Raw genomic sequence first — 56,541 nt, forward strand, 5'->3', positions numbered from 1 at the left:
CGTGAGTTCTTCTGTAGCCTTAGTCTCCTCTTGCGAACTAACAAGGCAGAACTTCCCTCATGTCCTGGCCGAAACTGCTCAGTAACACAGAGCTGGGAAAGAAGTAAAGACCATAGACAAATCCAGCAATAGCGACTCCTGAAACCTGAAGCACTCGCTGAACGCCTATGGTGATGCTACATTAGTCACTTTATTCTCCCTGACAAATCCAAGGACAGAAGTAAACTGTGGCCTGGAATGCTGGGGATTGGACACTGATAGCGGGCAGAGGCGGGAGCTAGGACGCGCCTCCCTCCACAGTCAGCTGGTCCGCACGACTCCACCCTAGCCTGAGCTCTGATCGCGGGCACCACATCCGGTCCCCGTTTCCCGCGCGGACTGCTGCGCGGGCCAGACCGCGGCCAGGAACCGGGCTTGGCGGGACTGGGCTCAGCGAAGGCCGAGCGGCATCGGGTCGCAAGTGGCACCTCCTGTCCAAGTGTCTGGCTTGCTGCTTCTCTGGCTACCAGAGTCAGTCTCGCTTCTGCTACCAGTGACTGCCACTGTGTCCTCGACCGGTCGCTGCCCCTTTCGCCACTGTGCGGTCCCTTCTGCCGCTACAGCCGCTTCCAGAGGGACAAAAGTTACAGACTGGCAGATAGCACAAGCTGCCACGTGCCTGGTTGGTAATTATTATGTGCAACGCGTTCACATAAAATAAATCTTAAAAACAAAAGTATATATTTGAAAATAACAAGAAGGGGGCCTGGGCGACCTCCTCTCTTACTCTCATAAGGACGCATTTCTAACACAGTGACAAAATGCCTGAGAATTCAACTTGCAGTCAACTTTTCCACCCCACATACCCTTCACCACCATTGCACACTGTCCTCAGCACGCCCCTGTTCCTTTCCTTTCTCTCCCTTAGATGTGGAAGAAAATATAAGAGGGTTACCTACCCAGTACAGCCAGAGGGCTGCAGCTCCCAAGACTCCTGTGCCAGCCATAATGGCTGCAGTCTCCCAAAGCCTAGGACTGGAAAAGGACCAAAGAATTCTCAGCCTGAAGGGAGAAATGTCCTAAGGGCAGAAAGAAAAATCAAGTTAGGAAAGCATCCATTAATCACGGAGAAGGAAGTTCTTAAAGCCAAGGCAGAGTACTGGGAAAGAAGGAGCAGGTGTCTGCTCTACCACAGGGGACATTGGAGAGCACCATGATCACTCAGTATCCTATCTATTGCATAGACCTCACCACAAAGTCTTTCATACAGCAGTTTGCAATTGAAAACTAAACAGATGGCTTTTAAGATAGACGAGGAGGTACGTGGTACCCTGAAAGATTGACCTTAAAGGATCACCCATCTTACTAAGAGTGCCCAAGGTATAGGAAGGGAGGGTCCTGCAATGCGGTTCAGATCTCCAGGACAAGAAAAGGCAAGGGTATGAGAGCTGAGCCCTGCTACTAAGGGTGATTGCAGAAAAGAAATGCTGGTCTCCACTAGGAAAATTTCACTTGAGAACTTGGCTGGATGGGACTTTGACCTGTCTCCTCCCCAAACTGTCCTTTCCTGGCTTTCCCACCAATATAGCCCCCAGGTCTGCTTACCAAGAAGAAGATGCTCTGCTCCATGGAGAACACTAGATCTTCTAACGTGCCCTAGACCAGCTCTTGAAAACAGGTTCTGTCCAAGACAGTCGCTCCCGCGTGCTTCTCTGTGGTGAGCCCGCGAGTTCTGTAGCCTCAGGTCGCTGGGAAGGCGGGGCGGAGTTTGACTCACCCCTCAAGCCGCAGAGGCAGGATCCTGGGACTCCTGGGCGGGCCTCCGGTTCTCCGCCCTCTCCCTCTGCGATCCCTGCACTTCCCTCCCGCCCGTGGCTGCCCGGTCGCCCAAGCCGGGCCCCAGGTGGACGGCTTCTTCCTGAGCGAGCTGTGCTGGCTCTTCTGCTGCCTTCTTCGTCCCAGCCGCACCGCCGCCAAGCTGGCCTTCTTGCTCAGTAACACAGAGCAGGGAAAGAAGTAAAGACCATAGACAAATCCAGCAATAGCGACTCCAAACTGAAGCAGTCTCTGAATGTCTATGAGGATGGTAGATTGGTCACAGTATGCTTCGAGACAAATTCGAGGACAGAAGTGAACTGTGGCACTTTTTTATCGATATTTATGATGATTTCTTAGGTGCTTTCTCTGGGGAGCTGGGGTCTGGGCAATGACAGCAGGCAGCACCGTGAGCGAGAAGCGCCCCTCTGCACAGACAGTCCAGGCTGCTGCCAGAACTCCACGCCAGCTTGAGCTCAGAGCCCTCCGTCCACGGGCCACGGCCAGCCGAGCAAGGGGGTCGCAAGCGCGCGGGGCCGGCCCCGCACCCGCACCCGCCAAGGACCGAGGGCGCGTGGAGCGAGCCCGGTCCCCGCCAGGCGAGCGCGGCCGGGCCCCGCCCCGGCCAGGCCAGCACAGGGGGCGCACGGCACTCCCGGCGGGCCCCGACCGGGCCAGCGGAGCGCTGAAAGCGCGGGCACTCGGGGCCGGCCCCACCGGGGTCAGGCGAGCGCGGGGAGCTCGGCGCTCGCGGAATCGGGCCCCTCCCCGTCCGGGCAAGCGCGGGATCGTTCCCGGCCCGGCGGAGCGAGCGCGGGATCAGGCCCCGCCCCGGCGGGTCGAGCGGGGACCGGGCCCCGCCCCAGCCGGGAAGCGCGGGTTTTCCCGGCACACCGGGCGGACCCCACCCCTGCCAGGCGAGCGCGGGGGGCGCGAGGCTCCCAGGGCGGAAGGTCCAGACAAGTCGCGAGCAGGGCTGAAAGGCCTGGCGAGACCGGCAGCGGTGTGAGCTGGGCCCAGACCCTGGCCAAGGGGCTGACCGGGGGTGGGGCCCCCCGAGGTAGGTGGAGGATCGTGGCTCCGGCGGAGCGTTGCGTTCTCAGGCTTGCTGCTACTGCGGGGACCAGAATTAAGGTTTGCTTGCGACTCCGCGACTGCCACCGCGTCCCCCTCCCATCGCTGCCCCTGCCGCCACTAGGACAGGCATTGCAACCTGACTGGGCCTTGCTCGGTGTGCTCTCCCTGACTGCTCCTACAGCCTCTTCCAGAAGGACAACAGTTACAGCCTGACATCGCAAATGCCGCCTCGCACCTGTTTGTTAATTATCACATGCAACACGTTCACATGAAATAAATCTTAAAAAACAAAACTATATATTGGAATATAACAAGAAGCAGGGCCTCAGCGATATCCCTTACTCTTGTAAGGACTCATTTCTAAGACAGTGACAAAACGCCTGAGAATTCATCTTGAGGACAACTTTTCCACCCCACCTTGCCTTCACCACCATTACACACTGTGCTCTGCACGCCCCTGTCCCTTTCCTTGTCTCCCTTAGATGTGGAAGACAAACTAAGAGGGCTACCTATCCAGCACAGCCAAAGGCCTGCAGCTCCCAACACTCCTGTGCCAACCACACTGACTGCAGTCTCCCAAAGCCTAGGACTGGAAGAGGACCAAAGAATTCTCAGCCTGAAGGGAGAAATATCCTAAGGGCAGAAAGAAATATCAAGAGTTAGGAAAGCATCCCTTGCTTTGCAGAGAAGTTCTTAAAGCCAAGGCAGAGTACAGGGAAGGAAGGAGCAGGTGTCTGCCTTACCAGAGGGACAGTGGAGGTCACCGTGATCACTCAGTATCATATCCATTCATAGACCTCCCCACAAGGACTTTCACACAGCACTTTGCAATTGAAAACTGAACACCGGTTTTTAAAATAGACAGGAGGTATGTGGTACCCTGCATGATTGCCCTTAGAGGACCACCCACGTTGTTATGGGTGTCCATGGAGTCTACTGTATAGGAAGTGAGGGTCCTGCAAGGAAATTCAGATCTCCAGGAAAAGAAAAGGCAAGGGTATGAGAGCTGAGCCCTGCAATGAAGGGTGATTGCAGAAAAGAAATGCTGACCTCCACTAGGAAACATTCTTTTGAGAACTTGGCTGGATGGGATTTTGAGCTGTCTCCTCCCCAAACTGTCTCCTCCTGGCTTTCTCACGAATATAGACCCCAGGTCTGCTTACCAAGAAGAAGATGCTCTGCTCCATGGTGAACTCTAGATCTTCTAAGGTGCTCTAGACCATCTCTTGAAAACAGGTTCCGTCGGCCACCTTCGCTGCCACATGCTTCTCTGTGAGGCACCCGAGTTAAATACCTCACCTAGCCGCGAAGGAGGGGCAGCAGTTTGACTCACCCCTCTGGGCCAGTGGAGGATGTCGGACTCCTTGTCCGGCCTTTGGTTCACCGAGCTCTCCCTCTGGGCTCCCTGCACTTCCCTCCCGCCCACGGACGTCCCTTTCCCTGAGCAGGGCCCCAGAATAAATGGCTTCTTCCTGGGCAAGCTGTGCTGGCTCTTCTGCTGCCCTTCTAGTCCGAGCCCGCACTACCTCACTGCCGCCAATGTGACCTTGTCGCCGAACCCACCTACACAGTCTGACTCCGGAGGAGCGCTCGCCCGCGCCCGCTGCGGCCCCCGCGTCCGCCCAGGCGGCGCACCACGCTCTGGCCGACGAAGGTGCGGGCCCCGGTGTGTGCAGCCTGCACATCAAGGATCGCGCCAACTGGCAGTACTCGCAGCGCGAACTGGACGCAGTAGAGGTCTTCTTCTCGCGCATGGTCCCTGACAGCCGGCTGGGCTGAATATTTCTGCGCTGGGCGCCCTCCCGCCCTACACGCTGCTCTTCTCACTCCGCTACGCCTTGGACTTGGGCCAGATGTGTAGCTTCTACATCCGCATGGGCTCGCGCATCAACTGCAACATCTTCTCTTATGACTATTTGGACTATGGTATGAACTCCAGGCAGGCGCTGTTCACTCGGTATGGCCTGAGTCCTGAGAACATTATCCTCTATGGACAGAGCATTGGCACCCCCATTAGAATATGTGACTTGGTGTGGGACAATCACAGTGACTGCTGAAAAATGAGCATAGAAGTATTCAAGAGCTCATTGGTTGGTCACCAGATTTCCCACAAAGCTCTTTAATCTCTTCTGCTTCTACCTTTAACTTTGTGGTTTGTGATTCTAAGATAGAAAGTGGTCGAGGCTCAGGAGCTACTGCAAACTTTCCCTTACTCACTGAGTTGTGTGTGCTAGGCATAGATTTCCTGGTGCTGAGTTGGGCAGGCATGCCACCATTACCCAAGACATGCCGATATGTGTGGGCAAGAATGACCCTCACCTCCAATCATGAGAATGCACTTAACCCTAGATCATCTTAGAATGGCTTCAACAACAGTCATTTTTACTGTTATTGACTAATTAAATCTTATCGTAAAGGCAGTTGTCCTTGGTAAACATAGATCTTGGTCTCCAGTGACTGAATGAAAACCCCTACAGCTCTAGAGGAAAACATATATGGAGCTTGGAAGATAAGGTTAGTGGCTTAGTTTAGAAAGCACTTGTCACCAATGCTATCCCTGAGACCAACACAGTGAAAGGAGAGAACCAGGTTCTGCAAGTTTCCCTTGAACCTTCTCATTTGTGCTGCAGTGACAAGGTGGCTGGGAACACATGCAAAAGGACAGACTGACTGACTGACTGACAGACACGCACACACACTCAGACACACACAAAGGCACACGTGCATGCATGTACACGTGCATGCATGTAGGCACACATGCCCATGCACATACAGTAATGTAATAAAATTTAAACGCCACAGTTAAGGGTCGTATTATACGAAGGGAAAGAAGAAGAGGAAGGAGGAAGGAGATGAAGAAATAAGATTTTCCTGTAGGTCTCTTCTCAATTCCAGATTAAGAAAGATGTGGGGAGAGGGCGACATGCCAGTGCTCTGTCCAGCATCACAGGGTCTGGACAAGTCTGCTGTTGGGGTCTGGGATGGGGTATCCCTAGCAGGCTCTTCCACACCTCCCTAGTCTCATGCCCACCCCCACCCTAGGTGAAGTCCTTCTGCACTGACACTGATGACAAGTTGGCTGTGGGAAAGTAAAGACCATAGACTAATCCAGCAATAGCGACTCCAAACTGAAGCATTCGCTGAATGCCTATGGTGATGCTAGATTAGTCACTTTATTCTTCCTGACAAATCCAAGGACAGAAGCAACCTGTGGCCCTTCTTTATTTGTTAGGCGCTTTCCCCTGAGAGCTGGGGACTGGGCATTGCTTGCAGGCAGAGGGGGAGGGAAGTCGCGCCTCACTCCACAGTCACCTGGGCGGCAGCCAACAAGCCACCCCAGCCTGCCCCCAAGAGCAGTAGCGACAGCCCGCCGCGCGCGGTCGGAAGCGCGGACTGGGCGACAGAGCGGGATCCACCGCAGCGCATGCGGGTCAGCAGGGCCAGACCTGAGGAGCTCGGCCTGGGCGGCTGCGCTGGACGGGCCTCACTGCTGGACCCTCCGCATCGTTTGACCGGCCGCAGCTCGGGACGGCAGGGCAGGCGGGTCCGTAGAGCCGGACAGCACAAGAGCCGGATGGACCGCTGCAACGCACCGGCCGCAGCCCGGGCCAGGCGGCAGCGCGAAGAAGGTGGCGCCTCCTGTCTAAGAGTCTGGCTTGCTGCTTCTGTGGGGACCACAGTCCTGCTTCCTTCTGCCTCCTGGACCGCCACTGCGTCCTCCTCCCATCTCTGCCCCTGCCACCAACACGATGAGCTTTGTAACCTGACTGAACCTTGCCAAGTGCGCAGTCTTTCCAGAGGGACAACAGTTCCAGCCTGGCACATCGCATATGCAGCCGCGTGCCAGGTTGTTAATTGTTACATGTAACACGTCCACGCAAAATAAATCTTTTTAAAAAACCATATATATTTGAAAATAACAAGAAGGGGGACCTGGGCGGCCTATCTTACTCTAGTAAGGACTCATTACTAAGACAGTGACAAAATGCCTGAAAATTCATCTTGAGGTCAACTTATCCACTCAACAGACCCTTCACCACCATTACACACTTCCCTCAGCACGCCCTCTCCCTTTCCTTGTCTCCCTTAGATGTGGAAGACAAGCTAAGAGGGCTACCTACCCAGTACAGCCAGAGGACTGTAGCTCCCAACACGCCTGTGCCAGCCACAATGGCTGCAGTCTCCCTAAGCCTAGGACTGGAAGAGAACCAAAGAATTCTCAGCCTGAAGGGAGAAATATCCTAAGGGCAGAAAGAAAAATCAAGAGTTAGGAAAGCATCCCTTGCTTCACAGAGAAGGAAGTTCTTAAAGCCAAGGCAGAGTACAGGGAAGGAAGGAAGGAGCAGGTGTCTGCCTTACCAGAGGGACAGTGGAGGTCACCCTGATCACTCAGTATCATGCCCATTGCATAGACCTCCCAACAAAGAGTTTCATGCAGCACTTTGCAATTGAAAACTAAAGCCTGCTTTTTAAAATAGACAGGAGGTATGTGGTACCCTGCCTGATTGGCCTCGGAGGACCACACACGTTACTAAGGGTGCCCATGGTGTCTTCTATATAGGAAGTGAGGGTCCGACAAGGAGGTTCAGATCTCCGGGAAAGAAAAGGCCAGGGTATTAGAGCTCAGCCCTTTAATTCAAGGGAGATTGCAGAAAAGAAATGCTGACCTCCACTAGGAAAAATTCACTTGAGAACTTGGCTTTGTGGGACTCTGACCTGTCTCCTCCCCAAACTGTCTTGTCCTGGCTTTCCCACCTGATATAAACCCCAGGTCTGCTTACCAGGAAGAAGAGGGCTCTGGTTCATGGTGAACACTAGATCCTTCCAACCTGCTCTAGAAGAACTCTAGAAAACAGGTCCCGGGGATCCCTGCAGATCACTTGTGCTGCACCAAGTGCTGTCTGTGACTGACTGTTTAGTGACTGATGTGACTCCAGAAGGCTTGATTTGTCACTCTCATTAGAACATGTGAGATGGTGTAGGCTAATCACAGTGACTGCTGAAAAGTGTGCATGGAAATATTCAAGAGCTCATCGGTTGGTCACCAGGTCTCCCACAAAGCTATTTAATCTCTTCTGCTTCTTAGTCTAATTTGAGGTTTGTGGTTTTAAGATAGAAAGTGGTCAAGGCTCAGGAGCGTCTGCAAACTTTCCCTTGCTCAGGGGTTGAGTTAGGAGTGGGATTCTTGGTTCTGAGTTGGCCAGACATACCACCATTCTGAAGAGCATGACAATTTAGGTGGACAAGAATGACCCTCACTCCAATCATGAGAAATCACATAACCCTAGATCACCTTACAATGGCTTCAACCAACAGTCATTTTTACTGTGAATGTCTAATTAAACCTTATGGTAAAGGCAGGTGTCCTGGTAAACATAGATCTTGGTCTCCAGTGACTGAATGAAAACTCCTACAGCTCTAGAGGAAAACATATATGGAGCTGGAAGATAAGTTTAGTGGCTTAGTTTAGAAAGCACTTGTCACCAATGCTATCCCTGAGACCAACACAGTGAAAGGAGAGAACCAGGTTCTGCAAGTTTCCCTGGGACCTCCTCATCTGTGATGCAGTCAGAAGACAAATAGGAAAACATGCAAAAAGAAAGACAGACAGACAGACAGACACGCACACACACTCACACACACAAATGCACATATTCATGCATGTACACACACAAGCCCATGCACTTAAAGTAATGTAATAAAATTTAAACACCAGAGTTTGGGGTCATATTATAGGAAGGGAAAGAAAAATTGGAAGGAAGAAGAAGAGAAAGAAATAAGATTTTCCTGTAGATCTCATCTCAATTCCAGAAAAGGAGGGTGTGGGGAGAGGGTGACATGCCAGTGCTCTGTCCAGCATCACAGGGTTCTGGAAATAGTCTGCTATTGTGATTTAGGATCTAGTAGTCCTTGCAGGCTCTTCCACATCTACCTAGTTACACACCCCACCCCCAAACTGTGTGAACTCCTTCTGCACTGGCACTTATGACCCCATATTATGGCATTATAATGGGGGTTGTTATCACCCCCATCAGTTAGTGAGAGCTTGAAAAGACAGCCAGCATTGATGTTTGCATTGGTTATAAAGTCTGCACAGACCCCCAGGATTCAAACCTGCCCTGCATCTCAAGATCTGCCTAATGGATGACTGCACTGGCCCCTAACCAGAATAGTGCCTGTGAGTGCAAGGGGGTGGGGGGAGGGAAATGGCCTCTGCATAGAAGAGTGGGAGTGGCTACTGGGGAAGCCACACCCCTGTGTTTCTGACCACACCATCTGACACTTTTCCACCTGGGATCCCAGTCATGCACAGTACTTGCACAGTACTCCCCTTCAGGCCGATGCATACCCTTGGGGTCCCAGGAGGAGGTCTGGGACTCACCAGTAACACTCCACAGGAGCACACTAGCTGTAGTATTTCCTCACTGGCCAGTCCTGGAGGAGCCCTGGTTCAGGGAAGGCTAGGGGGACAATGTCCATTTGGTGAGCTTCCACAGGGACACAGAGATTAGGAACCCAGGGCTTCCTGGATATGGCAGGAGGGCCAGACTACTGAGAGTTAGAGATAAAGAGAGCCCAGGGCTCAGAGCAGAATTTCCTACTGGGAGAAGACCCTACCTGTCTACTGAAACCAGCCCTTTGTAGTCAGCAGCTCAGCAGCAGGGAATGGCTGCTTCTGGCTCAGCAGGGACCAGAGCATTACAGTCTGTCCTGAGTTTTTCTTTCCACCCTGGCCACCCAGCTCTGTTCCTTCATGCATCCTTCATTTTCATGAGTTCACTTTGTAAAGGCATCTTTCCCTGGACATTTCCTTCTCTGGTGTTTCCAGAAACATTTGGTCCCTGCAGACTCCTCTCCTGTCCCGACCTCAAGGGAGCTTCTATGCATGTCCAGGGCTCCCAGGAGCTGCACTGCAGGCTGCAGATGGGAGGCGGCTTCAGTCCCAGCCATGTCAGGATCTGCTTCTGGATCTGGTTCCGCAGCACTCGCTCCTCCACCTGATCTAGCAGCTCATAGATGGACTAGATGCTTCTCATAGATGGAGTAGACACTGCTCATATATGGAGTAGATTCTGCTCATAGATGGACTAGATGTTGGGGTGGACCGACTCAAAGTGCTGGATCTGAAACCAGATGACAGCGGAATTGGTCAGCCTGCACTTGGCAGTGGGTCTTCTTCTATTTCTCTTTTAATTTGTCAAAGAGATGGTGGCTTCATTTACAAAGCGTTCACGGGCTTGTTCCTTCCACATATCAATTTGTATTAACCTTGATGTAATTTTTTCCTATTATTTGTCTCTTCATGATTCCCACAGTTGTACAGTTATTGCCCCCTCACTTGTTCCCCATCCTGACCATCCATTGGGTTTCCTGGTGGCCCTGAGGATGAGGGCTCTTCTTAGGTACAGGAGCTGCTTCCTCTTCTGCATACTAGGATCTGTCACCCAGAAAAAGGTGCAGTGTTCCTCACCCCCTGACTGTTGATCTCTGACGGGAAGCCACACACATAAAATAATAAAAACAATACAGAGGGCCATCCAGGGAGGCACGGCCACCACACCTGAGGACCTGGGTTTGATCCCAGATATCCACAGAAAGGAAGAAGCCGGTCTCTTGAACGTTGTTCTGAGGCTGTCACCAGCCCTTGGTGGGATGCACTCACACACACTCACTCCCCACCACAAAGTAATCTCACACACAAACACTCAAACGAAAACAACAGAAACGAAACGCACCAGGTTGTGCTCTAAATGTCCTTTTAGGACACTTATGGGATAAAGAGTGGTGGGACCACATCCCCATCACCCCTCACCTGCCCACCCACCCCACCCCATCCTATATGCTAATGTTCAGGAGTAGTGTGGGCACAGAAAGGAGTCTGGATATAGCTGAGTGAAAAGGGGGAAGGAGTCCTCAGAAGGATGGCTTGAGGCAAGACACTATCCTCAGGAATGAGCCCACAGCCTCTCCACCCCAGGCCAACCTGACAACAGTCTGGCCTGTTAGCCATACCCTCCCTGCCCTTCAGTTCTCTTGACTGTTGATTGACTATTGGTAAGGAGGACTTAGGACTGAGTAGAGGAAGATCTGCAGGCCCAGAGAGACTTCCCCAACTGTAGCCTACATGTGTTTCCTTCCCACATTCAGCAGTTTTCTTCAACTGCTTATTCTGTCTGTGTGAGTTCCAAATTGAACCCTGTCCGGGACCCCTTGAGTGAGACTCACTGAGGCAGCAATAGATGCAATTGCAAGGGGAACTTAAATCCAACAAGTTAGGGTTGACTCCCTTGGGCGGAGGGTGGGGGGTAGGACCCTGAGCAGACTCTAATGGAGTTATACACCTTTCAAACAATTGGAGCACACTGGTAACTAGGCAGGGAACTTAGGCAGGCTACTAATGGTGGGCACAGCAGCTGGTAGTCAGTCAGTTAAACATTCTGAACAAGAGGGGGTGCAGGGTGGGGGACAGTTGGGGTCAAGTGGAGTTTCATTGTCACTGGGTGGTTGAGATGCACAGGTAGCTTATTTTAACAGTTACTCAGGAAACTAACCACTTATGCAAGGGTGAGGTCTCTGTCCCTGTAGATGTGAGGTGGAACTTTCCCACTGGCCTCAGATTGTCCCCGATTCTGTGGAGATTTCTCTGCTGCTCAACATCTTGAAGCTAAAACTGTGCGATTTTTTGTTTTGGAAATTCATTGAAAGTTTTTTGATGGTGCACACACAGCACAGGGGCAGCAGGACAGTGGTTTCTCTAGTGAGGGGATGTGACTTCTCCATGCTGATTTAGGTTACCTCCTACCTATCTGCAACCAGGACAGAGAGAAAGGTAGAAAGAGGGGTAACCTCATCTCCTCCCCTCTATGTTGATCATCAGAACCTTTCTCCAATGTATGTTAAGACCTGCACACCTCAGGGCAAGACTCACATCAGGGACAGCATTTGTGTCCACAAGAGAAACTGCATCCCTTGCAGGGGCTCGGAAGCCACAACTCACCTCCAGCTTTTGGTCCACCTATTATTTTCTGATAGTAATGACCACAGAGAGAGTGTCCCTGGATAAAATGTGTGACCACACTCTGCCCATCCATCACCCATCAACACCACCCATCTATAGTAACAGGCAAGAGTAGTACGGGCATGGAAGTCAGTCTAGTGAGGGGGACTGAGAAATGCCCGATTCCCTGCTTAAACTCCAGCACTCCACACGTGTTACAGATGATATCCCTGATTCATTGCAGTTAGCTCTTTGTGCTGGGATTCCAGGCAGTTGGACAGCACAAAGTTTCAGGAGCTCAGGGGCTTTGGAGGATTTCCAGGATCCTGGGAATGGGTCTGGGAACTTGGTAAATACAGGGGAGAAAGGGAATCACCTGGAGAGAGAGAAAGGAGGAAATCAGGGTGCTAATTTGTGTCCTTATGAGAGGAAGGCAGGAGGTCAAAGGATAGAAAGTAGAGAGTGGGAGAGTCAGACTAGGAAAGGAACCAAAGGTATGGAGATGACTCATTCACAGGTGAGTGACCTACAGGTCACTCTGCTCCCCTCCACTCTGCTCTCCTCCACTCCGCTTCACTCAACTCTAGTGCCCAACAGTGGGCCCACTCCACTCTCCTACCCTTCACTCTTCTCTTCCCCACTCTGCTCCCCTCCACTCTACTGCCCTCCACTCTGCCCCCTCTACTCTCCAACCCTCCACTCTGTTCCTAGCCACTCTGCTTCCCTCCACTCTGTGTCCTACTCTCTGACCTCCAGTCTTTCTCTTTGTGTCCCTTCTATTTCTTCTTATTGTCCAACTCCGCCCCCACAGACAAACAGAACTGCCAGCACATTCAGGTGTCTTAAGAATTTATTCTGCATTTTCAGGACATGGAGTAGAGGACAATGACCATGTCTCTGATGAAAATGTGGGTTCACTAGCCAGCCATCATGGCACACACAATTAATCCTGGCACTCAGGATGCACAGGCAGGTGCCTCTGAATTTGAAGCCAGCCTGATTCACCCAGGGAGTCCAGGACAGCCAGGGAGAAAAACTCTGTTTTGAGCACCACCCCTCCCTCACTCCTCAAAAGGAAACTTTCCTGCATCTGAATTCCCAGTATATGAAGGCCATGTGATCTACCCATGGCCCATGGACTGACACTGAGGCCCATGATCCCTGAGGATGCTTGTCCCACCACTGCTTGGTCGCCCCTGACAGAGTTTTGCATTCACCCCAGCAGTCATCTGCAGCCTCTGATGGTTTCATCCATAGCTGCTGGGGAACCTGTGGGGATCATTTAGTCTCTGTGTTCATCAGCAGGGCTGCTGTGCCCTTGGATTGGATCCTTTTTTGGCAGCCTCAGTGGTTCCAGCTCACGGGATGATCCTGGTTTTCCAAATCTTCCCTGAAAATCAGGAAGAATTTTTAATATTATAAACCATGAACATTTCCTGCAGAAGGACAGAATAAGATAGAATGATTTGCCCCATCCACCAGTGCAGCTTGTGCTTATATCCAGTGAGTTTTCAGTTCTTTGGGTGAACATTTTGGGGGTTGAGTAATTATTGACATAAATCTGACTGGTAAATTGGAAGCCTCTAGAGTTTTGAATTTGCTGGGTTTCTGCTGATTGGTGACAGCTACCCACAGTGGGCACAAGGGTGGGAACATAAAAGCCATTCAGAGGCAGACACATGGAACTGAAAAAACAAAAAACAAAAAACATGGTTTGCAAATCCAATGAAGAGGGGAGACTGCATACTGGAGTGGAGCCAGCATTAGTTTGCATTGTGCTTTTAAATTTTTTACCTTAATTTTTCATTGGATACTTTATGTACTTACATTTCAAATGTTAATCCATTTTCCACCCCAATCATTCCCCTCCCTCTCCTCCTGCTTCTATGAAGGTGCTCCAACTCCCACCCACCCACTCCCACATCAACACCCTGGAATTTTTCTTCACTGGAACAAGGACTTCTCCTCCTAATGATGACAGGCAGTGCCATCCTTTGCTACATAGGAGTCTTGGACCATGGGACCCTCTATGTGTGCTTTTGCATTGGTGGTTTAGTCCCTGGGAGCTCTGGTGGGGGTGGGGTCTGTTTGGTTGATGTTGTTCTTCCTATGGGATTGCAAAAACCTTCAACTCCTTTGATCCTTTCTCTGACTCCTCCATTGACTCAGTACAATGGTTAGCTTCAGGCATCCTCCTCTGTGTCAGTAAGGCTCTGGCAGAGCCTCTCAGGAGACATGCACTTCAGGCTCCTGTCAGCAAGCACTTTTTGGCATCAGCAATAGTGACTGGGTTTGGTGTCTGCATATGGGATGGATCCCCAGGGCTGCAGACTCTGGGTGACCTTCCTTCAATCCCTGCTCCACTCTTTGTCCCTATATTTCCTTCCATTAGTATTTTGTTCTCCCTTCTAAGCAGCACTGAAGCATCCACATTTCAGTCTTCCTTCTTCTTAGATGACCTTAATTTTTAATCCAATTCTTAGTATCTGTGTGACCTGGGACAAGCTACTGAACAAAGTGCCCGCTGCTCCTGGGCCTCTTCATCCCCCAGTGAACTCCATGGTCACAGCACCACATCCCTAGTGCCTAGGAAACAGAAGCCTCTGATAACCACTGCCAACCAAATGCCATCAAGGACATCCTCCAGCTTGGTGGCTGTGAGAACTAAGTGAATAGTTTAAAACCACCTGTAGGACCATGGCATTTACTACTATCTACTCCAGCCTCCCAGGGAAGGACAATATTGCTTCTCCAGCAGAACCTGCTAATTTCAGAAAAAAGGGGTCCTCTGAGAATATAGAGAATTAGATGTGGCCCCCCTAACCACCATATATATATATATACATATATATATATACATACATACATATATATACATATATATATGTGTGTGTGTGTGTGTTTGTAAATTCTCTAGCTTCAAGTCTTACATTGAATTTCATTATAATTCTATACCCATTATCACAAAGAACCACCTCCTGTTTAACTTTCCTTATTCCCAACATTTTTTGGTAATAGGAGCACTGGGAATTAAAGGAGTACATCTTTATTTGAGGCAGTGCTCTACCACTGAGCTTTATCTGGAAACCCCTTTGACTATTGTGAGATTAAGGTGTCACAAAGTTCCACAAACTGCCCTTGCCATCTTCCATCCTCTGACCTCTGACCCCCAAGTAGCTGAGGTCACAGACCTGTGGCACCAGGCTCAGCTTCCTTCCTCATTTCCACTGACCTTCTGTGCTTGCATCATTAGATATAAAGTCTGTACCAACTACTCTTCTTCTCGAACCACACTTCAGCCTACTTACACACTATACTTTAACACTTGGAAGACTAAGTCAGGAGCATCAGAGTTCAAAGCCAGCCTGTTCTGAAGAGTTTGGGACCAAACCTCAACTCTCTGGAATTTGTAAAAGTACAATTAATCATATGAAACCGAAGAATTACTTTGGCAACCCCCATAGAAAAGGTACATTAACTGTTCGTTCCTGTCATCTGATCTGAAACTAAAAATGTCAGGATCAGAAAACAAAACTCTGGTAACGTGAGTTCTTCTGTAGCCTTAGTCTCCTCTTGCGAACTAACAAGGCAGAACTTCCCTCATGTCCTGTCCGAAAGTGCTCAGTAACACAGAGCTGGGAAAGAAGTAAAGACCATAGACAAATCCAGCAATAGCGACTCCTGAAACCTGAAGCACTCGCTGAACGCCTTTGGTGATGCTAGATTAGTCACTTTATTCTCCGTGATGAATCCAAGGACAGAAGTAAACTGTGGCCTGGAATGCTGGGGATTGGACACTGATAGCGGGCAGTGGCGGGAGCTAGGAGGCGCCTCCCTCCACAGTCAGCTTGTCCGCACGACTCCACCCTAGCCTGAGCTCCCATGGTATGCGCAGCATCCGGTCCCCGTTTCCCGCGCGGACTGCTGCGCCGGACAGACCGCGGCCAGGAACCGGGCTTGGCGGGACTGGGCTCAGCGAAGGCCGAGCGGCATCGGGTCGCAAGTGGCACCTCCTGTCCAAGTGTCTGGCTTGCTGCTTCTCTGGCTACCAGAGTCAGGCTCGCTTCTGCTACCAGTGACTGCCACTGTGTCCTCGACCGGTCGCTGCCCCTTTCACCACTGTGCGGTCCCTTCTGCCGCTACAGCCGCTTCCAGAGGGACAAAAGTTACAGACTGGCAGATAGCACAAGCTGCCACGTGCCTGGTTGGTAATTATTATGTGCAACACGTTCACATAAAATAAATCTTAAAAACAAAAGTATATATTTGAAAATAACAAGAAGGGGGCCTGGGCGACCTCCTCTCTTACTCTCATAAGGACGCATTTCTAACACAGTGACAAAATGCCTGAGAATTCAACTTGCAGTCAACTTTTCCACCCCACATACCCTTCACCACCATTGCACACTGTCCTCAGCACGCCCCTGTTCCTTTCCTTTCTCTCCCTTAGATGTGGAAGAAAATATAAGAGGGTTACCTACCCAGTACAGCCAGAGGGCTGCAGCTCCCAAGACTCCTGTGCCAGCCATAATGGCTGCAGTCTCCCAAAGCCTAGGACTGGAAAAGGACCAAAGAATTCTCAGCCTGAAGGGAGAAATGTCCTAAGGGCAGAAAGAAAAATCAAGTTAGGAAAGCATCCATTAATCACGGAGAAGGAAGTTCTTAAAGCCAAGGCAGAGTACTGGGAAAGAAGGAGCAGGTGTCTGCTCTACCACAGGGGACATTGGAGAGCACCATGATCACTCAGTATCCTATCTATTGCATAGACCTCACCACAAAGTCTTTCATACAGCAGTTTGCAATTGAAAACTAAACAGATGGCTTTTAAGATAGACGAGGAGGTACGTGGTACCCTGAAAGATTGACCTTAAAGGATCACCCATCTTACTAAGAGTGCCCAAGGTATAGGAAGGGAGGGTCCTGCAATGCGGTTCAGATCTCCAGGACAAGAAAAGGCAAGGGTATGAGAGCTGAGCCCTGCTACTAAGGGTGATTGCAGAAAAGAAATGCTGGTCTCCACTAGGAAAATTTCACTTGAGAACTTGGCTGGATGGGACTTTGACCTGTCTCCTCCCCAAACTGTCCTTTCCTGGCTTTCCCACCAATATAGCCCCCAGGTCTGCTTACCAAGAAGAAGATGCTCTGCTCCATGGAGAACACTAGATCTTCTAACGTGCCCTAGACCAGCTCTTGAAAACAGGTTCTGTCCAAGACAGTCGCTCCCGCGTGCTTCTCTGTGGTGAGCCCGCGAGTTCTGTAGCCTCAGGTCGCTGGGAAGGCGGGGCGGAGTTTGACTCACCCCTCAAGCCGCAGAGGCAGGATCCTGGGACTCCTGGGCGGGCCTCCGGTTCTCCGCCCTCTCCCTCTGCGATCCCTGCACTTCCCTCCCGCCCGTGGCTGCCCGGTCGCCCAAGCCGGGCCCCAGGTGGACGGCTTCTTCCTGAGCGAGCTGTGCTGGCTCATCTGCTGCCTTCTTCGTCCCAGCCGCACCGCCGCCAAGCTGGCCTTCTTGCTCAGTAACACAGAGCAGGGAAAGAAGTAAAGACCATAGACAAATCCAGCAATAGCGACTCCAAACTGAAGCAGTCTCTGAATGTCTATGAGGATGGTAGATTGGTCACAGTATGCTTCGAGACAAATTCGAGGACAGAAGTGAACTGTGGCACTTTTTTATCGATATTTATGATGATTTCTTAGGTGCTTTCTCTGGGGAGCTGGGGTCTGGGCAATGACAGCAGGCAGCACCGTGAGCGAGAAGCGCCCCTCTGCACAGACAGTCCAGGCTGCTGCCAGAACTCCACGCCAGCTTGAGCTCAGAGCCCTCCGTTTACGGGCCACGGCCAGCCGAGCAAGGGGGTCGCAAGCGCGCGGGGCCGGCCCCGCACCCGCACCCGCCAAGGACCGCGGGCGCGTGGAGCGAGCCCGGTCCCCGCCAGGCGAGCGCGGCCGGGCCCCGCCGCGGCCAGGCCAGCACAGGGGGCGCACGGCACTCCCGGCGGGCCCCGACCGGGCCAGCGGAGCGCTGAAAGCGCGGGCACTCGGGGCCGGCCCCACCGGGGTCAGGCGAGCGCGGGGAGCTCGGCGCTCGCGGAATCGGGCCCCTCCCCGTCCGGGCAAGCGCGGGATCGTTCCCGGCCCGGCGGAGCGAGCGCGGGATCAGGCCCCGCCCCGGCGGGTCGAGCGGGGACCGGGCCCCGCCCCAGCCGGGAAGCGCGGGTTTTCCCGGCACACCGGGCGGACCCCACCCCTGCCAGGCGAGCGCGGGGGTCGCGAGGCTCCCAGGGCGGAAGGTCCAGACAAGTCGCGAGCAGGGCTGAAAGGCCTGGCGAGACCGGCAGCTGTGTGAGCTGGGCCCAGACCCTGGCCAAGGGGCTGACCGGGGGTGGGGCCCCCCGAGGTAGGTGGAGGATCGTGGCTCCGGCGGAGCGTTGCGTTCTCAGGCTTGCTGCTACTGCGGGGACCAGAATTAAGGTTTGCTTGCGACTCCGCGACTGCCACCGCGTCCCCCTCCCATCGCTGCCCCTGCCGCCACTAGGGCAGGCATTGCAACCTGACTGGGCCTTGCTCGGTGTGCTCTCCCTTACTGCTCCTACAGCCTCTTCCAGAAGGACAACAGTTACAGCCTGACATCGCAAATGCCGCCTCGCACCTGTTTGTTAATTATCACATGCAACACGTTCACATGAAATAAATCTTAAAAAACAAAACTATATATTGGAATATAACAAGAAGCAGGGCCTCAGCGATATCCCTTACTCTTGTAAGGACTCATTTCTAAGACAGTGACAAAACGCCTGAGAATTCATCTTGAGGACAACTTTTCCACCCCACCTAGCCTTCACCACCATTACACACTGTGCTCTGCACGCCCCTGTCCCTTTCCTTGTCTCCCTTAGATGTGGAAGACAAACTAAGAGGGCTACCTATCCAGCACAGCCAAAGGCCTGCAGCTCCCAACACTCCTGTGCCAACCACACTGACTGCAGTCTCCCAAAGCCTAGGACTGGAAGAGGACCAAAGAATTCTCAGCCTGAAGGGAGAAATATCCTAAGGGCAGAAAGAAATATCAAGAGTTAGGAAAGCATCCCTTGCTTTGCAGAGAAGTTCTTAAAGCCAAGGCAGAGTACAGGGAAGGAAGGAGCAGGTGTCTGCCTTACCAGAGGGACAGTGGAGGTCACCGTGATCACTCAGTATCATATCCATTCATAGACCTCCCCACAAGGACTTTCACACAGCACTTTGCAATTGAAAACTGAACACCGGTTTTTAAAATAGACAGGAGGTATGTGGTACCCTGCATGATTGCCCTTAGAGGACCACCCACGTTGTTATGGGTGTCCATGGAGTCTACTGTATAGGAAGTGAGGGTCCTGCAAGGAAATTCAGATCTCCAGGAAAAGAAAAGGCAAGGGTATGAGAGCTGAGCCCTGCAATGAAGGGTGATTGCAGAAAAGAAATGCTGACCTCCACTAGGAAACATTCTTTTGAGAACTTGGCTGGATGGGATTTTGAGCTGTCTCCTCCCCAAACTGTCTCCTCCTGGCTTTCTCACGAATATAGACCCCAGGTCTGCTTACCAAGAAGAAGATGCTCTGCTCCATGGTGAACTCTAGATCTTCTAAGGTGCTCTAGACCATCTCTTGAAAACAGGTTCCGTCGGCCACCTTCGCTGCCACATGCTTCTCTGTGAGGAACCCGAGTTAAATACCTCACCTAGCCGCGAAGGAGGGGCAGCATTTTGACTCACCCCTCTGGGCCAGTGGAGGAAGTCGGACTCCTTGGCCGGCCTTTGGTTCACCGAGCTCTCCCTCTGGGCTCCCTGCACTTCCCTCCCGCCCACGGACGTCCCTTTCCCTGAGCAGGGCCCCAGAATAAATGGCTTCTTCCTGGGCAAGCTGTGCTGGCTCTTCTGCTGCCCTTCTAGTCCGAGCCCGCACTACCTCACTGCCGCCAATGTGACCTTGTCGCCGAACCCACCTACACAGTTCTGGCTCCGGAGGAGCGCTCGCCCGCGCCCGCTGCGGCCCCCGCGTCCGCCCAGGCGGCGCACCACGCTCTGGCCGACGAAGGTGCGGGCCCCGGTGTGTGCAGCCTGCACATCAAGGATCGCGCCAACTGGCAGTACTCGCAGCGCGAACTGGACGCAGTAGAGGTCTTCTTCTCGCGCATGGTCCCTGACAGCCGGCTAGGCTGAATATTTCTGCGCTGGGCGCCCTCCCGCCCTACATGCTGCTCTTCTCACTCCGCTACACCTTGGACTTGGGCCAGATGTGTAGCTTCTACATCCGCATGGGCTCGCGCATCAACTGCAACATCTTCTCTTATGACTATTTGGACTATGGTATGAACTCCAGGCAGGCGCTGTTCACTCGGTATGGCCTGAGTCCTGAGAACATTATCCTCTATGGACAGAGCATTGGCACCCCCATTAGAATATGTGACTTGGTGTGGGACAATCACAGTGACTGCTGAAAAATGAGCATAGAAATATTCAAGAGCTCATTGGTTGGTCACCAGATTTCCCACAAAGCTCTTTAATCTCTTCTGCTTCTACCTTTAACTTTGTGGTTTGTGATTCTAAGATAGAAAGTGGTCAAGGCTCAGGAGCTACTGCAAACTTTCCCTTACTCACTGAGTTGTGTGTGCTAGGCATAGATTTCCTGGTGCTGAGTTGGGCAGGCATGCCACCATTACCCAAGACATGCCGATATGTGTGGGCAAGAATGACCCTCACCTCCAATCATGAGAATGCACTTAACCCTAGATCATCTTAGAATGGCTTCAACAACAGTCATTTTTACTGTTATTGACTAATTAAATCTTATCGTAAAGGCAGTTGTCCTTGGTAAACATAGATCTTGGTCTCCAGTGACTGAATGAAAACCCCTACAGCTCTAGAGGAAAACATATATGGAGCTTGGAAGATAAGGTTAGTGGCTTAGTTTAGAAAGCACTTGTCACCAATGCTATCCCTGAGACCAACACAGTGAAAGGAGAGAACCAGGTTCTGCAAGTTTCCCTTGAACCTTCTCATTTGTGCTGCAGTGACAAGATGGCTGGGAACACATGCAAAAGGACAGACTGACTGACTGACTGACAGACACGCACACACACTCAGACACACACAAAGGCACACGTGCATGCATGTACACGTGCATGCATGTAGGCACACATGCCCATGCACATACAGTAATGTAATAAAATTTAAACGCCACAGTTAAGGGTCGTATTATACGAAGGGAAAGAAGAATGGGAAGGAGGAAGGAGATGAAGAAATAAGATTTTCCTGTAGGTCTCTTCTCAATTCCAGATTAAGAAAGATGGTGGGAGAGGGCGACATGCCAGTGCTCTGTCCAGCATCACAGGGTCTGGACAAGTCTGCTGTTGGGGTCTGGGATGGGGTATCCCTAGCAGGCTCTTCCACACCTCCCTAGTCTCATGCCCACCCCCACCCTAGGTGAAGTCCTTCTGCACTGACACTGATGACAAGTTGGCTGTGGGAAAGTAAAGACCATAGACTAATCCAGCAATAGCGACTCCAAACTGAAGCATTCGCTGAATGCCTATGGTGATGCTAGATTAGTCACTTTATTCTTCGTGACAAATCCAAGGACAGAAGCAACCTGTGGCCCTTCTTTATTTGTTAGGCGCTTTCCCCTGAGAGCTGGGGACTGGGCATTGCTTGCAGGCAGAGGGGGAGGGAAGTCGCGCCTCACTCCACAGTCACCTGGGCGGCAGCCAACAAGCCACCCCAGCCTGCCCCCAAGAGCAGTAGCGACAGCCCGCCGCGCGCGGTCGGAAGCGCGGACTGGGCGACAGAGCGGGATCCACCGCAGCGCATGCGGGTCAGCAGGGCCAGACCTGAGGAGCTCGGCCTGGGCGGCTGCGCGGGACGGGCCTCACTGCTGGACCCTCCGCATCGTTTGACCGGCCGCAGCTCGGGACGGCAGGGCAGGCGGGTCCGTAGAGCCGGACAGCACAAGAGCCGGATGGACCGCTGCAACGCACCGGCCGCAGCCCGGGCCAGGCGGCAGCGCGAAGAAGGTGGCGCCTCCTGTCTAAGAGTCTGGCTTGCTGCTTCTGTGGGGACCACAGTCCTGCTTCCTTCTGCCTCCTGGACCGCCACTGCGTCCCCCTCCCATCTCTGCCCCTGCCACCAACGCGATGAGCTTTGTAACCTGACTGAACCTTGCCAAGTGCGCAGTCTTTCCAGAGGGACAACAGTTCCAGCCTGGCACATCGCATATGCAGCCGCGTGCCAGGTTGTTAACTGTTACATGTAACACGTCCACGCAAAATAAATCTTTTTAAAAAACCATATATATTTGAAAATAACAAGAAGGGGGACCTGGGCGGCCTATCTTACTCTAGTAAGGACTCATTACTAAGACAGTGACAAAATGCCTGAAAATTCATCTTGAGGTCAACTTATCCACTCAACAGACCCTTCACCACCATTACACACTTCCCTCAGCACGCCCTCTCCCTTTCCTTGTCTCCCTTAGATGTGGAAGACAAGCTAAGAGGGCTACCTACCCAGTACAGCCAGAGGACTGTAGCTCCCAACACGCCTGTGCCAGCCACAATGGCTGCAGTCTCCCAAAGCCTAGGACTGGAAGAGGACCAAAGAATTCTCAGCCTGAAGGGAGAAATATCCTAAGGGCAGAAAAAAAAAATCAAGAGTTAGGAAAGCATCCCTTGCTTCACAGAGAAGGAAGTTCTTAAAGCCAAGGCAGAGTACAGGGAAGGAAGGAAGGAGCAGGTGTCTGCCTTACCAGAGGGACAGTGGAGGTCACCGTGATCACTCAGTATCATGCCCATTGCATAGACCTCCCAACAAAGAGTTTCATGCAGCACTTTGCAATTGAAAACTAAAGCCTGCTTTTTAAAATAGACAGGAGGTATGTGGTACCCTGCCTGATTGGCCTCGGAGGACCACACACGTTACTAAGGGTGCCCATGGTGTCTTCTATATAGGAAGTGAGGGTCCGACAAGGAGGTTCAGATCTCCGGGAATGAAAAGGCCAGGGTATTAGAGCTCAGCCCTTTAATTCAAGGGAGATTGCAGAAAAGAAATGCTGACCTCCACTAGGAAAAATTCACTTGAGAACTTGGCTTTGTGGGACTCTGACCTGTCTCCTCCCCAAACTGTCTTGTCCTGGCTTTCCCACCTGATATAGACCCCAGGTCTGCTTACCAGGAAGAAGAGGGCTCTGGTTCATGGTGAACACTAGATCCTTCCAACCTGCTCTAGAAGAACTCTAGAAAACAGGTCCCGGGGATCCCTGCAGATCACTTGTGCTGCACCAAGTGCTATCTGTGACTGACTGTTTAGTGACTGATGTGACTCCAGAAGGCTTGATTTGTCACTCTCATTAGAACATGTGAGATGGTGTAGGCTAATCACAGTGGCTGCTGAAAAGTGTGCATGGAAATATTCAAGAGCTCATCGGTTGGTCACCAGGTCTCCCACAAAGCTATTTAATCTCTTCTGCTTCTTAGTCTAATTTGAGGTTTGTGGTTTTAAGATAGAAAGTGGTCAAGGCTCAGGAGCGTCTGCAAACTTTCCCTTGCTCAGGGGTTGAGTTAGGAGTGGGATTCTTGGTTCTGAGTTGGGCAGACATACCACCATTCTGAAGAGCATGACAATTTAGGTGGACAAGAATGACCCTCACTCCAATCATGAGAACTCACATAACCCTAGATCACCTTACAATGGCTTCAACCAACAGTCATTTTTACTGTGAATGTCTAATTAAACCTTATGGTAAAGGCAGGTGTCCTGGTAAACATAGATCTTGGTCTCCAGTGACTGAATGAAAACTCCTACAGCTCTAGAGGAAAACATATATGGAGCTGGAAGATAAGTTTAGTGGCTTAGTTTAGAAAGCACTTGTCACCAATGCTATCCCTGAGACCAACACAGTGAAAGGAGAGAACCAGGTTCTGCAAGTTTCCCTGGGACCTCCTCATCTGTGATGCAGTCAGAAGACAGATAGGAAAACATGCAAAAAGAAAGACAGACAGACAGACAGACACGCACACACACTCACACACACAAATGCACATATGCATGCATGTACACACACAAGCCCATGCACTTACACTAATGTAATAAAATTTAAACACCAGAGTTTGGGGTCATATTATAGGAAGGGAAAGAAAAATTGGAAGGAAGAAGAAGAGGAAGAAATAAGATTTTCCTGTAGATCTCATCTCAATTCCAGAAAAGGAGGGTGTGGGGAGAGGGTGACATGCCAGTGCTCTGTCCAGCATCACAGGGTTCTGGAAATAGTCTGCTATTGTGATTTAGGATCTAGTAGTCCTTGCAGGCTCTTCCACATCTACCTAGTTTCACACCCCACCCCCAAACTGTGTGAACTCCTTCTGCACTGGCACTTATGACCCCATATTATGGCATTATAATGGGGGTTGTTATCACCCCCATCAGTTAGTGAGAGCTTGAAAACAGAGCCATCATTGATGTTTGCATTGGTTATAAAGTCTGCACAGACCCCCAGGATTCAAACCTGCCCTGCATCTCAAGATCTGCCTAATGGATGACTGCACTGGCCCCTAACCAGAATAGTGCCTGTGAGTGCAAGGGGGTGGGGGGAGGGAAATGGCCTCTGCATAGAAGAGTGGGAGTGGCTACTGGGGAAGCCACACCCCTGTGTTTCTGACCACACCATCTGACACTTTTCCACCTGGGATCCCAGTCATGCACAGTACTTGCACAGTACTCCCCTTCAGGCCGATGCATACCCTTGGGGTCCCAGGAGGAGGTCTGGGACTCACCAGTAACACTCCACAGGAGCACACTAGCTGTAGTATTTCCTCACTGGCCAGTCCTGGAGGAGCCCTGGTTCAGGGAAGGATAGGGGGACAATGTCCATTTGGTGAGCTTCAACAGGGACAAAGAGATTAGGAACCCAGGGCTTCCTGGATATGGCAGGAGGGCCAGACTACTGAGAGTTAGAGATAAAGAGAGCCCAGGGCTCAGAGCAGAATTTCCTACTGGGAGAAGACCCTACCTGTCTACTGAAACCAGCCCTTTGTAGTCAGCAGCTCAGCAGCAGGGAATGGCTGCTTCTGGCTCAGCAGGGACCAGAGCATTACAGTCTGTCCTGAGTTTTTCTTTCCACCCTGGCCACCCAGCTCTGTTCCTTCATGCATCCTTCATTTTCATGAGTTCACTTTGTAAAGGCATCTTTCCCTGGACATTTCCTTCTCTGGTGTTTCCAGAAACATTTGGTCCCTGCAGACTCCTCTCCTGTCCCGACCTCAAGGGAACTTCTATGCATGTCCAGGGCTCCCAGGAGCTGCACTGCAGGCTGCAGATGGGAGGCGGCTTCAGTCCCAGCCATGTCAGGATCTGCTTCTGGATCTGGTTCCGCAGCACTCGCTCCTCCACCTGATCTAGCAGCTCATAGATGGACTAGATGCTTCTCATAGATGGAGTAGACACTGCTCATATATGGAGTAGATTCTGCTCATAGATGGACTAGATGTTGGGGTGGACCGACTCAAAGTGCTGGATCTGAAACCAGATGACAGCGGAATTGGTCAGCCTGCACTTGGCAGTGGGTCTTCTTCTATTTCTCTTTTAATTTGTCAAAGAGATGGTGGCTTCATTTACAAAGCGTTCACGGGCTTGTTCCTTCCACATATCAATTTGTATTAACCTTGATGTAATTTTTTCCTATTAGCTGTCTCTTCATGATTCCCACAGTTGTACAGTTATTGCCCCCTCACTTGTTCCCCATCCTGACCATCCATTGGGTTTCCTGGTGGCCCTGAGGATGAGGGCTCTTCTTAGGTACAGGAGCTGCTTCCTCTTCTGCATACTAGGATCTGTCACCCAGAAAAAGGTGCAGTGTTCCTCACCCCCTGACTGTTGATCTCTGACGGGAAGCCACACACATAAAATAATAAAAAAAAATACAGAGGGCCATCCAGGGAGGCACGGCCACCACACCTGAGGACCTGGGTTTGATCCCAGATATCCACAGAAAGGAAGAAGCTGGTCTCTTGTTCTGAGGCTGTCACCAGCCCTTGGTGGGATGCACTCACACACACTCACTCCCCACCACAAAGTAATCTCACACACAAACACTCAAACGAAAACAACAGAAACGAAACGCACCAGGTTGTGCTCTAAATGTCCTTTTAGGACACTTATGGGATAAAGAGTGGTGGGACCACATCCCCATCAGCCCTCACCTGCCCACCCACCCCACCCCATCCTATATGCTAATGTTCAGGAGTAGTGTGGGCACAGAAAGGAGTCTGGCTATAGCTGAGTGAAAAGGGGGAAGGAGTCCTCAGAAGGATGGCTTGAGGCAAGACACTATCCTCAGGAATGAGCCCACAGCCTCTCCACCCCAGGCCAACCTGACAACAGTCTGGCCTGTTAGCCATACCCTCCCTGCCCTTCAGTTCTCTTGACTGTTGATTGACTATTGGTAAGGAGGACTTAGGACTGAGTAGAGGAAGATCTGCAGGCCCAGAGAGACTTCCCCAACTGTAGCCTACATGTGTTTCCTTCCCACATTCAGCAGTTTTCTTCAACTGCTTATTCTGTCTGTGTGAGTTCCAAATTGAACCCTGTCCGGGACCCCTTGAGTGAGACTCACTGAGGCAGCAATAGATGCAATTGCAAGGGGAACTTAAATCCAACAAGTTAGGGTTGACTCCCTTGGGCGGAGGGTGGGGGGTAGGACCCTGAGCAGACTCTAATGGAGTTATACACCTTTCAAACAATTGGAGCACACTGGTAACTAGGCAGGGAACTTAGGCAGGCTACTAATGGTGGGCACAGCAGCTGGTAGTCAGTCAGTTAAACATTCTGAACAAGAGGGGGTGCAGGGTGGGGGACAGTTGGGGTCAAGTGGAGTTTCATTGTCACTGGGTGGTTGAGATGCACAGGTAGCTTATTTTAACAGTTACTCAGGAAACTAACCACTTATGCAAGGGTGAGGTCTCTGTCCCTGTAGATGTGAGGTGGAACTTTCCCACTGGCCTCAGATTGTCCCCGATTCTGTGGAGATTTCTCTGCTGCTCAACATCTTGAAGCTAAAACTGTGCGATTTTTTGTTTTGGAAATTCCTTGAAAGTTTTTTGATGGTGCACACACAGCACAGGGGCAGCAGGACAGTGGTTTCTCTAGTGAGGGGATGTGACTTCTCCATGCTGATTTAAGTCACCTCCTATGTATCTGGAACCAGGTCAGAAAGAAGGTTTAAAAGAGGGGTAACCTCATCCCCTCCCCTCTATGTTGATCATCAGAACCTCTCGCTAATGTATCTGTTAAGCACCTGCACACCCCAGGGCAAGGCTCACATCAGAGACTGGGTTTGTGTCCACAAGAGAAACCCTGCATCCCTTGGAGGGGCTCAAACAAAACCACCCACCTCCAGCTTTTGGTCCACCTATTATGTTCTGACAGTAGTGACCACAGAGAGAGTGTCCCTGGCTAGGAGGTGCGACCACACCCTGCTCACCCATCACCCATCAATCCCACCCATCTATACTAACAGGCAAGTGTAGTGTGGGGCATGTAAGTCAGTCTAGTGAGGGGAACTGAGAAATGCCCGATCCCTGCTTAAACTCCAGCACCCCACACGTGTTACAGATGATGATCCTGATTCATTGCAGTTAGTTCTTTGTGCTGGGATCCCAGGCACCTGGGCAGCACAAAGCTTCAGGAGTTCATCTGCTTTGGAAGATTTCCAGGCTACTGGGAGCAGCTCTGGGAGCTTGGTAAATACAGGGGAGAAAGGAGATCACCAGGAGTGAGAGAGGATTAGAAACAGGACCCTAACTTGTGTGCTTATGAGAGGAAGGCAGGAACACAAAGTATAGAAAGTAGAGAGTGGGAGAGTCAGACTAGGAAAGAAACAGAAGTTTTGGGCATGACTCAACCAATGTTCTAACAGTCATTAAGCTCACCTCCACTGTGCCCCTCCACTCTGCTCCACTCCACTCTGCTCCCCTCCATGATGCACTCCTCCACTGTGCATCCCTCTACTCCTCTCTGAGCCACTCTGCCCCCTCCACTCTGCTCCCTCCACTCTGCTCCCCTCCACTATCCACCCCTCCACTATGCACCCCTCTACTCTTCTCTGAGCCACTCTGCCCCCTCCACTCTGCTCCCTCCACTCTGCTCCCCTCAACCCTGTTCCCCTGCACTCTCCTCCCCTCCACTGTGCTCCCAGACACTCTGCTTCCCTCCATCTGTGTCCTATTCTCTCCCCTCCAGTCCTTCTCTTTGCCTCCCTTCTATTTCCTCTTACTTCCAACTACACACACACACACACACACACACACACACACATACACACACACACACACACACACACACACACACACACACAAACAGGCAAACAGAATTGCCAGCACATTCAGATATTTTAAGAATTTATTCTGTATTTTCAGGACATGGTGCAGAGGAGAAGGACCATGTACTGATAAAAATGAGTGAACCCTAGCCAGGCACCCTGGCACACATGTTTAATCCTGGCACTCAGGATGCACAGGCAGATGCCTGTAAATTTGAGTTCTAGGATAGCCAGGGTGAAAATCCCTGTTTTGAGACCCAGACCCTCATCCCTTAAATGGAAACTTTCCTGCATCTCATTTCCCAGTATATGAAGGCCATCTGATCTACCCATGGCCCATGGAATGACACTGAGGCCCATGATCCCTGGGGATGCTTGCCACACCACTGCTTGATCACCCCTGACAGAGTTTTGCATTCAGCCCAGCAGTCATCTGCACCCTCTGATGGTTTTGTCCAGAGCTGCTGGGGAATCTGTGGGGATCATTTAGTCTCTGTGTTCATCAGGAGGGCTGCTGTGCCCTTGGATTGGATCCTCTTCTGGCAGCCTCAGTGGTTCCAGCTCACGGGATGATCCTGGTTTTCCAATTCTCCCCTGAAAATCAGGAAGAAATTTCAATATTGTAAACCATGAACATTTCCTGTTTCTAACACAGTTATCCTATTAACCTAGGATGTTTTATGGTAATTGAGGGATTTTTCTACAAAGCTGTGAATAGAAAAATAAAGATTAGAGATGGATGGAGGTGTTGCCTGGAGCCATGAGAGAGTGAACAGGCTCACCAGGAAAGCAGGGGGAGGTAACAAAGAGGCTGACAGTGAAACATGTTCAGCCAAGGACAAAGAGTCTAGCCAAACGGAAAGGCAGAAATTGACCTTCAGAAAATCTAACAGGATTGAAGAAATTATTTACTCAGGTCAATGTTAAATGTAGACTGTGCTGGTCAGAATTGATCTCCCACTTGACAGTATCCAGAGTAGCCTAGGGAAGTAGCCTGCGGGCACACCTGGAGGAATTACCAAGAGTGAGTTGCCCAGGCTGGAGAGATGGCTGAGAGCACTGTCTGCTCTTCCAGAGGTCTTGATTTCAATTTCCAGCACCCACCTGGTGACTCACTAGCATCTGTAATGGGATCCTATGCCCTATTTTGGTGTGCAAGAAGACAGTATACTCATATACATAAAATAAATATATGCATATGTGGATTGCTCTCTATATGCTGATGATGTCAGGTAAAACAGAAGGCTAGAGCCTGAGATTGGGCAGTGGAAAAGGAAGGCAGGCTGACAGTTTTAGAGATGGGACAGAGAGACAGAGAAGACACAGGGCTGAGAGAAGATGGGGAAGAAGGATCCACTTGACTTGAAGTAGCCACAGGTGGCTATGAATATTACAGAAGAAGAATAGAATAATATAGCACATTTGCCCCATCCAGGAGTACACCTGGTGTTTATGTCAAGTGAGTTTTGAGTTCTTTGAGTGGGCATTTTGGGGGTTGAATAATTACTGATATAAATCTGACTGATAAATTGGAAGCCTCTAGAGTTTTGAATTTGCTGGGTTTCTGCTGATTCGTGACAGCTACCCACAGTGGGCACATGGCTGGGACCATAAAAGCCATTCAGAGGCAGGCAAATGGGACTGAGAAAAACCATGGTTTGTAGATCTAATGAAGAGGGGGGACTGCACTTTAGCCAGCATTAGTTTGGATTGGTTCTTTTTTTTTTTAATTTTTTTTACCTTAACTTTTTATCGAATTCTTAGTATCTGTGTGACCTGGGACAAGCTACTGAACAAAGTGCCCGCTGCTCATGGGCCTCTAATCCCACAGTGAAGTCCAGGGTCACAGCACCACATCCCTAGTGCCTAGCACACAGAACCATCTGATAACCACTGCCAACCAAATGCCAGCCAGGACATCCTCCAGCTTGGTGGCTGTGAGAACTAAGTGGATAGTTTAAAAACACCTGTAGGACCATGGCATTTACTACTATCTACTCCAGCCTCCCAGGGAAGGACAATACTGCTTCTCAAGGACAGCAAGCTAATGTCTGAGTAAAAGGACCCATTGTGGATGCACCATTAAATTCGACCCAAGCTTAGTGGGGGTCTTGTCTGCCATGCTAGCTCTTGGGAAGCCACAGCAAGAACACCACAAATGCCAGGCCAACAGTTAAGTTGCAGGCCATGCTATAGGATTAGACCTGGTCCCCAAAACAACTGTTACATGTATGTAAATTTTCTAGCTTCAAGTCTTATATTGAATTTTGTTGTAATTCTATACCCATTATCACAAAGAACCACCTCCTGTTCAACTTTCCTCATTCCCAACATTTTTTGGTAGTATGAGCACTAGGAATTAAAGGAGTCCTTCTTTACATGAGGCAGAGCAAACCACGGATCTATATCTGGAAACCCCTTTGACTATTGTGAGATTAAGGTGTCACAAAGTTCCACAAACTGCCCTTGGCATCTTCCACCCTCTGACCTCTGACCCCCAAGTAGCTGAGGTCACAGACTGTGGCACCAGGGTCAGCTTCCTTCCTCAGTTCTACTGACCTTCTATGTTGTGTCATCAGATATAAACTCTGTACCAACTACTCTTCATCTGGAACCCCACTTCAGCCTACTCACACACCTATACTTTTAACACTTGGAAGACTAAGACAGGAGAATCAGAGTTCAATGTCAGCCTGTTCTGTTGACTTTGAGACCGTAACTGAACTACAAGAACCTATTTGGCATTTCTAAAAGTACAATTAAAGAAATGAAACCAAACAGGTGCTTCGACAACCCTCGTGGAAAAGGTACATTATCCTGTCATCCGCTCTGAAACTAAAAATGTCAAGATAGTAAACAAAACCCTGATACTGTGAGATCTTCTGTAGTCTTAGCCTCCTCTTGCGAACTAAAAAGGCTGAACTTCTCTCATGTCCTGTCTGAAACTGCTCAGTAACACAGAGCCGGGAAAGAAGTAAAGACCATAGACTAATCCAGCAATAGCGACTCCAAACTGAAGCAGTCTCTGAATGTCTATGATGATGGTAGATTAGTCACAGTATACCTCGAGACAAATTCGAGGACAGAAGTGAACTGTGGCACTTTTTTATCGATATTTATGACGATTTCTTAGGTGCTTACTCTGGGGAGCTGGGGTCTGGACAGGGAGTGAGAAGCTCCTCTCTGGACAGATAATCCTGGCTGCTGCCAAGACTCCACCCCAGCCTGAGCTCCAAAGCCACCGCGGGCGTCCAGGCGGGTGTGGGGGTGGGGGGAAGATGGGTGTCGGGCCCCACCCAGCCCTGCCAGGCGAGCACGGGGTGGGGGGGGGAGCAATGGGAGCGGGGGGGGGGGGAGTCGGGCCCCACCGGGTCGGTCCAGGCGAGCACGCGGTCCTGGGGGGGGGCCCGCAGGGACCGGCCAGGAGAGCGGGGGGGGGGGGGGTGGAGCGGGCCCAGACGGGCCGGTCCAGGCCTGCGCGGGTGGGGTAGCGCGAGGGGAGCATTCCCGCTCAGCCGGGCCAGGCGAGCGCGGGGACTTGAGAGGGGCATCGGGCCCCGCAGTGACCGGCCAGGCGAGCACGTGGGGGCAGGCCCCGCCCAGCCCCGCCAGGAGAGCTCCCGGGCTTGGGGGGCGGGGGCGGGCCCCGCCGGGGAGGCGCAGGCTAGGGAGGGCGGAAGGGGCGCCGGCCCGGCTTGGCCCGGCCAGGCGAGCGCGGGGCAGGGGGTCGGGCACCGCAGGGACCGGCCAGGATAGCCTGGGAGGGGGTCCGGGGGGTGTGGGTGGAGCGGGCCTCGCCCGGCCGGTCCTGGCCAGTGCGGGTTAGGGAGCGCAGGAGAAGCGGGCGCCGCCAGGGGCTGGCCAGGCGAGCGCGGGAGGGGTGGGGGGGCCCGCCCGGCCCGTCCGGCCTGGCAAGCGCCGGTCCGCAGGATGAGTCCGGTTGGGAGCAGGCCTGTAAGGCAGGGCGAGGCCCTCAGCGACCTGAGCTGGTTGGAGACCCCAGCCAGGGGGCTGGGCGGGGGTGGGGGTGCCGGGAGTAGGGGGAGGAGCGTGGCGCAGGTGGAGCATCCCTTTAGAGAGTCTGGCTTGCTGCTACTTCAAGGACCAGAATAAGGTTTGCTTCTGCCTCCGCGACCGCCACCGCGCCCCCGTCCCGTCTCTGCCCCTGCTGCCACTAGGGCAGGCATTGCAACCTGACTGCGCCTTGCTCTCTGCGCTGTCCCTTGCTGCTCCTGCAGCCTCTTCCAGAAGGACAACAGTTACAGCCTGACATCGCAAATGCCACCTCGCACCTGTTTGTTAATTATTACATGCAACACGTTCACATGAAATAAATCTTAAATATATATATATATATATATTTGAATATAAAAAGAAGCGGGGCCTCGTCGGCCTCTCTTACCCTTGTAAGGATTCATTTCTAAGACAGCGACAAAATACCTGCGAATTCACCTTGAGGTCAACTTTTCCACCCACCCTAGCCTTCACCACCATTACACACTGTCCTCAGCACGCCCCTCTCTTTTTCCTTTTCTCCCTTAGATGCGGAAGACAAGGTAAGAGGGCTACATACCCAGCGCAGCCAAAGACCTGCAGCTCCCAACACTCCTGTGCCAACCACAATGGCTGCAGTCTCCCAAAGCCTAGGACTGGAAGAGGACCAAAGAATTCTCAGCCTGAAGGGAGAAATATCCTAAGGGCAGAAAGAAAAATCAAGAGTTAGGAAAGCATCCCTTGCTTCACAGAGAAGGAAGTTATTAAAGCCAAGGCAGAGTACAGGGAAGGAAGGAAGGAGCAGGCGTCTGCTTTACCAGAGGGACAGTGGAGGCCACCATGATCACTCAATATCATATCCATTGCATAGACCTCCCCACAAGGACTTTCATAGGGCACTTTGCAATTGAAATCTGAAGAGTTAAAATAGACATGAGGTATGAGGGACCCTTCATGATTGGCCTCAGAGGACCACCCACGTTACTATGGGTGTCCATGGTGTCTTCTGTATAGGAAGTGAGGGTCCTGCAAGGAGCCTCAGGTCTCCAGGACAAGAAAAGGCAAGGGTATGAGAGCTGAGACCTGCAATGAAGGGTGATTGCAGAAAAGAAATGCTGACCTCCACTAGGAAACATTCACTTGAGAACTTAGCTGCGTGGGACTTTGATCTGTCTCCTCGCCAAACTCTCTTGTCGTGGCTTTCCCACCTGATATAGACCCCAGGTCTGCTTACCATGAAGAAAAGGCTCTGCTCCCTGGTGAAAACTAGATCTTCCAACCTGCTCTAGAACAGCTCTTGAAAACGGGTTCCGTCCACGACCGTCGCTGTTCTGTGCTTCTCTGCGTGGCGCCTGAGTTAAGTAGCCTCAAGGCCTGGTGGCAGTTTGTCCCGCCCACTTCAGCCTCACAGAGCCGCTTGGGGATTCCCCTTTGGAGTGCGCTCCATGCACTTCCTGCCAGTCGGTTGCCAGAGCCAAGGGTGAGATTCCTTTGTGAAGCTATGGTAGTGTAACCGGAAAAGGGTGAGAAATCCTCCATTCACTCCTGCTAACTCACAAGTCTTCTTCCACACATGAAAAATTATTTCCTGGAACCATCACTAACAGCTTCATCAACTGTTACCATTTAAATACAACTTTGATTTTTTTTTTGCTTAGGAAATATAATTTATTGTACAGTATTTACATTTATTGTATATAACAAGCATAACAACCTTTACAACCTCTTTTCTTCGAGGTTTTACTGTAGCACTTATAACACACCCCGGGGCAGCAAAAAATTCTGTACAGCACACACCCAACAGCCGGTTTTGTGATCTCTGCAGGGCGAGGGAGAAAGCTGAAAACAGATCAGAACAGTGTGGGAGGAAGTCCACGGCCAAGGAGCAGCCACCAAGAACTGGGGATCTTCCATGTCAAAGCAGAGGCGGTGGGGCTACTTGGTTTGGTTATCTGAAGCCATTCATTAAGGTACTCCACAAGGCTGACTGCATCTGGGATATTGTCCCCTTCTGAAACAAATTTCAGCAGAACTGCCATTTGGATTTCTTTACAATAGCTTTCCTCATAGAGTGTTTTTGTGATTCCACCTCCGGGAATGCGAATGCAGAACTCAGAATCACTCATCTCGGGGATGCACCGACTCTCTTCCATTTCTAGCCAGTTTAGGCTCTTTATTTTATTTGGAACACTCTTTTGCAAACACGGTGTAAGAGGAGTCCGGAAGGGAGTACGGCGGAGTTGTACATCGGTATGGTGATATGAATGGCTGCTGGAGATGATCCTGGCACAGCCACTAGTTCTCGCCCAGGCCAAGAGTTTTTCACTGAATGACTTGGATTTATATTTAATGAAGATGGACCTGAGCTGAAGCACCACGAGCTTCGTTGACAGTAAGGGATACACTTCAGTATCTATACTGAGTTTTCTTCTTCAGTTGCATAGGGATTGTTCCCAACCATTGGCACCAGGCAGTCAGTATAGAAATACCCAATCTTAGACATGTTCAGTGTAGAAATAATCAGATCTGTTGCAAGCTGGCCAACATTTCCAACGGATACTGCTGGCATCAGGAGTGTAAAGTTCGTTTGGTCGGGGACAGACTCCTCGAAGGGAATGAACATGACTGCAGTGGGCATAAGAGAAGCTGGAGCACTGTCCCGGACAGCTCGGATACCTTCTTGGGATAGAAGGCGGAAGTCCACAACTTTGATATTCTTAAAGAACAGGAAACTGGGGTATATTTTTAAGTGTAAATTTATTTCTAGCCAAGAGTTTTAAATAAATCTTTTTGTTAATTTATTTATTTAATGTCTATGAGTACACTGTCGATGTCTTCAGACACACCAGAGGAGGGCATCAAGGGCATCGGATCTCATTACAGATGGTTGTGAGCCACCTGTGGTTGCTGGGATTTAAACTCAGGACCTATGGAAGAGCAGTCAGTGCTCTTAACCACTGAGCCATCTCTCCAGCCTTAGCCAGAGTTTTAATATTTTGATTTTCTTCTCTACTAGAGCCTGGCCAGCTGTCCTTCTGTAAAGTCCTCCTGGTCGGCTTTCTTAAAGCCCTGTACACATTTGCAAGTACATTGTGCACAGATTTCTTTTGTCAGGCTATAACAACAGACTGCAAGTTCCTTGTTTGTATTGTAAATGATTGAACACATTTTGTTAATATGTTTTTATTCCTGTGTTTTGCTATTAAAATTTTTATGATGTTTCCAAGTAAAAATTCCAAGTTTCTGCTTTGAAGAATTTAGGTAACTAAATTACCCAAAGCTGATCTCTTAGCTGAGGAGGTATTCGGGTTTTGACACTGAGCTGTGCCAGGTGAACATCAGAAAGGAAATGGTGAAATCACTACACCGCTTGTATTGGTTTTGGGGTTACGTTTGGGGTCCTTTGGTCTTATTTTAGTTTTCTTTTTTCAAATTTAAAAGCCTCAAATGTACTGTAAGCGTCACATCCTTGTACAACTGGATTGCCTTGGTTAACAGTTTGTGTGCTGTTGCCTGGATGTGGCATGGCGGTTGGTAATGGAATAAAGGAAGCATGGATAAGAAAAGAGAAAGAAGGGGTTGGGGATTTAGCTCAGTGGTAGAGCGCTTGCCTAAGAAGCGCAAGGCCCTGGGTTCGGTGCCCAGCTCCAAAAAAAAAAAAAGAAAGAAAGAAAGAAAGAAAGAAAGAAAGAAAGAAAGAAAGAGAAAAAAAAGAAAAAAGAAAGAAAGGAAGAAAAAAGAAAGAAAGAAGGGGAGGAAGAAAAAGAGAGGAAGTAAAAAGAAAGGAAGGGAGGGGCTGGAGAGATGGCTCAGCGGTTAAGAGCACCCGACTGCTCTTCCAGAGGTCATGAGTTCAATTCCCAGCAACCACATGGTGGCTCACAACCATCTGTAAAGAGATCTGATGCCCCCTTCTGGTGTATCTGGAGACAGCTACTGTGTACTTATATATAATAAATAAAATAAATCTTAAAAAAAAAAGAAAGGAAGGGAGGAAGGAAGGAAGGAAGGAAGGAGGGAAGAAGGAAGAAAACAGATCCCAGGATCCTGAGAGCTTCTCTGGGAACTTGGTAAATACCTGGGAGAAAGGGAATCACCTGGAGAGAGAGAACTGAGGAAATCAGGATGCTAACTTGTGTCCCTTTGAGAGGAAGGCAGGAGGTCAAAAGATAGAAAGTAGAGAGTGGGAGGGTCAGACTAGGACAGGAACCAAAGGTATGGAGATGACTCACCCACTCTCCTACAGGTCACTCTGCTCCCCTCCACTCTGCTCCCCTCCACTCTGCTCCCCTCCACTCTGCTCCCCTCCACTCTCCTTCACTCTTCTCTTCCCCACTCTGCTCCCCTCCACTCTACTGCCCTCCACTCTGCCCCCTCTACTCTCCAACCCTCCACTCTGTTCCTAGCCACTCTGCTTCCCTCCTCTCTGTGTCCTACTCTCTGACCTCCAGTCTTTCTCTTCGTGTCCCTTCTATTTCTTCTTATTGTCCAACTACTCCCCTCCCACAGACAAACAGAACTGCCAGCACATTCAGACATCTTAAGAATTTATTCGGTATTCAGGACAAGGAGTAGAGGACAATGACCATGTCTATAATAAAAATGAGGGTTCCCTAGCAAGGCATCTTGGCACACACACATTTAATACTGGCACTCAGGATGCACAGGCAGGTGCCTCTGAATTTGAAGCCAACCTGATCCACACAGGGCATCCAGGAGAGCCAGGGAGAAAAACCCTGTTTTGAGAAACACTGCACCCTCACTCCTCAAAAGGAAACTTTCCTGCATCTGATTTCCCAGTATATGAAGGCCATGTGATCTACCCATAGCCCATGGACTGACACTGAGGCCCATGATCCCTGAGGATGCTTGTCCCACCACTGCTTGGTCGCCCCTGACAGAGTTTTGCATTCAGCCCAGCAGTCATCTGCAGCCTCTGATGGTTTTGTCCACAGCTGCTGGGGAACCTGTGGGGATCATTTAGTCTCTGTGTTCATCAGCAGGGCTGCTGTGCCCTTGGATTGGATCCTCTTCTTGCAGCCTCAGTAGTTCCAGCTCACGGGATGATCCTGGTTTCCAATTCTTCCCTGAAAATCAGGTAGAAATTTCAATATTGTAAACCATGAACATTTCCTGCAGAAGGACAGTATAAGATAGAATGATTTGCCCCATCCACAAGTGCAGCTTGTGCTTATATCAAGTGAGTTTTCAGTCCTTTGGGTGGACATTTTGGGGGTTGAGTAATTATTGACATAAATCTGACTGGTAAATTGGAAGCCTCTAGAGTTTTGAAATTGCTGGGTTTCTGCTGACTGGTGACAGCTACCCACATGGGGCACAAGGGTGGGAACATAAAAGCCATTCAGAGGCAGACAAATGGAACTATAAAAAAAAACACATGGTTTACAGATCCAATGAGGAGGGGAGACTGCATACTGGAGTGGAGCCAGCATTAGTTTGCAGTGTGCTTTTAAAATTTTTACCTTAATTTTTCATTGGATACTTTATGTACTTACATTTCAAATGTTAATCCATTTTCCACCCCAATCATTCCCCTCCCTCTCCTCCTGCATCTATGAAGGTGCTCCAACTCCCACCCACCCACTCCCACATCAACACCCTGGAATTTTTCTTCACTGGAACAAGGACTTCTCCTCCTAATGATGACAGGCAGTGCCATCCTTTGCTACATAGGAGTCTTGGACCATTGTACCCTCTATGTGTGCTTTTGCATTGGTGGTTTAGTCCCTGGGAGCTCTGGTGGGGGTGGGGTCTGTTTGGTTGATGTTGTTCTTCCTATGGGATTGCAAAAACCTTCAACTCCTTTGATCCTTTCTCTGACTCCTCCATTGGCTTCACCCTGCTCAGTACAATGGTTAGCTTCAGGCATCCTCCTCTGTGTCAGTAAGGCTCTGGCAAAGCCTCTCAGGAGACATGCACTTCAGGCTCCTGTCAGCAAGCACTTTTTGGCATCAGCAATAGTGACTGGGTTTGGTGTCTGCATATGGGATGGATCCCCAGGGCTGCAGACTCTGGGTGACCTTCCTTCAATCCCTGCTCCACTCTTTGTCCCTATATTTCCTTCCATTAGTATTTTGTTCTCCCTTCTAAGCAGCACTGAAGCATCCACATTTCAGTCTTCCTTCTTCTTAGATGACCTTAATTTTTAATCCAATTCTTAGTATCTGTGTGACCTGGGACAAGCTACTGAACAAAGTGCCCGCTGCTCCTGGGCCTCTTCATCCCCCAGTGAACTACAGGGTCACAGCACCACATCCCTAGTGCCTAGCACACAGGAGCCTCCGATAACCACTGCCAACCAAATGCCATCAAGGACATCCTCCAGCTTGGTGGCTATGAGAACTAAGTGAATAGTTTAAAACCACCTGTAGGACCATGGCATTTACTACTATCTACTCCAGCCTCCCAGGGAAGGACAATATTGCTTCTCCAGCAGAACCTGCTAATTTCAGAAAAAAGGGGTCCTCTGAGAATATAGAGAATTAGATGTGGCCCCCCTAACCACCATATATATATATATATATACATATATATGTGTGTGTGTGTGTGTGTGTGTTTGTAAATTCTCTAGCTTCAAGTCTTACATTGAATTTCATTATAATTCTATACCCATTATCACAAAGAGCCACCTCCTGTTTAACTTTCCTTATTCCCAACATTTTTTGGTAATAGGAGCACTGGGAATTAAAGGAGTACATCTTTATTTGAGGCAGTGCTCTACCACTGAGCTTTATCTGGAAACCCCTTTGACTATTGTGAGATTAAGGTGTCACAAAGTTCCACAAACTGCCCTTGCCATCTTCCATCCTCTGACCTCTGACCCCCAAGTAGCTGAGGTCACAAACCTGTGGCACCAGGCTTAGCTTCCTTCCTCAGTTCTACTGACCTTCTATGCTTGTATCATTAGATATAAAGTCTGTACCAACTACTCTTCTTCTCGAACCACACTTCAGCCTACTTACACACTATACTGTAACACTTGGAAGACTAAGACAGGAGCATCAGAGTTCAAAGCCAGCCTGTTCTGAAGAGTTTGGGACCAAACCTCAACTACAAAAGCCTCTCTGGAATTTGTAAAAGTACAATTAATCATATGAAACCGAAGAATTACTTTGGCAACCCCCATAGAAAAGGTACATTAACTGTTCGTTCCTGTCATCCGATCTGAAACTAAAAATGTCAGGATCAGAAAACAAAACTCTGGTAACGTGAGTTCTTCTGTAGTCTTAGTCTCCTCTTGCGAACTAACAAGGCAGAACTTCCCTCATGTCCTGTCCGAAAGTGCTCAGTAACACAGAGCTGGGAAAGAAGTAAAGACCATAGACAAATCCAGCAATAGCGACTCCTGAAACCTGAAGCACTCGCTGAACGCCTATGGTGATGCTACATTAGTCACTTTATTCTCCCTGACAAATCCAAGGACAGAAGTAAACTGTGGCCTGGAATGCTGGGGATTGGACACTGATAGCGGGCAGAGGCGGGAGCTAGGACGCGCCTCCCTCCACAGTCAGCTGGTCCGCACGACTCCACCCTAGCCTGAGCTCTGATCGCAGGCACCACATCCGGTCCCCGTTTCCCGCGCGGACTGCTGCGCGGGCCAGACCGCGGCCAGGAACCGGGCTTGGCGGGACTGGGCTCAGCGAAGGCCGAGCGGCATCGGGTCGCAAGTGGCACCTCCTGTCCAAGTGTCTGGCTTGCTGCTTCTCTGGCTACCAGAGTCAGGCTCGCTTCTGCTACCAGTGACTGCCACTGTGTCCTCGACCGGTCGCTGCCCCTTTCACCACTGTGCGGTCCGTTCTGCCGCTACAGCCGCTTCCAGAGGGACAAAAGTTACAGACTGGCAGATAGCACAAGCTGCCACGTGCCTGGTTGGTAATTATTATGTGCAACGCGTTCACATAAAATAAATCTTAAAAACAAAAGTATATATTTGAAAATAACAAGAAGGGGGCCTGGGCGACCTCCTCTCTTACTCTCATAAGGACGCATTTCTAACACAGTGACAAAATGCCTGAGAATTCAACTTGCAGTCAACTTTTCCACCCCACATACCCTTCACCACCATTGCACACTGTCCTCAGCACGCCCCTGTTCCTTTCCTTTCTCTCCCTTAGATGTGGAAGAAAATATAAGAGGGTTACCTACCCAGTACAGCCAGAGGGCTGCAGCTCCCAAGACTCCTGTGCCAGCCATAATGGCTGCAGTCTCCCAAAGCCTAGGACTGGAAAAGGACCAAAGAATTCTCAGCCTGAAGGGAGAAATGTCCTAAGGGCAGAAAGAAAAATCAAGTTAGGAAAGCATCCATTAATCACGGAGAAGGAAGTTCTTAAAGCCAAGGCAGAGTACTGGGAAAGAAGGAGCAGGTGTCTGCTCTACCACAGGGGACATTGGAGAGCACCATGATCACTCAGTATCCTATCTATTGCATAGACCTCACCACAAAGTCTTTCATACAGCAGTTTGCAATTGAAAACTAAACAGATGGCTTTTAAGATAGACGAGGAGGTACGTGGTACCCTGAAAGATTGACCTTAAAGGATCACCCATCTTACTAAGAGTGCCCAAGGTATAGGAAGGGAGGGTCCTGCAATGCGGTTCAGATCTCCAGGACAAGAAAAGGCAAGGGTATGAGAGCTGAGCCCTGCTACTAAGGGTGATTGCAGAAAAGAAATGCTGGTCTCCACTAGGAAAATTTCACTTGAGAACTTGGCTGGATGGGACTTTGACCTGTCTCCTCCCCAAACTGTCCTTTCCTGGCTTTCCCACCAATATAGCCCCCAGGTCTGCTTACCAAGAAGAAGATGCTCTGCTCCATGGAGAACACTAGATCTTCTAACGTGCCCTAGACCAGCTCTTGAAAACAGGTTCTGTCCAAGACAGTCGCTCCCGCGTGCTTCTCTGTGGTGAGCCCGCGAGTTCTGTAGCCTCAGGTCGCTGGGAAGGCGGGGCGGAGTTTGACTCACCCCTCAAACCGCAGAGGCAGGATCCTGGGACTCCTGGGCGGGCCTCCGGTTCTCCGCCCTCTCCCTCTGCGATCCCTGCACTTCCCTCCCGCCCGTGGCTGCCCGGTCGCCCAAGCCGGGCCCCAGGTGGACGGCTTCTTCCTGAGCGAGCTGTGCTGGCTCATCTGCTGCCTTCTTCGTCCCAGCCGCACCGCCGCCAAGCTGGCCTTCTTGCTCAGTAACACAGAGCAGGGAAAGAAGTAAAGACCATAGACAAATCCAGCAATAGCGACTCCAAACTGAAGCAGTCTCTGAATGTCTATGAGGATGGTAGATTGGTCACAGTATGCTTCGAGACAAATTCGAGGACAGAAGTGAACTGTGGCACTTTTTTATCGATATTTATGATGATTTCTTGGGTGCTTTCTCTGGGGAGCTGGGGTCTGGGCAATGACAGCAGGCAGCACCGTGAGCGAGAAGCGCCCCTCTGCACACACAGTCCAGGCTGCTGCCAGAACTCCACGCCAGCTTGAGCTCAGAGCCCTCCGTCCACGGGCCACGGCCAGCCGAGCAAGGGGGTCGCAAGCGCGCGGGGCCGGCCCCGCACCCGCACCCGCCAAGGACCGCGGGCGCGTGGAGCGAGCCCGGTCCCCGCCAGGCGAGCGCGGCCGGGCCCCGCCCCGGCCAGGCCAGCACAGGGGGCGCACGGCACTCCCGGCGGGCCCCGACCGGGCCAGCGGAGCGCTGAAAGCGCGGGCACTCGGGGCCGGCCCCACCGGGGTCAGGCGAGCGCGGGGAGCTCGGCGCTCGCGGAATCGGGCCCCTCCCCGTCCGGGCAAGCGCGGGATCGTTCCCGGCCCGGCGGAGCGAGCGCGGGATCAGGCCCCGCCCCGGCGGGTCGAGCGGGGACCGGGCCCCGCCCCAGCCGGGAACCGCGGGTTTTCCCGGCACACCGGGCGGACCCCACCCCTGCCAGGCGAGCGCGGGGGGCGCGAGGCTCCCAGGGCGGAAGGTCCAGACAAGTCGCGAGCAGGGCTGAAAGGCCTGGCGAGACCGGCAGCGGTGTGAGCTGGGCCCAGACCCTGGCCAAGGGGCTGACCGGGGGTGGGGCCCCCCGAGGTAGGTGGAGGATCGTGGCTCCGGCGGAGCGTTGCGTTCTCAGGCTTGCTGCTACTGCGGGGACCAGAATTAAGGTTTGCTTGCGACTCCGCGACTGCCACCGCGTCCCCCTCCCATCGCTGCCCCTGCCGCCACTAGGGCAGGCATTGCAACCTGACTGGGCCTTGCTCGGTGTGCTCTCCCTTACTGCTCCTACAGCCTCTTCCAGAAGGACAACAGTTACAGCCTGACATCGCAAATGCCGCCTCGCACCTGTTTGTTAATTATCACATGCAACACGTTCACATGAAATAAATCTTAAAAAACAAAACTATATATTGGAATATAACAAGAAGCAGGGCCTCAGCGATATCCCTTACTCTTGTAAGGACTCATTTCTAAGACAGTGACAAAACGCCTGAGAATTCATCTTGAGGACAACTTTTCCACCCCACCTAGCCTTCACCACCATTACACACTGTGCTCTGCACGCCCCTGTCCCTTTCCTTGTCTCCCTTAGATGTGGAAGACAAACTAAGAGGGCTACCTATCCAGCACAGCCAAAGGCCTGCAGCTCCCAACACTCCTGTGCCAACCACACTGACTGCAGTCTCCCAAAGCCTAGGACTGGAAGAGGACCAAAGAATTCTCAGCCTGAAGGGAGAAATATCCTAAGGGCAGAAAGAAATATCAAGAGTTAGGAAAGCATCCCTTGCTTTGCAGAGAAGTTCTTAAAGCCAAGGCAGAGTACAGGGAAGGAAGGAGCAGGTGTCTGCCTTACCAGAGGGACAGTGGAGGTCACCGTGATCACTCAGTATCATATCCATTCATAGACCTCCCCACAAGGACTTTCACACAGCACTTTGCAATTGAAAACTGAACACCGGTTTTTAAAATAGACAGGAGGTATGTGGTACCCTGCATGATTGCCCTTAGAGGACCACCCACGTTGTTATGGGTGTCCATGGAGTCTACTGTATAGGAAGTGAGGGTCCTGCAAGGAAATTCAGATCTCCAGGAAAAGAAAAGGCAAGGGTATGAGAGCTGAGCCCTGCAATGAAGGGTGATTGCAGAAAAGAAATGCTGACCTCCACTAGGAAACATTCTTTTGAGAACTTGGCTGGATGGGATTTTGAGCTGTCTCCTCCCCAAACTGTCTCCTCCTGGCTTTCTCACGAATATAGACCCCAGGTCTGCTTACCAAGAAGAAGATGCTCTGCTCCATGGTGAACTCTAGATCTTCTAAGGTGCTCTAGACCATCTCTTGAAAACAGGTTCCGTCGGCCACCTTCGCTGCCACATGCTTCTCTGTGAGGCACCCGAGTTAAATACCTCACCTAGCCGCGAATGAGGGGCAGCAGTTTGACTCACCCCTCTGGGCCAGTGGAGGATGTCGGACTCCTTGGCCAGCCTTTGGTTCACCGAGCTCTCCCTCTGGGCTCCCTGCACTTCCCTCCCGCCCACGGACGTCCCTTTCCCTGAGCAGGGCCCCAGAATAAATGGCTTCTTCCTGGGCAAGCTGTGCTGGCTCTTCTGCTGCCCTTCTAGTCCGAGCCCGCACTACCTCACTGCCGCCAATGTGACCTTGTCGCCGAACCCACCTACACAGTTCTGGCTCCGGAGGAGCGCTCGCCCGCGCCCGCTGCGGCCCCCGCGTCCGCCCAGGCGGCGCACCACGCTCTGGCCGACGAAGGTGCGGGCCCCGGTGTGTGCAGCCTGCACATCAAGGATCGCGCCAACTGGCAGTACTCGCAGCGCGAACTGGACGCAGTAGAGGTCTTCTTCTCGCGCATGGTCCCTGACAGCCGGCTGGGCTGAATATTTCTGCGCTGGGCGCCCTCCCGCCCTACACGCTGCTCTTCTCACTCCGCTACGCCTTGGACTTGGGCCAGATGTGTAGCTTCTACATCCGCATGGGCTCGCGCATCAACTGCAACATCTTCTCTTATGACTATTTGGACTATGGTATGAACTCCAGGCAGGCGCTGTTCACTCGGTATGGCCTGAGTCCTGAGAACATTATCCTCTATGGACAGAGCATTGGCACCCCCATTAGAATATGTGACTTGGTGTGGGACAATCACAGTGACTGCTGAAAAATGAGCATAGAAGTATTCAAGAGCTCATTGGTTGGTCACCAGATTTCCCACAAAGCTCTTTAATCTCTTCTGCTTCTACCTTTAACTTTGTGGTTTGTGATTCTAAGATAGAAAGTGGTCGAGGCTCAGGAGCTACTGCAAACTTTCCCTTACTCACTGAGTTGTGTGTGCTAGGCATAGATTTCCTGGTGCTGAGTTGGGCAGGCATGCCACCATTACCCAAGACATGCCGATATGTGTGGGCAAGAATGACCCTCACCTCCAATCATGAGAATGCACTTAACCCTAGATCATCTTAGAATGGCTTCAACAACAGTCATTTTTACTGTTATTGACTAATTAAATCTTATCGTAAAGGCAGTTGTCCTTGGTAAACATAGATCTTGGTCTCCAGTGACTGAATGAAAACCCCTACAGCTCTAGAGGAAAACATATATGGAGCTTGGAAGATAAGGTTAGTGGCTTAGTTTAGAAAGCACTTGTCACCAATGCTATCCCTGAGACCAACACAGTGAAAGGAGAGAACCAGGTTCTGCAAGTTTCCCTTGAACCTTCTCATTTGTGCTGCAGTGACAAGATGGCTGGGAACACATGCAAAAGGACAGACTGACTGACTGACTGACAGACACGCACACACACTCAGACACACACAAAGGCACACGTGCATGCATGTACACGTGCATGCATGTAGGCACACATGCCCATGCACATACAGTAATGTAATAAAATTTAAACGCCACAGTTAAGGGTCGTATTATACGAAGGGAAAGAAGAAGAGGAAGGAGGAAGGAGATGAAGAAATAAGATTTTCCTGTAGGTCTCTTCTCAATTCCAGATTAAGAAAGATGTGGGGAGAGGGCGACATGCCAGTGCTCTGTCCAGCATCACAGGGTCTGGACAAGTCTGCTGTTGGGGTCTGGGATGGGGTATCCCTAGCAGGCTCTTCCACACCTCCCTAGTCTCATGCCCACCCCCACCCTAGGTGAAGTCCTTCTGCACTGACACTGATGACAAGTTGGCTGTGGGAAAGTAAAGACCATAGACTAATCCAGCAATAGCGACTCCAAACTGAAGCATTCGCTGAATGCCTATGGTGATGCTAGATTAGTCACTTTATTCTTCCTGACAAATCCAAGGACAGAAGCAACCTGTGGCCCTTCTTTATTTGTTAGGCGCTTTCCCCTGAGAGCTGGGGACTGGGCATTGCTTGCAGGCAGAGGGGGAGGGAAGTCGCGCCTCACTCCACAGTCACCTGGGCGGCAGCCAACAAGCCACCCCAGCCTGCCCCCAAGAGCAGTAGCGACAGCCCGCCGCGCGCGGTCGGAAGCGCGGACTGGGCGACAGAGCGGGATCCACCGCAGCGCATGCGGGTCAGCAGGGCCAGACCTGAGGAGCTCGGCCTGGGCGGCTGCGCTGGACGGGCCTCACTGCTGGACCCTCCGCATCGTTTGACCGGCCGCAGCTCGGGACGGCAGGGCAGGCGGGTCCGTAGAGCCGGACAGCACAAGAGCCGGATGGACCGCTGCAACGCACCGGCCGCAGCCCGGGCCAGGCGGCAGCGCGAAGAAGGTGGCGCCTCCTGTCTAAGAGTCTGGCTTGCTGCTTCTGTGGGGACCACAGTCCTGCTTCCTTCTGCCTCCTGGACCGCCACTGCGTCCTCCTCCCATCTCTGCCCCTGCCACCAACACGATGAGCTTTGTAACCTGACTGAACCTTGCCAAGTGCGCAGTCTTTCCAGAGGGACAACAGTTCCAGCCTGGCACATCGCATATGCAGCCGCGTGCCAGGTTGTTAATTGTTACATGTAACACGTCCACGCAAAATAAATCTTTTTAAAAAACCATATATATTTGAAAATAACAAGAAGGGGGACCTGGGCGGCCTATCTTACTCTAGTAAGGACTCATTACTAAGACAGTGACAAAATGCCTGAAAATTCATCTTGAGGTCAACTTATCCACTCAACAGACCCTTCACCACCATTACACACTTCCCTCAGCACGCCCTCTCCCTTTCCTTGTCTCCCTTAGATGTGGAAGACAAGCTAAGAGGGCTACCTACCCAGTACAGCCAGAGGACTGTAGCTCCCAACACGCCTGTGCCAGCCACAATGGCTGCAGTCTCCCAAAGCCTAGGACTGGAAGAGGACCAAAGAATTCTCAGCCTGAAGGGAGAAATATCCTAAGGGCAGAAAGAAAAATCAAGAGTTAGGAAAGCATCCCTTGCTTCACAGAGAAGGAAGTTCTTAAAGCCAAGGCAGAGTACAGGGAAGGAAGGAAGGAGCAGGTGTCTGCCTTACCAGAGGGACAGTGGAGGTCACCCTGATCACTCAGTATCATGCCCATTGCATAGACCTCCCAACAAAGAGTTTCATGCAGCACTTTGCAATTGAAAACTAAAGCCTGCTTTTTAAAATAGACAGGAGGTATGTGGTACCCTGCCTGATTGGCCTCGGAGGACCACACACGTTACTAAGGGTGCCCATGGTGTCTTCTATATAGGAAGTGAGGGTCCGACAAGGAGGTTCAGATCTCCGGGAAAGAAAAGGCCAGGGTATTAGAGCTCAGCCCTTTAATTCAAGGGAGATTGCAGAAAAGAAATGCTGACCTCCACTAGGAAAAATTCACTTGAGAACTTGGCTTTGTGGGACTCTGACCTGTCTCCTCCCCAAACTGTCTTGTCCTGGCTTTCCCACCTGATATAGACCCCAGGTCTGCTTACCAGGAAGAAGAGGGCTCTGGTTCATGGTGAACACTAGATCCTTCCAACCTGCTCTAGAAGAACTCTAGAAAACAGGTCCCGGGGATCCCTGCAGATCACTTGTGCTGCACCAAGTGCTGTCTGTGACTGACTGTTTAGTGACTGATGTGACTCCAGAAGGCTTGATTTGTCACTCTCATTAGAACATGTGAGATGGTGTAGGCTAATCACAGTGACTGCTGAAAAGTGTGCATGGAAATATTCAAGAGCTCATCGGTTGGTCACCAGGTCTCCCACAAAGCTATTTAATCTCTTCTGCTTCTTAGTCTAATTTGAGGTTTGTGGTTTTAAGATAGAAAGTGGTCAAGGCTCAGGAGCGTCTGCAAACTTTCCCTTGCTCAGGGGTTGAGTTAGGAGTGGGATTCTTGGTTCTGAGTTGGCCAGACATACCACCATTCTGAAGAGCATGACAATTTAGGTGGACAAGAATGACCCTCACTCCAATCATGAGAAATCACATAACCCTAGATCACCTTACAATGGCTTCAACCAACAGTCATTTTTACTGTGAATGTCTAATTAAACCTTATGGTAAAGGCAGGTGTCCTGGTAAACATAGATCTTGGTCTCCAGTGACTGAATGAAAACTCCTACAGCTCTAGAGGAAAACATATATGGAGCTGGAAGATAAGTTTAGTGGCTTAGTTTAGAAAGCACTTGTCACCAATGCTATCCCTGAGACCAACACAGTGAAAGGAGAGAACCAGGTTCTGCAAGTTTCCCTGGGACCTCCTCATCTGTGATGCAGTCAGAAGACAAATAGGAAAACATGCAAAAAGAAAGACAGACAGACAGACAGACACGCACACACACTCACACACACAAATGCACATATTCATGCATGTACACACACAAGCCCATGCACTTAAAGTAATGTAATAAAATTTAAACACCAGAGTTTGGGGTCATAATATAGGAAGGGAAAGAAAAATTGGAAGGAAGAAGAAGAGAAAGAAATAAGATTTTCCTGTAGATCTCATCTCAATTCCAGAAAAGGAGGGTGTGGGGAGAGGGTGACATGCCAGTGCTCTGTCCAGCATCACAGGGTTCTGGAAATAGTCTGCTATTGTGATTTAGGATCTAGTAGTCCTTGCAGGCTCTTCCACATCTACCTAGTTTCACACCCCACCCCCAAACTGTGTGAACTCCTTCTGCACTGGCACTTATGACCCCATATTATGGCATTATAATGGGGGTTGTTATCACCCCCATCAGTTAGTGAGAGCTTGAAAACACAGCCATCATTGATGTTTGCATTGGTTATAAAGTCTGCACAGACCCCCAGGATTCAAACCTGCCCTGCATCTCAAGATCTGCCTAATGGATGACTGCACTGGCCCCTAACCAGAATAGTGCCTGTGAGTGCAAGGGGGTGGGGGGAGGGAAATGGCCTCTGCATAGAAGAGTGGGAGTGGCTACTGGGGAAGCCACACCCCTGTGTTTCTGACCACACCATCTGACACTTTTCCACCTGGGATCCCAGTCATGCACAGTACTTGCACAGTACTCCCCTTCAGGCCGATGCATACCCTTGGGGTCCCAGGAGGAGGTCTGGGACTCACCAGTAACACTCCACAGGAGCACACTAGCTGTAGTATTTCCTCACTGGCCAGTCCTGGAGGAGCCCTGGTTCAGGGAAGGATAGGGGGACAATGTCCATTTGGTGAGCTTCAACAGGGACAAAGAGATTAGGAACCCAGGGCTTCCTGGATATGGCAGGAGGGCCAGACTACTGAGAGTTAGAGATAAAGAGAGCCCAGGGCTCAGAGCAGAATTTCCTACTGGGAGAAGACCCTACCTGTCTACTGAAACCAGCCCTTTGTAGTCAGCAGCTCAGCAGCAGGGAATGGCTGCTTCTGGCTCAGCAGGGACCAGAGCATTACAGTCTGTCCTGAGTTTTTCTTTCCACCCTGGCCACCCAGCTCTGTTCCTTCATGCATCCTTCATTTTCATGAGTTCACTTTGTAAAGGCATCTTTCCCTGGACATTTCCTTCTCTGGTGTTTCCAGAAACATTTGGTCCCTGCAGACTCCTCTCCTGTCCCGACCTCAAGGGAGCTTCTATGCATGTCCAGGGCTCCCAGGAGCTGCACTGCAGGCTGCAGATGGGAGGCGGCTTCAGTCCCAGCCATGTCAGGATCTGCTTCTGGATCTGGTTCCGCAGCACTCGCTCCTCCACCTGATCTAGCAGCTCATAGATGGACTAGATGCTTCTCATAGATGGAGTAGACACTGCTCATATATGGAGTAGATTCTGCTCATAGATGGACTAGATGTTGGGGTGGACCGACTCAAAGTGCTGGATCTGAAACCAGATGACAGCGGAATTGGTCAGCCTGCACTTGGCAGTGGGTCTTCTTCTATTTCTCTTTTAATTTGTCAAAGAGATGGTGGCTTCATTTACAAAGCGTTCACGGGCTTGTTCCTTCCACATATCAATTTGTATTAACCTTGATGTAATTTTTTCCTATTAGCTGTCTCTTCATGATTCCCACAGTTGTACAGTTATTGCCCCCTCACTTGTTCCCCATCCTGACCATCCATTGGGTTTCCTGGTGGCCCTGAGGATGAGGGCTCTTCTTAGGTACAGGAGCTGCTTCCTCTTCTGCATACTAGGATCTGTCACCCAGAAAAAGGTGCAGTGTTCCTCACCCCCTGACTGTTGATCTCTGACGGGAAGCCACACACATAAAATAATAAAAAAAATACAGAGGGCCATCCAGGGAGGCACGGCCACCACACCTGAGGACCTGGGTTTGATCCCAGATATCCACAGAAAGGAAGAAGCTGGTCTCTTGTTCTGAGGCTGTCACCAGCCCTTGGTGGGATGCACTCACACACACTCACTCCCCACCACAAAGTAATCTCACACACAAACACTCAAAGGAAAACAACAGAAACGAAACGCACCAGGTTGTGCTCTAAATGTCCTTTTAGGACACTTATGGGATAAAGAGTGGTGGGACCACATCCCCATCAGCCCTCACCTGCCCACCCACCCCACCCCATCCTATATGCTAATGTTCAGGAGTAGTGTGGGCACAGAAAGGAGTCTGGCTATAGCTGAGTGAAAAGGGGGAAGGAGTCCTCAGAAGGATGGCTTGAGGCAAGACACTATCCTCAGGAATGAGCCCACAGCCTCTCCACCCCAGGCCAACCTGACAACAGTCTGGCCTGTTAGCCATACCCTCCCTGCCCTTCAGTTCTCTTGACTGTTGATTGACTATTGGTAAGGAGGACTTAGGACTGAGTAGAGGAAGATCTGCAGGCCCAGAGAGACTTCCCCAACTGTAGCCTACATGTGTTTCCTTCCCACATTCAGCAGTTTTCTTCAACTGCTTATTCTGTCTGTGTGAGTTCCAAATTGAACCCTGTCCGGGACCCCTTGAGTGAGACTCACTGAGGCAGCAATAGATGCAATTGCAAGGGGAACTTAAATCCAACAAGTTAGGGTTGACTCCCTTGGGCGGAGGGTGGGGGGTAGGACCCTGAGCAGACTCTAATGGAGTTATACACCTTTCAAACAATTGGAGCACACTGGTAACTAGGCAGGGAACTTAGGCAGGCTACTAATGGTGGGCACAGCAGCTGGTAGTCAGTCAGTTAAACATTCTGAACAAGAGGGGGTGCAGGGTGGGGGACAGTTGGGGTCAAGTGGAGTTTCATTGTCACTGGGTGGTTGAGATGCACAGGTAGCTTATTTTAACAGTTACTCAGGAAACTAACCACTTATGCAAGGGTGAGGTCTCTGTCCCTGTAGATGTGAGGTGGAACTTTCTCACTGGCCTCAGATTGTCCCCGATTCTGTGGAGATTTCTCTGCTGCTCAACATCTTGAAGCTAAAACTGTGCGATTTTTTGTTTTGGAAATTCCTTGAAAGTTTTTTGATGGTGCACACACAGCACAGGGGCAGCAGGACAGTGGTTTCTCTAGTGAGGGGATGTGACTTCTCCATGCTGATTTAAGTCACCTCCTATGTATCTGGAACCAGGTCAGAAAGAAGGTTTAAAAGAGGGGTAACCTCATCCCCTCCCCTCTATGTTGATCATCAGAACCTCTCGCTAATGTATCTGTTAAGCACCTGCACACCCCAGGGCAAGGCTCACATCAGAGACTGGGTTTGTGTCCACAAGAGAAACCCTGCGTCCCTTGGAGGGGCTCAAACAAAACCACCCACCTCCAGCTTTTGGTCCACCTATTATGTTCTGACAGTAGTGACCACAGAGAGAGTGTCCCTGGCTAGGAGGTGCGACCACACCCTGCTCACCCATCACCCATCAATCCCACCCATCTATACTAACAGGCAAGTGTAGTGTGGGGCATGTAAGTCAGTCTAGTGAGGGGAACTGAGAAATGCCCGATCCCTGCTTAAACTCCAGCACCCCACACGTGTTACAGATGATGATCCTGATTCATTGCAGTTAGTTCTTTGTGCTGGGATCCCAGGCACCTGGGCAGCACAAAGCTTCAGGAGTTCATCTGCTTTGGAAGATTTCCAGGCTACTGGGAGCAGCTCTGGGAGCTTGGTAAATACAGGGGAGAAAGGAGATCACCAGGAGTGAGAGAGGATTAGAAACAGGACCCTAACTTGTGTGCTTATGAGAGGAAGGCAGGAACACAAAGTATAGAAAGTAGAGAGTGGGAGAGTCAGACTAGGAAAGAAACAGAAGTTTTGGGCATGACTCAACCAATGTTCTAACAGTCATTAAGCTCACCTCCACTGTGCCCCTCCACTCTGCTCCACTCCACTCTGCTCCCCTCCATGATGCACTCCTCCACTGTGCATCCCTCTACTCCTCTCTGAGCCACTCTGCCCCCTCCACTCTGCTCCCTCCACTCTGCTCCCCTCCACTATCCACCCCTCCACTATGCACCCCTCTACTCTTCTCTGAGCCACTCTGCCCCCTCCACTCTGCTCCCTCCACTCTGCTCCCCTCAACCCTGTTCCCCTGCACTCTCCTCCCCTCCACTGTGCTCCCAGACACTCTGCTTCCCTCCATCTGTGTCCTATTCTCTCCCCTCCAGTCCTTCTCTTTGCCTCCCTTCTATTTCCTCTTACTTCCAACTACACACACACACACACACACACACACACACACATACACACACACACACACACACACACACACAAACAGGCAAACAGAATTGCCAGCACATTCAGATATTTTAAGAATTTATTCTGTATTTTCAGGACATGGTGCAGAGGAGAAGGACCATGTACTGATAAAAATGAGTGAACCCTAGCCAGGCACCCTGGCACACATGTTTAATCCTGGCACTCAGGATGCACAGGCAGATGCCTGTAAATTTGAGTTCTAGGATAGCCAGGGTGAAAATCCCTGTTTTGAGACCCAGACCCTCATCCCTTAAATGGAAACTTTCCTGCATCTCATTTCCCAGTATATGAAGGCCATCTGATCTACCCATGGCCCATGGAATGACACTGAGGCCCATGATCCCTGGGGATGCTTGCCACACCACTGCTTGATCACCCCTGACAGAGTTTTGCATTCAGCCCAGCAGTCATCTGCACCCTCTGATGGTTTTGTCCAGAGCTGCTGGGGAATCTGTGGGGATCATTTAGTCTCTGTGTTCATCAGGAGGGCTGCTGTGCCCTTGGATTGGATCCTCTTCTGGCAGCCTCAGTGGTTCCAGCTCACGGGATGATCCTGGTTTTCCAATTCTCCCCTGAAAATCAGGAAGAAATTTCAATATTGTAAACCATGAACATTTCCTGTTTCTAACACAGTTATCCTATTAACCTAGGATGTTTTATGGTAATTGAGGGATTTTTCTACAAAGCTGTGAATAGAAAAATAAAGATTAGAGATGGATGGAGGTGTTGCCTGGAGCCATGAGAGAGTGAACAGGCTCACCAGGAAAGCAGGGGGAGGTAACAAAGAGGCTGACAGTGAAACATGTTCAGCCAAGGACAAAGAGTCTAGCCAAACGGAAAGGCAGAAATTGACCTTCAGAAAATCTAACAGGATTGAAGAAATTATTTACTCAGGTCAATGTTAAATGTAGACTGTGCTGGTCAGAATTGATCTCCCACTTGACAGTATCCAGAGTAGCCTAGGGAAGTAGCCTGCGGGCACACCTGGAGGAATTACCAAGAGTGAGTTGCCCAGGCTGGAGAGATGGCTGAGAGCACTGTCTGCTCTTCCAGAGGTCTTGATTTCAATTTCCAGCACCCACCTGGTGACTCACTAGCATCTGTAATGGGATCCTATGCCCTATTTTGGTGTGCAAGAAGACAGTATACTCATATACATAAAATAAATATATGCATATGTGGATTGCTCTCTATATGCTGATGATGTCAGGTAAAACAGAAGGCTAGAGCCTGAGATTGGGCAGTGGAAAAGGAAGGCAGGCTGACAGTTTTAGAGATGGGACAGAGAGACAGAGAAGACACAGGGCTGAGAGAAGATGGGGAAGAAGGATCCACTTGACTTGAAGTAGCCACAGGTGGCTATGAATATTACAGAAGAAGAATAGAATAATATAGCACATTTGCCCCATCCAGGAGTACACCTGGTGTTTATGTCAAGTGAGTTTTGAGTTCTTTGAGTGGGCATTTTGGGGGTTGAATAATTACTGATATAAATCTGACTGATAAATTGGAAGCCTCTAGAGTTTTGAATTTGCTGGGTTTCTGCTGATTCGTGACAGCTACCCACAGTGGGCACATGGCTGGGACCATAAAAGCCATTCAGAGGCAGGCAAATGGGACTGAGAAAAACCATGGTTTGTAGATCTAATGAAGAGGGGGGACTGCACTTTAGCCAGCATTAGTTTGGATTGGTTCTTTTTTTTTTTAATTTTTTTTACCTTAACTTTTTATCGAATTCTTAGTATCTGTGTGACCTGGGACAAGCTACTGAACAAAGTGCCCGCTGCTCATGGGCCTCTAATCCCACAGTGAAGTCCAGGGTCACAGCACCACATCCCTAGTGCCTAGCACACAGAACCATCTGATAACCACTGCCAACCAAATGCCAGCCAGGACATCCTCCAGCTTGGTGGCTGTGAGAACTAAGTGGATAGTTTAAAAACACCTGTAGGACCATGGCATTTACTACTATCTACTCCAGCCTCCCAGGGAAGGACAATACTGCTTCTCAAGGACAGCAAGCTAATGTCTGAGTAAAAGGACCCATTGTGGATGCACCATTAAATTCGACCCAAGCTTAGTGGGGGTCTTGTCTGCCATGCTAGCTCTTGGGAAGCCACAGCAAGAACACCACAAATGCCAGGCCAACAGTTAAGTTGCAGGCCATGCTATAGGATTAGACCTGGTCCCCAAAACAACTGTTACATGTATGTAAATTTTCTAGCTTCAAGTCTTATATTGAATTTTGTTGTAATTCTATACCCATTATCACAAAGAACCACCTCCTGTTCAACTTTCCTCATTCCCAACATTTTTTGGTAGTATGAGCACTAGGAATTAAAGGAGTCCTTCTTTACATGAGGCAGAGCAAACCACGGATCTATATCTGGAAACCCCTTTGACTATTGTGAGATTAAGGTGTCACAAAGTTCCACAAACTGCCCTTGGCATCTTCCACCCTCTGACCTCTGACCCCCAAGTAGCTGAGGTCACAGACTGTGGCACCAGGGTCAGCTTCCTTCCTCAGTTCTACTGACCTTCTATGTTGTGTCATCAGATATAAACTCTGTACCAACTACTCTTCATCTGGAACCCCACTTCAGCCTACTCACACACCTATACTTTTAACACTTGGAAGACTAAGACAGGAGAATCAGAGTTCAATGTCAGCCTGTTCTGTTGACTTTGAGACCGTAACTGAACTACAAGAACCTATTTGGCATTTCTAAAAGTACAATTAAAGAAATGAAACCAAACAGGTGCTTCGACAACCCTCGTGGAAAAGGTACATTATCCTGTCATCCGCTCTGAAACTAAAAATGTCAAGATAGTAAACAAAACCCTGATACTGTGAGATCTTCTGTAGTCTTAGCCTCCTCTTGCGAACTAAAAAGGCTGAACTTCTCTCATGTCCTGTCTGAAACTGCTCAGTAACACAGAGCCGGGAAAGAAGTAAAGACCATAGACTAATCCAGCAATAGCGACTCCAAACTGAAGCAGTCTCTGAATGTCTATGATGATGGTAGATTAGTCACAGTATACCTCGAGACAAATTCGAGGACAGAAGTGAACTGTGGCACTTTTTTATCGATATTTATGACGATTTCTTAGGTGCTTACTCTGGGGAGCTGGGGTCTGGACAGGGAGTGAGAAGCTCCTCTCTGGACAGATAATCCTGGCTGCTGCCAAGACTCCACCCCAGCCTGAGCTCCAAAGCCACCGCGGGCGTCCAGGCGGGTGTGGGGGTGGGGGGAAGATGGGTGTCGGGCCCCACCCAGCCCTGCCAGGCGAGCACGGGGTGGGGGGGGGAGCAATGGGAGCGGGGGGGGGGGAGTCGGGCCCCACCGGGTCGGTCCAGGCGAGCACGCGGTCCTGGGGGGGGGCCCGCAGGGACCGGCCAGGAGAGCGGGGGGGGGGGGGGTGGAGCGGGCCCAGACCGGCCGGTCCAGGCCTGCGCGGGTGGGGTAGCGCGAGGGGAGCATTCCCGCTCAGCCGGGCCAGGCGAGCGCGGGGACTTGAGAGGGGCATCGGGCCCCGCAGTGACCGGCCAGGCGAGCACGTGGGGGCGGGCCCCGCCCAGCCCCGCCAGGAGAGCTCCCGGGCTTGGGGGGCGGGGGCGGGCCCCGCCGGGGAGGCGCAGGCTAGGGAGGGCGGAAGGGGCGCCGGCCCGGCTTGGCCCGGCCAGGCGAGCGCGGGGCAGGGGGTCGGGCACCGCAGGGACCGGCCAGGATAGCCTGGGAGGGGGTCCGGGGGGTGTGGGTGGAGCGGGCCTCGCCCGGCCGGTCCTGGCCAGTCCGGGTTAGGGAGCGCAGGAGAAGCGGGCGCCGCCAGGGGCTGGCCAGGCGAGCGCGGGAGGGGTGGGGGGGCCCGCCCGGCCCGGCCGGCCTGGCAAGCGCCGGTCCGCAGGATGAGTCCGGTTGGGAGCAGGCCTGTAAGGCAGGGCGAGGCCCTCAGCCACCTGAGCTGGTTGGAGACCCCAGCCAGGGGGCTGGGCGGGGGTGGGGGTGCCGGGAGTAGGGGGAGGAGCGTGGCGCAGGTGGAGCATCCCTTTAGAGAGTCTGGCTTGCTGCTACTTCAAGGACCAGAATAAGGTTTGCTTCTGCCTCCGCGACCGCCACCGCGCCCCCGTCCCGTCTCTGCCCCTGCTGCCACTAGGGCAGGCATTGCAACCTGACTGCGCCTTGCTCACTGAGCTGTCCCTTGCTGCTCCTGCAGCCTCTTCCAGAAGGACAACAGTTACAGCCTGACATCGCAAATGCCACCTCGCACCTGTTTGTTAATTATTACATGCAACACGTTCACAT

At 51.0% G+C, this 56,541-nt stretch overlaps 5 pseudogenes; 2 read left to right on the forward strand and 3 right to left on the reverse strand.

Moving 5' to 3' along the window:
* Positions 1-4,223: 4,223 nt before the first annotated feature.
* LOC147998439 (alpha/beta hydrolase domain-containing protein 17C pseudogene) lies at positions 4,224-4,928 on the forward strand (annotated as a pseudogene).
* Nerg-ps1 (EST221625 related pseudogene 1) lies at positions 28,593-28,863 on the reverse strand (annotated as a pseudogene).
* Rcrg1-ps3 (Riken clone 5830469G19 related pseudogene 3) lies at positions 30,632-30,727 on the reverse strand (annotated as a pseudogene).
* LOC147998440 (proteasome assembly chaperone 2 pseudogene) lies at positions 34,053-34,825 on the reverse strand (annotated as a pseudogene).
* Positions 34,826-43,653: 8,828 nt separating this feature from the next.
* LOC134483942 (alpha/beta hydrolase domain-containing protein 17C-like) lies at positions 43,654-44,359 on the forward strand (annotated as a pseudogene).
* The last annotated feature ends 12,182 nt before the right edge of the window (positions 44,360-56,541 follow it).

This window comes from Rattus norvegicus, chromosome 20 (genome assembly GCF_021556685.1).
Source record: "Rattus norvegicus strain SHRSP/BbbUtx chromosome 20, alternate assembly SHRSP_T2T, whole genome shotgun sequence".
Taxonomy (NCBI): Eukaryota; Metazoa; Chordata; class Mammalia; order Rodentia; family Muridae; genus Rattus; species Rattus norvegicus.